The 72,089-nt window shown below is 46.0% G+C and overlaps 1 protein-coding gene across 1 annotated transcript; it reads right to left on the bottom strand.

Annotated features, from left to right (window-relative positions):
• Positions 1-46,780: 46,780 nt before the first annotated feature.
• Positions 46,781-51,126, bottom strand: LOC125537622 (DDRGK domain protein). Its single transcript, XM_048700948.2, has 8 exons — positions 50,824-51,126; positions 50,622-50,715; positions 50,418-50,524; positions 49,928-50,029; positions 49,684-49,845; positions 49,320-49,376; positions 47,343-47,379; positions 46,781-47,185 (listed from the first exon to the last, which is right to left on the bottom strand). The coding sequence occupies exons 1-8, from the start codon at positions 50,962-50,964 to the stop codon at positions 46,959-46,961; spliced, it is 927 nt and encodes a 308-aa protein (XP_048556905.1). The 5' UTR covers positions 50,965-51,126; the 3' UTR covers positions 46,781-46,958.
• Between the last annotated feature and the right edge of the window lie 20,963 nt (positions 51,127-72,089).

Genomic DNA, 72,089 nt, shown 5'->3' with positions numbered 1-72,089 from the left:
TCCATTGCCCTTCCCGAGTCAGTTCGGGGATGGCAGTCGACCTGGTTCCACTGGAAAGATGTCCCGACTCCTGGTCAGTCTACCGGTCTCCCCCCTTTAACTATGGAGCGGCTTCGCCAACCTTCTTCTTTGACTGTGACCCCAGAGGAGAAAGGCGAGGTGGCTCTTTTAGTCGACCAGGTCCTTAACTTAGTCCAGGAGGGTGTGACTGGCATGGATCTGTTGGAGGTGTTCCTCAGTTGACGCATCTAGCCTCTCCAAGCCCGAGACCACCCGATGTGGATGTACTCAGGCCCTGGAGACACCGCTCGGGTCCACCCAGAGGAGGTCGTTGAGGAGATGGTGGCTCAGTGGCTACGAAGCATCACCAGAAACAAGGATAACCCCAGGGGGTCCAGGAGAGTTCAGCCATTCGACACCAACCACGAGCCGAAAGAGGTCGGGCTCAAAATATTGAGTGCTTTCTTCTTTCGATCTGCAATTGCTCTTGGATCTTATTGACTCTTGATGACTTGAGCCTTGCAGATTTACACCAAGATGTACTCGATGCCAAACGGGGAACAGCTCCAGGAGGGAGAGGAGAGCGCAGACGAAAGCGCCGACTGGCAATCCGGAGATGGTAGTGACGATGACAGTGAGGACTCGGGCAGCAGCGAGGAGGTCGACTCGCTGCCCCGCTCAGAGCATTGATTCAAGCAATCCCAAGACCCTGTAGGTGGGCGTGGCAAAGAAGCTCCACCAAGCATGCAAGTGCCAAAGCGCACTCGGATTTCGTATCCGGAACCGTCGAAGAAGGCCGCTAAGTAGCCCAAGGTTGTCCCACCGAAGACTCAGAAGGCCCTACCCAAGATCAAGGTGGATGTCCCCGTTGCTTCTGCGTAAGTGTTTGCTTCTTCTCTTTGTCTTCTATGTTATTGTCGACTCCTCCGCTTGCTTGACCGAGTGAGTTTTCTAACTTTCAGTGCCGCTACTTCTGGGAAGTCCATGGATATCAACAAGGAGCAAGATGACGAGGTGACTGCAGATGCAGCCACTTCTCGAGCAGGTACAACTCCATAGCCATGCTCTTACTTTGCCAATTGTCCTGTCAGTCGACTGAACTCTTACGGTCGAGTGTTTTGTAGCGCCACAAAATGTTATTGAACTTCCAGACGATGATGACCATGAAGATGTGCCACAAAAGAACACAGGGTGCAGGGCGAGACTTTGAGCAAGAAGGTGCCTGCTAGTAAAGTGTCTCACTTGACTTCAGCGCCAGAACCGGTCGTTCAGCAATCCGGAGATCCAATTCATACTTCTGTTTCTTTTGCTGATCCTGTGTCGATTGATCGACCTTCGGCGTCGACTGCTCAAGCCCTTGCTCTGACTGTGCAACTCCATGCTTCGGATCCCTTGGCTGCCTCGTCTGTTCCACCAACTTCAGTTTTTGTTACCCATCATGTCCCGGAGGACCAGGTAGGCACTGCTAAGGAAGCCATGCGTCAAGAAGGCCTAATGATGGACCGAATGAAGGTGGTGTATGATGCCAGCAAGGCTGCCTATGATGCTAGCTCTGCCCTTCAAACCAACGTCCGGGTAAGGGGGATTGTAAGTTGATTTCTGACTAGTCTTCAGCTTGATCTTTGTTCTGTTAGGATATACTACTTGTAAACTGCTGCTTTATTATTCGTAAGATGTCCGTGGATGAGTGTTTTGAAACCTTATGTGCATCTATCATGAATTTGCACCTTGCATCATCTCACCCACTGGGTGTCCTCTTTTGCTTCGTAGCTTTTCCAGTTGAATCGACCAGGTTGTGTCGAGTGAACTCTTGAACTAGTGGGGGCACGCTGAGTGCACCCACTGGGTGTAGTCCCCGAGGCCGCCGTCGAATGTTTGATTTGGCGGGGGTCTTTCCAAAGTGTTATTTCACCACAGGAGCCTTAGAAATTGTTTGTTTGTAGTAAATTCACTCGGCTTTAGACGGATCGTGTCGAGTGAACTCTGAGCCAGTGGGGACACGCTAAGTACACCCACTGGGTGTAGTCCCCGAGACCGCGGTCAACTGCATGCAGTTGGCGGAGGTCTGAGAACAAATGTTGTTGTTGTCTTACTCCTTCCACTCGGGCTGGACTGGTCATGGCGAGTGGGAAATCGAACCAGTGGGGCACGCCAAGTGCACCCGCTGGGTGAGTCCCCGAGACTGCTGTTGAATGTTTAATTTGGCAGTATTCTTAGAAATCTCTTTATCGTAATAACTTGAACTTGTATCTTATCGCTCGGAAGCAACCGATCATTATTTCTGTCGACTGACGTGTCTTGTTCATTGACTGCAGAAATCTTGTGAGCTTGGGGCCCAGTTTGCTGAATTGGAGAGGAGACAAATTCAAATCAACCTTGATCTGGAGCTGGCCAAGGAGAATTTGAAGAAGGCCCAAGACAAAGCAGCCATTATGGGAGGTAACAATTTTGTCGACTGTTAGTCTTGCCATCTTTTCTTTTCAACCTTTAAACCGAGTGATTCCACTCCAACAGATGTGCATAGTGAAAATTGTCAACTCCAGGCTCGTCTGACGAATGTTATTTCTTTAGACAAAATGAAGTAGGCCCTGGAGCAGAAGGATCTTGACCTCGCAGCAGCACAGAAGACGAGGCGGGAGAAAACTGAACTCGCCGACAAAAGTTGGCTTCAGTCGGCAAGTTAGAAGAAGAGAACGCCAAGTTGAAAACCGTTGTCGATGAAGCCAAGAACGAAGTCGTGCAGCTGAAGGAGGAGAAGGTCGCCTTGACAGACAGACTCGGCGATCTCACTCAGAAGAGGGACGAGCTGGAAACTTATCTCGGAGGTCTTGCCAAGAAAATGTTCCTCATGCTCGAACGTACCTTTCTTTATCCGACTGACTGCAAAGAACTTTTCCGTTGTGTCTCTGTCATCTCAACACCCCTTTGTTTGTGCAGAATTTTGTCATAACTTTGAGGAAGAAACCGGGCAGATCGAGACAAGCTTAGACCCCATCAACTCCCCCATTAAGGACGAAGCTGCTATGAATGTACTGCGAGTGGAATCTCGTCTCGCTAGTGTTTTGGACTACCTTGGCCGACTGAAAGTAGTGGTGTCGCGGATCGACACGGAGCTCTGGCCCAATGCTACATTCCAGAATGACCTCGAATCACTGATGACTTGACTCAACGGTATCCCTGAACGAGTGCAGGCGTGGAAGAAGTCATCTGCACGCTGCGGTGCTGATGTGGCTCTGTCGCTGCTCCGGGTCCATTGCAAGGAAGTCAAAGAAGAGAAGTTGGCGGCTCTCAAGGTTGCCAACACCAAGAAGCTCCAATTCCAATCTTTCATGGAGACCTTCATCGACGTTGCAACTCGCATTGCAAACGGCATCGACCTTGACAGTTTCGTCGAGCCAGCACGTCCTACTCCTGCCGAGTGAAAACTTGATTTTATTTGCCTCGGAATGTTGAGTGATGCTGTAATCATTAAAACTCTTTCGGGCTCGACACTCAAGTACTTCTCCTGGTGGTTCTGAACATTCATGGATTTTTCCGAACTTGGTTTTTCTTTTGAATGCAGTTGCTTTGTCTTTATCACCTTCAGATTTCTTGACTTGAGCGAATTGGGATTCATAACTGAATCTTCGAGTGAAAGGGTCGTTCTTCACTCAGAGTAGACATTGTACTTGTGACGCAGCTCCGAGTGCAACCAAACATTGTACTTGAGGCGCAGCTCCGAATGTAGCCAGACGTTGTACTTGTGGCACAGCTGCGAGTGCGACCAGACGTTGTACTTGTGGCGCAGCTCCCAGCGCAACCATACATTGTACTTGTGGCGCAGCTCTGACAGCAACCAAACATTGTACTTGTGGCACAGATCCGACTGCAACCAGACGTTGTACTTGTGGCGCAGCTCAAGGTGCGTGGCCAAGCTTCCGAGTGAGAAGGTTGTTCTTCACCCAGAGTATATTTTGGAACTTAGGCGAGTACGGGGCCGCAGCTAAGCCCCCAAGTGGGAGGATTGCTCTCCACTCAGAGTAGTTTTGTAACTTAGACAAGTATGGGATCACGGCTAAGCCCCCGAGTGGGAGGATTTCTCTCCACTCGGAGTAGTTTTGTAACTTAGGCGAGTACGGGATCGCGGCAAAGCCCCCGAGTGGCAGGATTGCTCCACACTCGGAGCAGTTTTGTAACTTAGGCGAGTACGGGATCACGGCTAAGCCCCCGAGTGGGAGGGTTGCTCTCCACTCGGAGTAATTTTGTAACTTAGGCGAGTACGGGGTTGCGGCTAAGCCCCCTGAGTTGGGAGGATTGCTCTCCACTCGGAGTAGTTTTGTAACTTAGGCGAGTACGGGATCACGGCTAAGCCCCCGAGTGGGAGGGTTGCTCTCCACTCAGTGTAGTTTTGTAACTTAGGCGAGTACGGGATCATGGCTAAGCCCCCGAGTGGGAGGGTTGCTCTCCACTCGGAGTAGTTTTGTAACTTAGGCGAGTACGGGGCCGCGGCTAAGCCCCCGAGTGGGAGGATTTCTCTCCACTCAAAGTAGTTTTGTAACTTAGGCGATTACGGGATCACGGCTAAGCCCCCGAGTGGGAGGATTGCTCTCCACTCGGAGTAGTTTTGTAACTTAGACGAGTATTGGGTCGCCGCTAAGCCCCCGAGTGGGAGGATTGCTCTCCACTCAGAGTAGTTTTGAAACTTAGGAGAGTACGGGGTCGCGGCTAAGCCCCCAATGTGGCACCCCGGCTCAGAGCAACCGGTTTACCTTGCATTGCCAACCCAGAGATCATGTCTTTTGGCGACACACAACATCTTGGTACAGAAATCACCGCTTTATTGAAACTAGCGGAAGCATAGTGTGACACTACATCAAGTTGCGAGGACAAGCGGCACACTCGGTGCGGCTGAACAATATGTACATTATTTAGTGAACATAAAGGGGCCTCGAGCACGACATCTACACGGCAGCGGAACAACAACGTAGCGGGACTCCATAGCACAGGGACACCGATGTGGACATGGTCTAGACACAGCAGCACTCCGATCCAGTTAGACTTTCCTGAAATCTGGCATAACACGCCAAGTCAGTACATTGAATGTACTTGCAAGCTCATAGCAAACAGAACCATAATGGCAAACAATATCATGACATTTAATCAATTTAAATGCAAACAACGTCATGCTACTCATGTTGTGAAACCAAACTTGTGCATCGAGTCACTCGGACTCTCTTACCAACAGGTTGCCTCGCAACCGAACAGTGCTCATGACGAAGCACGAACGGAACCACACCTGGTTCAACTAGTTACCTCGTAACCAATAGTGATAAATCTCGGATCACAAGTGATACCACAACGGTCAGTCTCGCTGACATCATCATTAGCCAACCAGTGCAATGCAAATTACTTAGTGTGCAAGATTTATTATTAAAAGTTGATCCATGCACTACAAAAAAAATACACTTCTGTGATAATACGTGTTTGTCACAGTAGGTCGCATTTTCTATCATGCATGTGCATCCATGACGATTTTATAACAGAATCAAGATAATCATACCCGTGCTGTCGTAGAAGTATTCCATGACATTACCAAAATTATCATCACGGAAGTGTCTACTTCCATGACGATAAATCCCGCGTCACAGAAGTGCTTTCGTCAAGGGTGACCGACACGTGGCATCCACCGTAACGGAACGCCGTTAAGCTATCGGGTCGGGTTTTGGATCCGATAACCCGTTAACAGCCCCGACCAATGGGGATTTTCCACGTGTAAAATCATCATTGGCTGGAGGAAACACGTGTCGGCTCATCGTTGGGACAGATGTCATCCACTCATTGGACAGAAGGCGCCTATGATACGTCGACACGTGGCACGGCCCAACAGAGGCCCATTCTTGTGAAAAGGCCGGCCCATTTGACTTGGTCAAAAGGTGGCGGGCCGGCCCATGTAAAGCCTATTAATGGCATGTTCGCATATAGCACATTTACAACCCGCTAACCCAAGGCCCGTTATGCCCTATCCGAATTAGGCCCAATAGCGTCATCTGGGACACCCAATATGATTCCAGCCCGTTTTCACTTCTGGCCCATGTATGGCCCATGACGCCTTTCGGCCCATATGAGGCCCTATGTAACTCTTGGCCTATTAATGGCCTGTGGTGAAACTGGCCCGTAATGAACAGTGTATCACTTTACACCCATTAACGGCCTGTGGTGAAACTGGCCCGTAATGAACAGTGTATCACTTTATACCCATTAACGGCCTGTTATTCCGTTGGGCCGTTTCCAGCCCATGTTATCTTTCGGCCTTCTCAGAGCCCATTTATTCTTGGGCTCATTTCCAGCATTCGTTTACTTACGTCCCGTTACTGTCATTTTTTGCTTGTGGGCCAAATTCAGCCCGTGGTTACAGTCGGCCCGTTTGTGGTCCGTTAATACGTTGGGCCGTTTTCATAGCATCATCAAATACGGCCTATTAACGATGGCCTGTTATGGTCGGCCCATGAACGGACGATTCCAACTCTAGCCCGTTTACGGCCATAATGCGGCCTGTTATTGGCCCATGTTTGGCCAATCGATCATACTGCCCGTATAAGGCCCATTGATGATAGGGCCCATAGAAGGCCCATTGTTTCTATGGCCCGTAGAAGGCCCATTGTTTCTACGGCCCGTAGAAGGCCCACTGTTTCTATGGCCCGTAGAAGGCCCACTGTTTCTACGGCCCGTAGGAGGCCCAGTGTCACTACAGTAAATATTAGCCCATGGTTATTGTGGCCTAGTTTTAAAAAATAGGTTATTGCAGCCACTAGCAAACCACGGAAAAAGAACTGCAATGACTACAAGCAAACAAATAAACAAGACAACAAGGAAATAAATAAGAAAGCAACTTATGCTAGGCTATCACGGCTATCACACATATTACATCCACTGGGCATCAAAGCTCGCCACCAGTGCAAATAAACGCGCCGACAAAAGAATACACAAAACTAAGAGCACTTCAGAAGGCACTAGGCCTGGCCAGGTCGGGCCCCCCCAAACAGCTGAAGAAGCTGAGTAGACCTCAGTTGTGTCAACGATAGATGCATCAACACTAGTTTTAAGGAATGATGGTGCGCACGGCAGTCCTCTGACATCTTCATTGCATCTTTGACTTCAAGTCGGAGCTGAGCTGAAGCAAGCCTTTTCGCTTTAAGTTGAGACTAAAGAAGTCGAACTGATTGAGGCAGCGACTGCATAGAGGTTGTCTCACACCTGCTGGTGAGTAGCTTCAACTCACTGTCTTCATCAAGACAGGACCTTGGGGTCATCTCGCTGTCCTCAAGATGGTTTGGCTCACTATCTTCCCTAAAGTTTTGCCTGGCATAAGAGATACGAGTCTGAAAGAGAAACAAGGAGACACGTAACAGGTTTCACAATTATATAAGCAAATAAATGGATCTGCTCTACATAAGGAACATGTTTTTACAACTACAATTTGAAACTGATAGTTGTTGCAAACATCCAATCAGATGTAAACAGCAAAGCAAATAGCAGTGGAGGAAATGATGCCTATCCAAATCTATACTAGAACAAAGTTTTAAGGCTTGAGAAGGATGAACTTACATTACATGTTAACACGGGCTGGACAAAGCCCTTCTCCATGTTGATGGAAGGATAATTCAATAAATTCCCCAAAGAAAATTCTTTATAAGCGTTGCCATTATTCTACATTTTGCAAAGAGTAAATATAGATCAAATAATATTGGAAGAAACAGAGGATAATGAAGCTCAGGTGCAGACTGATGATACATAATCAAATAGCAATTAATTAAGTACAGTGTTACAAGGCAAAAGGGAGAGAGGTACTGACAAGAGCAATGCAGAGCCCATTATTGTTTTGAGATCGTATGATCCTTTGAGCAAGGAGATTCATCTGAAATTAGTTTTCATACAAGAGAGAAGGTAAGGCACAAACAGAAATTTAGGAGTTCAAATTTTGAATTGATATCATAGACAGTACCTGACGCTAGGCTCCTAGCAATTCTAATATGGGTTTGGCCACTGGAGTAGGGGTAAAGTGTGGTACAGTTGGGCCTGTGTTTTCTGTGGCTGTTGATCTATCGGATTTAACAGGTATCACTACCTTTTCCAAATACCTAGTTTGTACTCCTTGAGGATCTACACTCACCCTCTTCGTTTTGGACATCTATTACAAAAGAACAACATTTGACTGGAAAAACATAGTGTGACGACACATGGAATAGGTACAGAAAATGGATAGGTATGGCATATACTCATATATGATGCTTAAACTAAGTAGATGGTGTAACAAAGTAGAAGTAATGCAAGAGGTCAGATACAAAATATGTGCGACCAATACAACTTTGCAAAGTTAGAGAAAGCACCTTGATGGGTGAATAAGATAGGCCATCCTCCACCATGCCAAGTTTGTTAGCCAGTGGATCATTCCGCAATATTCCTCTCGTGCGCCCATTCTCATATTCATTTTGATAATGTTCAATATCTAACATGCATGAAAACATAAAAACAAGTGAGATTTTCTTTGTAATGCAGAAGTGATTCTAATCCAATAATGCCTCCCTGTAAACCCCTTTGTGCTATCTCTGCAATTCTTTTAAAAGATGCCATGCATGCTATAATTTGTTGAGTGCATTAATATAATGTGGCCTACTGCTCAAAATATGAGAGCTCCAGAAGTGACGACACTTCGCAGATGATAGCTTCAACATATAGTAAAGAAAAACAAGTCGACCTGACTTGACAGATTCAAAATATACTAAGGGAGAACAGCTCGACCTGACCAGTCGACCGCAAGAGAAGAGTATCATCTTAAAGAAGAGCAGAAGAGCAAGCAGATTGAAGATATTACAAGTCTTTCAATACAATGCCGGTTGGCCACCCATGATGAACCAGAGCGCACAGAGAAATATTATTCTTTCCGGTCTCTCCATATGTGGCTCACATGCATTTCGAAACTAAAGTAGGAACATGTAGCTAACCAATTAAACATCTCTCAATTTTACTAATATCAGCAATAATATCATATATGAATTTGTACAACTAAGCTTGTTTAGCTCGATGGGTGGAGCAGTGCTATTATGACACAAACCACGTAGGCTGATTGTGGTCATCATAAAATGGGGAAAACATAAGCATGATGAGTACAGTGTTGACCGTGGCAGTGGGGTGGCAGATCTGAAGCTGCAAACCACGCAAAGGGTAGTTAGAAACCGATGTTTGCTTTGAAATAACAACCAAGATTCGGTATGGACAAGAAAGTACGGTCAACAAGTGACCAAGAAATGCAATTATGCTGTCTCTCTATATGTCGCGACATGCATTTGGAAACTCAAGTGGGACCTTTAGCTAACCAATTAAATGTGTCGGTTAACTAATATCAGCATCATATCACAATCATATTTGAATAACTAAGCTTTTGAATTATGAGTGTTGTGTTGTTTAGCTTGAAGGGTGGAGTAATGCTAGTACGACAGAAAGCACCTACGCAGATCATAGTAGAGTACTCCCTCCGTTCGGAATTACTTGTCGCGGAAATGGATGTATCTAGACATATTTTAGTTCTAGATACATCCATTTCCGAGACAAGTAATTCCAAACGGAGGGAGTAGATAAAAGGGGAAAACCCTTAGCATCAAGAGAAAAATCAGGAAAGTGGAACTAGCTGGACCAGTGGGTGGCGCACATGCTCTTCGAAACGAATATAGGAACATTAGGTGACCAATTAAATGTTCTATGTTTTAGTAATATGAGCATCATATCAGATTCGTATTTCAACACGTAAGCTTTGGGTTGAGGTCTTGAGGAGCAGTGCTAGCACGACATGAAGCACCTACGATGATGGTAGTGAATATAAAGGGGGGAAACCATAAGCTTTACGAGTATAGTGCCCATGCCATGGCGGATCTGAAGGGGCAAACCGGACAAAGCTACTTCGCAACCAATGTTTGCTTTCAACTAGCCACTACGATTTGGTATGGACAAGAAAAGTACAGTAAACAAATTACGATCTATTTTCCGGGTGAGATCAATAACTTAAGCACATATGGAAGAGTACCACCTCTCTTGCAACGCTGTGTAGGCCTATGCTAATACGTTGAGGGTGTTGCGGGTGCGATGGCTGTTGGCGGTGGGGAAGAAGACTTTAGACGGCAGACGGCCGGGCCGGGGGATATATCCTGTTGCCGTGGACGAGGCGGTCGTAGGAGCGGCAATGGCAAGGTGGACGACGGCGCCGATGAGGTGAGAGGAGGCGATGAAAGGATCCTGGTCCAGCGCCGTGGATGAGAGACATCCATCTCTTGCAGTGGACGACGGGGTAGGGGTAGCGGCTCCGACAAGGTGGAGGATGGGGTGGCGGACGGAGGAGGCTGGCTGCAGTGTGGAGGTTGTCGTGCCGCCGACGGTGTATGAATGGGGAAATGGAGGGGAGGGGGATCTCAAACTTTGGGACGCGCTTCTCCGAAATGGGGGAAAGTTACGAACTTATCCCCCGTTTAAAATTTCGGACATCGCGTTGGTTGGGGATAGGACGGTAATCTCGCATCTCCCGAATATTTGCCGGTAACTATTTCAGGCGAGGAGAGGGTGTTTTGTCGCCCACGGTTGGCGCCCACGGTGTATGAACAGGGCTGACAGGTAGGGCGGCCGTGTCACGTCTGATGGAAGTTACACATCTTCCCCTATTTAAAATATTAGCCTACATCGATTTCGGACGAGGAGAGTTTGTTTTGCCGCCCACCATGTATGAATGGGGAAATGGAGGAAGAGACACATATCTTTCGGACGAGCTTGAATCAAATGTGTTTTGCCGCCCACGTTTGGCACCCATCGTGTCTGAATGGGCTCAGAGGCCGTCGTGTCACGTCTGATTGAAGTTACTAGTCTACCCCTATCGACAGTAGTGTAAATCCAGTCGATAAGGATGTCAAGAGTCAGGGGTAGACAGTAATTTCCATCTCACAAACACTTGCTTCAGGCAGCCCACAAATTATAGTGGGTGTTTAGCCGCTTCGTTCAAAACTTGGGAGAATTAGCATTCACGTTTGCCCTGGGACCTGGCAAACTAAATTCAAATCCAATTTGTATTTGATTACGAATATCCACAGATAATTATACGTTTTGTTATTTATTTCTTCAAAACCACAACAAAGATTTATTCCACCTTTATATATGATTATGATTTAGAAATGCCGTGATCTTCGAATTCAGTAGGTTGGATACACTCTGAGTCAAACAGTTATTTCATCCAATACAATATGCTCACATGAAAAACAGTTCACCTTATGTCAATCATACAAGTACTGAGGATTACCTCGCCTAAAAAATTCGGATCATTACAACACATGGACAACATAGGGGGTCTTGCAACATAATCCATTCAGAGACATGACACAACATGCAAGTACAATAATCTAATGACAATTTCAACCGGTATCTAAAGAAGAACCGGGATTACCTTGGGCTTCAGATAGCAGAAACAGCAGGACCTCCTCCGTCTTCAAATGCAACATTCTTCCTCCAATTCTTGGGTTGCTTGCATAATGCGTGCCGCTAATTCCATAATTTCCAGCCTCAATATAAAGATTACCTCATTCATGGCAGCCACACCATCTCTTTCTGCCTCTAGTAGATCCTCAAGCACTATAATATATGTGCTCAGACTCCTCTCCGGCGGTGTTGCCTCTGAACTGCTACCATCTGGTAACATGGATGGCGCACTGCTTCCACAAATAGATTCTGGGGTTGTACATTGTGTCCTAGTGTGAACGGCATCCTGAAAGGTTTCCGCTGGACATCAGTAAGAGATAGTTATCATATGATCCAGGCAGTAAGCTTACATGGTAAACGACGGACGAATTATTGCCGAGCATGGCAAACTATATTTAAATGGTTCGAAGCAGCATCAACCAAAAAGAAATTAAAATGGTAAGATGAAACTAGGGATGTAAGTGGCAAATAAACGACATCCGCCAGTCCCATCTAGTTAGTTTTTGCTACCTCCCTAGTTCATTTTCCTCAAAAAAACAAAAACTCTTTTGAACTATCATACCACTAGTGGACTTGAATCAGGATTAAATGGGACCCAGTTGACATCCCTAGTTGAAAGGGAGTGTACAACTGCTATATTTAAGTTGCCAAGGCATCTAAGCAGTTGAAATAATCTGAGAAAGCACTTAACAGTGTGGCCTCATATAAACTACAAAGACAGTCTTGTGATGAAGTTGAGAGGAAAAGTTAAGGACTCAAATGAAATAGGCATGCATTTCTTTACAATAGTACAGCAGGCACTGCTGTCATATTGGCCAACTCAGGTATAGCGTAACAACAAATAAGCATTCGAATCAAGCAATACAGCAAAGCAGACAACTGAACTATTTGTAATTCGGTAGGATTACACGTTGAGGGCACAAGCCAAGAAAGCAGCCCACTCGCATTACATTTCACATGTACTAAAACACACTGGCTTACCATATGTTGTTGTGAAGCCTAGCTGCTATTGCAATGTTCTTTGAAGATATCGTCGGCATCCCGTGGTTGCAAATCTAGTTGTTGTAGTTTATTCTGCACCATCTATTTAGGTAAAATTAATTTTAATCGCATGCACTCGTCCGAATTGATCATCAATGGTTCATCTAAACTAATGAAAGAAGGGTATGTGCATACACGACAATATATCTGCTTCCCTCTATTTTTATGCTTGTTCGAGGTGCCAGCCCCAAAAGAACAAATATTTTGCTTGATGGGGTTGGCAGCTCCATAATTAATATAAGCATCAAATTAGTCATGCAACTTGGGAAGATCAAGAACACACAAACAAGTAATGAACAGAGGTTCGGAGCAGTGATGTAATAGCTAGCATCAAAAAATGTAGGGTAAAACAAACAAAAAGCAACAGAACCACATGCTAGTTTGCTGATGTGTAATTAAGCATAGAGAACATTAAGCAGTCTGATGGAACTAACAGGTGGCATCAGAACAAAACTAAAGCATATTAACTATATGTGCACTGGTATGTAATTTAGCACATGTAACATGTTCACTGCCAGAAGTATGGCCCTACAGGTGCAAGCAGAATAACGCGTCTCATGAAAAACTGAATGATGCCCTCAAGAAATTCAAAGGTGTGGTGCTTATGCTAGGAAAGTGAACGTAGGCGTCGGCCGTCGGATAATAGTACCTGATTCTCAGCGGCGTATGGGTATCGTTGTCATACTTGATAGCTAAGGATAGTCGATGGTGCTCGTGTTGCGGTTGAGTTTGGGCCGGCTGTCGCCGTCGCTGAAGCGGCTCCGGTGCTACGGTTGCGGTGCATGTCGACATACAAGAAAGCTCATCTGTGGTAAGTGAACAGTTGCATGATAAAGAGAAAAACCGAAGGAGTACAAATCGAAATAACATGATGAGGCTGCGGCGTCGGTAAAGCAGGGCCGGTGGAGTTGAATATGGCATCCGTGGAGCGGGTCCAGTGCTGTGGACGAAGGCTTCGGCGGGTGCGTTGTACAGTGCTTTCGGTGAGGTGGATCTGTTGCGGCGGACGAGGGCTTGTATGAAGGGCCAGCGAAGGGGCGGACGAGGGAGTCAGTGAAGGGCCTACGCTGTGGTGGACGAGGGCACTGGTTAAGCAAATCCGCTGCGGTGGACCATGATGGCGGTCAAGGAGATCTGGAGCGGTGGACAAGCCAGTCGCTGAAGCAGCTCCGATGAAGTGGTGAGTTGGCAGTTGGGGGTTCCAAGGTGCGGAAGGTAGATCCGGCGGGGTGTGAGGTCCACTGCTGCGGCGGAGGACTAAATTTGACGGCTTGTCGTGATTGGGGGGTCGAGGAGGGGAAGGGGAGGGGCTCTGGGGAAGAATGTTGGGGGCAAAGAGGGGAAAACAATGGAGTTACCAAAGCAGCCCTTTTCCGTTCATGTGGAGGGGTAAAACAGGAATATCGCAGGGCTAAACTTTCGGGCACGTGATATTTCGATGTGAGCGGGAAGTTTGAAAGCTTTTGGCGCCTAAAATAATAAGTATTCTACTCTCGTACGGCTGACTATGATATCTTGGACGACAATTTGTTTGTTTTGCACGCAAAAAAAATGTGCAAGTTTTGAAAATCAATGTCTCCAACTCGAAACTTAGATTGTCCATTCAATTCAAATATGGATCATTGAGCTACTACAAGAAAATACCATCATACGGTCCAATTCAAATGAAATTCCAAATGTGTTTATCCTAAATATGATGACAAAAGCAAAAATGTATATGTGTATGAATAAAGTGGATGATTATAAAGTTTGAACATGCCCGTATGTGTATATCTCTAGGTTTGATATATGAATTTGAAATCACGAAATCCCGTCTTAAAAAATGTACCTCTGTTTAAATGAATTACAAAAGCTAATGATGGAGTCGAATTCCAAAATTCCAATCTTAGGTTTGTAATTCTGGTACATCAAGGTATATCATGCATGTTCAAAAGTATCGTTATCTCATAGTACAAACTGTGAAACAAATTGATCAACCATGAGTGCACAATATCTCAATTATGCTAAAGTCCCTCAAATATAGACACCTCACTCTTTATCTTAGGTCAACCCCCCCCCCCACCCCCCGGCCCCACCACACACACACACATAGAGAAGTCGTTCTCTCCCCCAAACACCAACACACGAGCACATTAAAACCCCTCTCTCTTGTAAAGTCCAGACCCCAACATAGGTCTCTATCACTTTGTCTCTCGGGCATGCACACATCTCTTCCCTCACTCCCTAGGTCTCCCGCTATCTCTCTTACCCAAGCACACGCACTATGTAGAGTGTATATTTCCCATACACACAAAACGTCGCCCCCAAACGTCTATCTCCCTAGTTATGTGGTTCTCGTGCACTCACCTCACACACCACCCCCACTGCAAACAAGCACACTTTGTCTCCTTGTGCACCACTCTCCTCTTTCTATCTCTCCCACATGCGGACCCGCCCTAGCTCCTTCCTTGTATACATATATGTCGTGACTCTTTGCATCGCTCCCTAATGTATAATCGTTCTCGATTTCGCACATTGTTCTCTACACCATCTATTCTAGATATCTAATGAAGTCCCTATCACACACACGATGACTCGCTTCCCTTGCGTCTCCGTTCATAGGCCAATTTCGGACAATGTCAACATTGTCTCCCTATCTATACGCCATTTATGGACACAAACGACCCCTCTCACCCCCTCTCTTCCTCTCTCTCTCTCCGTCTCTAGCTCTCTCTTTCTCTCGCTCTCACACCCCTCTCCCACACACACACTCGATGTCTCTTCCAAATAGTCTGCTCCCCCACCCGCACCCGTGCTATCTCGCTACTACACATGTCACACCATTCCCCCTTCCCTTATACTAGGTTTACATCATTAGTGGTCTCTCCACTCCACATACACTCTCTCCCTCACACACACAAACGTGTGCACAAACACACACAGACACGCACAAACACCCATTTATCTGGATCCTCATCTCTCCTCATGTCCGCATGTGTATCTCACACACTCACTCTCTAATTATGTATATGTGTCTCCACGTTACACAACACAAAGCCCCATGTACATGTCTCTCTCTATCCTCCACACACATAGACACAAAGAATCTGTTATCATTGCCTCAGTCTCTAACATATCACACACGCACACTGTCTCTCTCTCTCTCTCGCAAACACGCTCAACAAGGGTTTCCCCATGAATAACTTACCGTCTATTCATCAACAGTCGTGGCAGTACGGCAAACACGAGACGTGAAAAAGAATAAATCTACACGTGCTTAGACCACCTAGTATGACTACTAGGACTAGAGCAAGCCAAAAGGCGCGCCGCCGTCACCCCCTCCTTGTTGGCGACGGGAAAATCTTTGTTTTACACAGTCGAGAAGTCATTGTGCTAAGGCCCCACATGCTGAGGCGTTGAATAGAATGTAGATGCTAGTTTACGGAAGCAAGTATCGATAATACGTTTGTATCTCCATACTTATATTTCTTCTCTTATAAAAAACCGAGTTGGTGATGATGGTACGTGTGCCATCTTGCAATATAGACCGTCCGATCTATATCTGACATATGGAAATTAAACTAAAAGATACCCGCACCCCTCTCCACATTTGCAGACAAGGCCTTCCCTCATTCATCCTTATCTCCAACAAACCTCATTGTTGAGCAATTAAGAAAGGAAGCCTCTGGAACAAACTGGCCTGGTGGCTGCTGCCAGCGTCGTCAATCCCCATGCCTCCACTCAGTCCGACCACCAACCACCACCACACCCCACTCCTCTTCACCTTATCTCATATTTCTCGAGATATCATTAGTTTTTACACATGGGATTACTCCCGCAAGGGTCAATCACAACAAGTGTTTTATAAAAAAATGCATCTTGATATTCCGTGCAATGCACGGATCTTGCTAGTACTCCTACACAAGACTAAGTTGGTGATGCTGGTGTGTCTGCCATCCGTCATTTTTGACCATTAGATCCACATCTAACGATTGTGAGGTAAGTTGTTGCCTTTTCTCACCAACATCCCACTTGTCTACCAATTTGCAGAAAAACCCATAATTAGTATCTTAAAACCAACCACATCCCTCCCTGGCCTCACCAAAACAGCCCAAGGAATATATTCTAATTGAAACATAATATATCTCTAGTGACATATGTATATCAAAATTAGAGTGTTTTGTACCAAGTTTGTGAATAAGTATTATTCTAATTATGATTCGTTGCAATGGACGTGAACATTGCTAGTATTTCCAACCATGCATTTTTTTCCTAGTATTCCATAGTTTCGAGTTTTCCATCAAGATATTAGTCACTCATGGTTGATATTTACTTTCAATCATGTACACATATGCACTATGTAACTAGCCTTGCTTATTGGCTTCCAAAGCTTAACTTTCACTCCTACTTACAATATGTAGAGTATTTAACAAAAAACTACCACTTTCAACCAGCCCTAGGAAGAATCTATTGTACAAGAATAGCAAAAACATACCCAAAATTTCTTAATCCACGCCAAAAACTACCTAGTACTCCTACCGTTTAGGTTCGTTTAAACCCATTTATGACAGGGTTGGCCCACACGTCTGTGCTGACGAGGCAGCTTAAACCAACACATTTTGTTTGACCGTTGACACGAGGGACCCACATCTGACCTTCTATCCTGTTATTCCCCCTCAAATCATTATTTTTCCTGAACATTACTTCAAACAGTACTGATGCGTGTTCGTCGGTGGCACCGGTGATGAGCGAGTTGGCCGCCGCTCTGCCGGATGGGCCGGACGCCGCGCTAGCCTCCGCACGGGTTGGCAGGCTGGCCCAACGTGACTCACGAGCGAGCAAGCCGCCGCGCTGGCCTTCGCTCGAGCCAGATGGCTGGTCTTAGCACGGCGCACGCGAGCAAGCCGCCGTGCTGCCGTGCCAATCTAGCTAGCAAACCTTGCAGACAAGCAGCTAGACGGAGCTATCTTGACTAGCTAGCGGCCGCGAGCGCCGGACGGAGCTGGCATCCGGGCTGCCGCAACATGGGCTCCGCACCGTCGGCGGTTTTGACCTCGCCTTCTGCCAGCGGCGGTAGCTGTGTCCCATGGTCGAGGATGACTAGGTGGACGGGCCGGAGGTAGGAGGCACTCAAGGATTTTTGTTGGTAAGAGCATGTACAATGGTTGATAAGGTAGTCTTATCTTAAGTCTGCCACGTATGCAAGTGGTAGTAGTTTCTTGGCATTTTAGTGGTTTCTTGCATTATTAGAGCAAGTATAATAGAGCTGAGTCAGCGGGCTATAAGAAATAAACTAGTATATTTCTGCTTAATTGGAGGAAAGAGAAGAGGATAGAGAAGGTAAGCGGGCTCTTCGTGAAGAGCCAGCTCTAGCACGTGCTCCTAGGCACTTTGTGAGAATGAGAAGTGGGCCACATAATAAAAAAGTAGTACACTCTTTTGATCTATTATTGTACATGTTGGCTATAAGATGGGCTGTAGATGACATGGCACTGGCTTATAGCCAGCAGCAGATGATAGGGATTTCTTGTAAGGAACAATGTACGTACTACTAGCGACAAAAGGCGATTCTAGGTTGCATTGTACTCCAATGAGTACTACTAGTGGTCGCGGGAGTGTATACCTCGTTTTGTGGGTTCGATCCTGGCCGAATGCATGACGGCCTTTTTAAAAGAATAATACTACTACACTTCGTTGCGAGCCAATATTTTACACGGGTAGTTTGAGTTTTGAAGTCAAACGGACGTGCGGCCCCACAATCTGGGTGCACTGGACAGCCTAGCCACGTGAATGGGTTTTCCTTCCCAGCATCGCGTGGCTCGCATGCTCACCCTAGCCGCACCTCGCTTGCAGCTTCCTCATCAGCTAGTAGCATATTTAAACTAGCACCTCCCAATTAAGCCCGAGGAGCCGGAAAAGCCTGGCGAGGCATTGGGAACTATGCAATATGGCTCTGTACGTAAAGTGCTCTACTCCCTCCGTCTAGGTGTGTAAGTCACCTTACGATGACCAAATAATCCCAAAACACTTAGGCACTGTACATTAACTCCCTTCTCGTTTTTTTGTGGCATATCAACCAATAAGATATGTGGGTTGTGCATGCTTTCAATGACTTGAGACTACTAAACATAACATGCAGTGGTTAGTTCATTGCATGCAATGCTATTAATTAGCAAAAAGACATTAAGTTTTCTCGTTTTCCTCTCCGCCTTGGTCGCGATGCACAACATAAGATGACTTACACACCTAGATGGAGGAAGTACTACTACTCTGTAGCTTGTGGCGTTGCACGCATGGACTTCACTCCATTATCGGCTCTACTATAAAAGAAATTCCTCTTGACGTGTTTTTTTAAACGGAGGCAAAAGCTTTGCTTCATCTCATTCATAAAGAAGGAACTACTAACAAAGTTCGACGAGATCCATTACACCTCCACAAATGGAAGCGAAAAGCCTAGTCTCGCTGTATCAAATAACTCAAATGTTCTGCCCCCACAGTAACCGTCGCTGATAAACAGGCTGCTAGTGTGTGCATGAGAGGAGCACCTGAGTAGGACAGCTACGTGAGAGGAGCGGCTGAATAGAGCACCGAGAGTACCCACTAGGCCACTACGCAGGTGTACTTCCCCTGCATTGATAGTACAGAGATGGTTCTAGAGAACAGTAGTACCCTCCACTTCCAACTGTAGCTCCTTGGCCCTGAGATTCAAGAGTTCAAAACCGGTGCACTATACTAGACTAGACTAGAAGTATAGTACATCGCACTACTAGTTGAGAAAAGTAGTACTAGTACTGCTACAGTACGAGTACGTACTCCTCCGTCACATAATGTAAGACGTTTTTTGGCACTAGTTGGCGTGTACAAAAAATGGCAAAAACATACCCAAAATTTCTTAATCCACGCCAAAAACTACTACCTAGTGCCAAAATTTTCTTACTACTGCTATTATTTACAGTATAATGCAATCCCATAACGTTCCATAATCCCTTTCTTTCAAAAAAATCTCTTATGGAGAGAAGATTGCTATCTCCACGCGAGCTTCTCATAGGCCAGCGCCACCGCATGCAGTCATGTGAGAGAGAGGGAGACATCCATGTAGCATGCAGAGAGAGGAGAACACGGGCGGACAGCCAATGGGCTGCATGGGGCATTTATAGCTGCTAGCTCCTCCCATCCATGCGCCAGGGGTATTTCCATCCAGAAAGCATGCAGCGAGCCCCTGCCTTGGTATCCGGGTCTACTCTTATGCGCAGAGTAAAACGAATCGGAGGGAGTACTAGTGGTAAATAATAGCCTCACCCCTTCGCTGAGGAACGATCTACAGTTGGAAGGGACAAGGCCCTGCGGTTACTACGCTCGTATCTCCTCCTCGCCAGTTCCCCTCCCCCCGAAGAGAAGGCAATTCGTCGTTGTTCCCATGGATTCGCCAGGCGGTTCTCCTCCTCGTCGGGGCTGGGAGACCTTGGACGACGATCCTGTGGGAGTAATCACACACCGCTCCGACGTCCTCATCGCCGCAAGACTCGGTGCTTCCTGCACCAACTTTTTCAAGACGCTGCTTAAACGGGCCATGCTTGTTGGTCTTCCATGCGTCCTCAAGGAGAAGGTTCTTCTATGGGACAATCCTTCAAATAGTCCACCGCTCCCTGTCCATGGTTGCACGTTGACTCTGCTAGAGTTGCCGACGTTGAGAGGTAGTCGGATTTTGTCCGATGAGCAGGTCAGTAATGGAGTTTGATCATGTAGTACTTAGTTATTCCATTTCCATCCCGTAATTTCTCCGCTGCCCACCATCTTATATATATATAGGTCTGGGTCGGTGCCAACGAAGATTGGCTTTCATACCTCCGGCCGGATACCACCATCATTTTGCACAACATCCATAGCAGTGCGGCCGTTCCGGTAGAACCCTTCTCCACCATTGGGATCGGCCTTCCGGACTGGCTGGGCTTGAATACGTATGATGATGCCTACATGAGATTGAAGAAGATAGCAATTTCGGACCCGCCGACAAAGCGACGCGGCTACGACGATTACTATCTCATCGCGGTGTTCGACATAAGGATTGCCATCAATGCAAGAGGCAGTAACGGCAGAGGCTGGCACATGTTGGCGGCGGCAGATTTGTACACCTACACGTTTGAAGACACCGTGCGCCATCTAGGCTGCATCTTCGCGGTGACAAGCCAGGGGACTTGTTTCATATGGTTGCCATCCTACGGTATGGGAGATTACAAACGGAATGCACAAACCATCATTTGCATCCCTAACGGTACTCCATTATTTTGCAGGGACCAGTCATCCCCCGATCAAAATAAGATCGTCGATCCTGGATGTGCATTTGCATCCGTGATTCGGTCTAACCTGGAACCTTGTAGCTGACTTTGGCATATTGGGATCAACTATCTTAGCAGTCGTTACCCATAGTACCACTGATGTGCAACATGGTCACGCAATCTACCACGATCGGACTGTCACCATCTACCCAGGTATTCCATTTTTTAACCCTCTCGCCTTCTCTTTCATTGTTGTACTAGTAGTATACTTTGTAGTACTAGTAGGAGTACTTTTTACCTTGGAGGACGCGTATAGCTAGCTAGGCCCTTGAAGACTTGAACCCACTAGCTGCCACCATTTTTGTTTTTCCATGTCTTACTATCTCATCCATGTAGCCAAGAGTGGCTATATATAATAAGCCGGTTATTTTACTTCCTCCATACCGGAGTAGTACTATTTGCTGCACAGTATTACTGACCGCCATATTTGAGCACAACATTATTATGCATGGACCTTGACTACGTACGTCACCATGTGTCCAGATCTGGGATGCTGCGTGTACCAGATGAACGGCGCCGAGTTCGACCCCTGTGATGCTACGTGGGAGCCGAGGAACACTCTTGGAGAGTACTCGCTTTTCATCGGGGACAGCTACCCCATTGTGAAGCGGATGCCACCTTCCATGCACGACACGGAAGGCCTGCCGTTCATGAAGCATGGTTGTGTCTTCAGTGCGCACCGCCAGATGAACGACATGCTGGGACACGCTATCCCTGATTTATGTCGCTTCAGCTTGGATGAGTCTCCATCGTGTGGAACCGGACTAGAAAGCTTCGACAATGATTCCCGTTGCCCACCGATGTGGATCGTGCCATCCATGAAGAACACCTGGGACTGGAACCTGGAGGAGGACATGTAGCCCATCTATAACGTGTAAGTGGAGTACGGTAATTGTGAACGGTGGCGCTGTGAATATATGTAGACTAGTCGTGCACAAATTTATCACATGAATTGGAGATGAACTTGTGTGGCATACTGGCATTTGTCCTTTAGAATTTATTACTAGTAAATGTGTTATGTGTACATGCAACTTGTGTAGTTGTTGCACAGGCTCCAACACACTCTTTGAGAAAAAAAGGTGGCACAGCTTTGGATATACGTGACGTGGCAGCATCATACAGTAGCATCGTTCGCTATAGTTGTAGTACACTACTACTAGGACGACAACTCCTATAAAACCTTGCGCTTGGCCCTTTGCCTCTTCGGGGGGTTCAATAGTTCGTACTCGTGTGAACCTTGCACTTGGCTCTTTGCTTCTTCGGAAGGTCCAACAATGATGATACTACAATACAATATGCTTCTGGCAATCTGACACCGATTGAACTGCTACACGTCCACCGCGAGGGCGAGGACAAGGGAGAGGGAGAGGGCACTGTAGTCAAAACCCTCTCCTCGTCCTGCGAACCACCGCGCGCGTGTGCGAGGGAGAGGCATAGTAAGCAAGCTTCTCCTCGTTCAGCGAGTTGACGGGACACATCAAAGCAGTACTAGTAGTAGTAGTAGTCCATATTGCGTCCTTTCCGATTAATATGGCTTAATTTGAAACGAGAAAAATACACTAGCGGTCAACCTATGTAACAATACGCTCTTTACGGTCACTATATATAGTTTTGCGGCGATTATACAATCACTAGCTCATCGTAGAGCACCGTATTGCACCCTACTGACCGGCCACATAGTCGACGTGGCACTTTGTTGACTGGTTAAATTGTCACCTGGTTTCTGGGTCCCACCTGTCAGTTGGCAGAGCAAAGAAATCAGTTAAACAAAACTTTACGCAGGCGCAACATGAGTCCAACCCTTGCGCGTGAACCGCCCTGGCTGTGTGTGTGAGTGCATGCACGTGTCCTCCCTCGGTCTTCCAACAAAGAGTGTACATCGGCTATAAAACAAAGAGTGTAGTACATGATGTACATCTACACTTCCAATGCATTTAGCCTTTAATCTAAATCGATATTGATTGACTAACGCACCAACTTGTGCTGTAGGTATAAGCTACATGTCTATCCTTAATTACAGCATGCAACGGCCTTCATTTAATCTTCTTATCTCAATGGTCGCATGCACACATAAGTCTGTTACTTTTGGGCGTTAATTATGCCCTGGTCAATGTGTAAATCTCTAAATGTACAGTCTTTCACGGACGTAGGGAGTAGGTTGAGCACTTGAGCGTGAGCGTGTGTGTTGCATCGTGTGCTGTGTGCCGCATGGGTGCGTGAGTGTTGCGTGTGTCCATGTGTACGTGTGAGTGTTGCATGTTGCATGCATGCATGCATGGGGCTTACTCCCTCCCATTGACATGTTCATATTTCAAGCTTCCTCTGTTCCCTCCATATGGTGATACTCCCTCTGTTCCCAAATAGTACGGAGTAAAAGCCTCCCTCTGTTCCCGAATATGGAGTATTTGTCTTTCTACAGATTTCAACAAGTGACTAGGTATGGAGAAAAATGAGTGAAGTGAGCATAGAGGCATAGGGATACTGTAGAAAGGAAGTCCTCGCGATCCATTATTCCCCATCTCGGTCAGAGAGAACTATTCAACTAGTCTTCGCAGTGAAGTGACAATACACGCTGCAGCAGATGGGACACGTAATTAATAAGCTGAACCAGCGTGTTGGTGTTACTAAATCAGCCTTACCCAGTACTGCCATCTCTTCTTCTTCCTCCTCTCTTCTTCTTCCTCCTCTCTTCCCCATCGTCGGCCGCACACCATTTACCCCCGCTCACTGCTCGCCTGCCCGCGCCATCTTCCTTGGTAGCTCGCGCGTACCATATCTCCCCGCTCACTGCTCGGCCACACGAGGAGAAGCTTCTTCGCTCGCCCGCCTGAATCCACTTCCCCACTGGCTCGCAGTCACCGAAAACCCCAATGGCAAAACCGACTGACACACAGAGCCGCGATTGGAATTCCCTCCTCGATGTTCTCTTGGAGCAGATATGTAGTCGTATGGACCTACTCAGCACCGTTCGTCTGGCCGCATGCTCGGTGTCTTTGTACCGTCTACTCGTCTGCAACCGGCCGGCTCTTTTCAAGACACCCTGCTTGCTAATGCCCGATCCTCGAAGGTGGCCCAGACACCGACTTGACAATCCTACGGAGGTTGCCGTGGTGCCCCTCGACATGCTACCACTACCCGTCCACCTGTCCTTCATGTGCGGCCACTACTGGGCGGGCATGAAGGCCAACTGGATCATCCTCATCCACCACACCGGTAGTCCATGGCGTCTCGTGGATATCTACACCCAGCGAGAGATCACCCTTACATCGTTGGATACCGCTGCCATCGAGCCTCGCGGCCCGCCGGACACTCCTGCCTACTACGCACGAGACGCATCAAGCTTTTGGCTCGACCTTTGTTTGCAGAAAGTTGTAATCTGCGAAGTGCCCACACCATTAGAAGACTACATGGATTACAAGCTCATTGCCTTGTTCAACATGCGATTAGTCTATCTGGAATCCGGTCGCCATACATGGTTATGGCTCATCATCAATCCTGTTGAGGCAACATTTCTGTCTGATGCTATAGTGCACGATGGCATCGTTTATGCGGTCGACGCACAGATTGGCTGCCTATACTGGTGGAATCTATCGTCGTGTAATTGTTCTATCTTATCTCATCTTTACCTTATGAATACGACTGCCTGTTCATTTGTTACAAATTTAGAATGCATAGCATGTCTATAACCACATCATTGCTATATGTTCCTCTCATTTCCTAGATTTTTATGACCACACATGTTATTGTTAGAGTTGATATGAGAACAATTGGCATCTAATGATTGTTAGAATACATATTATGAGCATAACATCATGATTGCTATATGTTACTCTCGTTTACAAGATTTTTATAACAACGCATGTTATTGCTTAGAGTTGATATGAGAACAGTAGTAGTAACTGCTATGGTAGAATATGAGTAGGCGCTGTCATAGCTGTTTTCCTCTCATTGTTACATGATGTTTGAACCATGACATATTGCTAGAATATGAAAGCCATTGGCTTATTTTTTTTAACTTGGGGTATGATTATGACCACGGCATTGCAATTCTCTGTCTATGATATGTGTCACTGTTATAATAATCTTAATTCCACACATACTCTGAACATGATTGTTTATTTTTGTCCTTTTGGTCTCCAATTTGAATTGTTGCAGCAGACGCAAATGCGCTGGCCTTCATGATTCCAGGACCTGGAATCGTACCAGCCGATGGCTGGTGGTTTATCGCTCGTTCAGCTGATGGCGGTCATTTGATGCTCATTCGCACGTACCAAATTAACGAAACCATTACATCAAACCACATGCAGTACAATGCGTGGGGCGTTCCTGACATTGATGGCTATGGCTGCTTCATGTTCGAAAAAGATCTCAGCTCCGTTGGGCCAGGCATATTCAACTAGAGGCAGGTTTACAGCCTCGGCAACCACTCATTGTTCCTCGGGCTCAATTATCCGATCATCCAACCAATCATCGATCATATCACCGGCAATGATTACTGTGTTATGCAACTTCCATTCGCGAGGGGGCTGTGTTTACACATCATACCATGGGTTTCATGAATCACCATATCCAGAGATTCGTCGACACAGCTTGTTGCCAGATAATCTTCAGTGTGTGAAAGGCATCAAGCTTCCATGCAATGGATGGCTTTTGCAAACCCGACATGCAGCGATGTGGTTCATGCCAACAGCAAATATGCACAACTTGATTCGTGCTGATATCTAGACTGAGCCATGTATTGTGCTGCTGTAGCACGACCCTCTTTTGTTGGATATTATGTATTGTTGTTAGTTTGAAGCACTCCTCTGGTTTGAAGGATAGATACCTTCCTGGGATCAAGTGCATCCTAACTCACCTGCATAGGATGTACTGATAATGATGATGGAGATGTTGTGCAGAAGCCATATATATATATATATATATACATACATCAGTTAGGCTTCAAGTGCGTACTTGTTAGTTAAACATATGTATAAATTGTGACACTAAATACGACTAGTAAGTACTCTAGTATACGTCGGTCAAATTATTCATCATGTCCACACATTGAATATACGTGACAACACGCTGTGCGTGAAGTGACACAAGAATCCCGGCGATGTGTTCGGGTATTCTGGACTTCAGATTTGGAGTACCACTTATCTGTCGAAATCTTTCATCATTCACTTAAAACAGTCGATTGATCATACAATGAGCACCATATAACTGGAATTACCGGTGCAAGTCGAAGAAGGATTGGCCGGTGCTGCCGTCTGGCGTCAAGTTCGATCCCACGGATCAGGAGTTGATCGAGCACCTTGAGGCCAAAGTGAGTGCTGACAGCGCGAGATTTCAGTCTCTCATCGATTTGTTCATACCAACCATCGACAGCGAGCACGGCATATGCTACACCCAACCTAAGAAACTTCCAGGTAAGACACCGATCGGCCGTCTACTTGCACAAACATATTCCTTTGTTTATAGCTCTATTTTTCTTTTTAGACGCAGACCTGGTGAAGCAATTACAATTTGATAGTTAATAAAAAGTGAAACAAGTGACTGCAACATGCCAAAGATGTTATGAAAATGCCAACTAGGTACACTAAAACCTGTATTCCACAATACTGCAGGTATCACACTGAGTGGCCTAAGGAAGCATTTCTTCCTGCGCAATTCCAGGGCGTTCAAAAGGAGCACGTGGATGCGTCGCAAGATACAGACGGAGTGCGGCATGCATGCGATGTGGCACAAGACCGGCAATACCTTGCCGGTGATGGTCAACGGCCGGCAGACGGGCAGCAAAAAAGGTTCTGGTGCTGCACACCAACAAGAACTTCGACCAGCACAGGACCAACTGGGTGATGCACCAGTACCACCTCGGGGACCTGGAGCAAGAGAAGGAGCGGGAGCTGGTCCTCTGCAAGATTTTCTACCAGACGAACACTAGGGCCAGGAGTAAAAAGATTATAAGTTAGTTTGGTATTGGTAGTTGTACTACCTTGTCGTCCGCAAGTTGGTATTGTTGTTAACGATCTTTTGGTATGAACTTGCATTTGCTTCCAACCATCATGCCGAGGGTCGACGTGGATATAAAGCTGAATCATTTGTTTCAAAACGAATTTTCAGGCACCTGATTTTTATTTGATGGGTAGCATAAGCACCCGCCATTCGAATTCTCAGTTCTCCAATTTTTTCGAAACAAGTTCATGCACTTATTGTCACGATAAAAAAACAATATCCGTGCTGCATCCCAGTTATCAATCTGTACTTGTAGAATTCTCTCGTTTATTGAGCATGTATATTGTTTTCTCAGGTCGAGCAAGTTTCAACTGGGTTGTAGACTGCCCAGGGTTGGTTTTGTTTTTAACAGGCCCATCCCATGACGACAACGGGGCACAAAGATCCAGCAGGTATCTACTGGCCTCTGGCCCGCCAGCGTTAGTTATATTTTGTCTTACAACATCTACAGGCAGTTTTTTTTTACTGAACCAAACACACAGCCCAGTTCTATTATCCTCTTGAAACGCATGTCCTACATTCGTTCTCTAATCTCTATCTATAGTTTTACTAGTTCATATACATGTATCATTATATTGAAAACACATAAAATTCCCTTTTCATATTTACATCCTTATTTTTGTTGTTTTTTCCCACCCAGCGCTGATTTTTTTACCACTGGTTTTCCCTTAAACCAACTCAATTGTGCCACGTCTTATTTGCTTACAAAAACAAAACGATTTTTTTGGCAAATCAATAAGTTCTTAAAAATGTGTATCATTTCGGGATTACAACAGTTCAGACTCCACCGAAATATGCAAAATAAGGTTGAAATTTTTGACCGTGGTCCTGGGCATAAAATGGGTTGTAATAAATTACTTAAGAATTAGAAAATGGGCTGCAAATTATAAAAAATAGCAAATGGGCTTTATGTTGTCTGCCACAGATTTGGAGGCTGACTTGTGGGCCTACTAAGTTCATGCGTACACAAGGTTTCTCAAAAAAGAAACTTAATCAACAATCGACTCTACCAGCGTCAGACCGTTAGATGTCAATCTAACGGCGATCGTGCTTCTTCAGTCTCTGATCTTCCTGCCCCAGCCGCCCAAACCAGCGCCGTCGGAACTGCCTGCTCCCGCCTCCCGTGGCCGGAAGTGCTGCCAAGCAGGCCTCACGGCCCCATCATACTCGCATCTCTGGCCTGTCTATCCCTCTACTCACCCACACCTCCTGTTATTTTCCGGCGACGGCAGCCGAACCAGTCAACCCTCGTACTCTCCACCGCGTGGGCAGCCACTACCGTGTCTTCCCCGGCTCCGTGTCGTTCCCTTCGTAGGCCTTGCCACCGTCCACCGCCCTGGTGATCTCGGCGCGGCGTGGTCAACGATGTCCATCCAACGGCCGTAGTGCTTCTTCAACCTCTGGTCTTCTTGCCCCAGCCACCCAAAGCAGTGCCGGTCGTGCCGCATGCTCCTGCCTCCCGTGGCCGGCTGTGCTGCTGCGGAGGCCTCACCGTCCCCATACTACTCCCACCGCTGGCCAGGCCATCCCTCCACTCACCCACTCCCCCTGTTATTCTGCGGCGACGGCAGCCACACACCGCAGCTGAACCAGTGAACCCTCGTACTCCTCTCCGCGTGGGCATCCACTGCCGCGTCTTCCCCGGCTCCGCATCGTCCCCTTCCTAGGCCTCGTCGTCGTCCACCGCCGTGGTGCTCTCGGCACGGCGTGGTCAATGTGGTCAACGACCGACTTCCATCGGAAGAGTACTGTACGTGGAGAGGCTGACAGCTGGGTCCATGGCAGCCGCAAGGAAGTGCCTCCTTATTACGCGCAAAATAATTATTCCTCCACCTAACAGCAGGGACCCACCGGATGGGCCACCAGTATTTCGTGGAAAAAAATGTTTCCCCCCTGACTGCTGGGACCCACCGGACGGGCCATCATATTTTGCAAAAAAAACGTTTGCCCCTGACTGCTGGGACCCACCGGACGGACCACGGTATTTCGTGAAAAAAAACGTTCCCCCCGCTGTCAGCTCGTACCCACCGGAAGTGTCTCCTTATTACGCACAGAAAAATGAATACTCCCCCTGCTAGCTGGGACCCACCATGGTGGGACGCTGACTTGTGGGCCTACTAAGTTGACAGGGACGGAGGGCTTTGTCAACTTAGTCGATATGAACGATTCTAGCTCCAGTGACCGTACGATGTCCATCGAACGGCCGTCGTGCTTCTTCAATCTCTGCTCTTCCTGCTCCAGCTGCTCAAACAAGCGCCGGCGGGACTGCCTGCTCCCTCCTCCCCGCGGCCGGCTGTGCTGCCGCGCAAGCCTCACCGCCCCACCGTACTCCCATCGCTGGCCTAGCCATCCCTCTACTCACCCACACCTGCTGTTATTCTCCGGCGACGGCAGACGAACCAGTAAACCCTCGTACAGTCGTACTCCCCTCCGCGTGGGAAACAACTGTTGAGTCCTCCCTACCTCCGTGTCATTCCCTTCCTAGGCCTCGCCGTCGTCCACCACCCTGGTGCTCTCGGCGCGGCCTGGTCAACGTGGTCAACAACCGACATGCATCTGAAGTGGACTGTACATGGAGAGGCCGACAGCTGGGTCCACAGCCGCACGCAAGGAAATGCCTCCTTATTATGCGCAAAATAATGATTCCTCCGCCTGACATCAGGGGGCCACCGAAAGAGCCTCTGTATTTCGCGAAAAAACGTTACCGCCGCTGACAGCTCGGACCCATCAGCTATATCTATGCACGCAAGGAAGTGCCTCCTTATTACGCACAAAAAAATGAATACTCCCCCTGTTAGCTGGGACCCAGTATAGTGGCAGGCTGACTTGTGGGCCTACTAAGTTGATGGGAACGGAGGGCTTTGTCAACTTAGTCAATATGCACGATTCTAGCTCCAGTGACCGTACGATGTCCATCCAACGGCCGTAGTGCTTCTTCAACCTCTGGTCTTCTTGCTCCAGCCGCCCAAACCAGCGCCGGTCGTGCCTCGTGCTCCTGCCTCCCGTGGCCGGCTGTGATGCGGCGGAGACCTCATCGCCCCCTACTGCTCCCACCACTGGCCAGGCCATCCCTCTACTCACCCACACCCCCTGTTATTCTGCGGCGACGGCAGCCTCACACCGCAGCGAACCAGTGAACCCTCGTACTCCTCTACGCGTGGGCATCCACTTCCGCGTCTTCCCCGGCTCCGCGTCGTCCCCTTCCTAGGCCTCTTCGTCGTCCACCGCCCTGGTGCTCTCGGCGCGGCGTGGTCAACGTGGTTAAGGAACAGCTTCCATCGGACGTGGACTGTACGTGGAGAGGCTGACAGCTGGGTCCATGGCCGCAGCAAGGAAGTGCCTCCTTATTACGTGCAAAATAATTATTCCTCCACCTGAAAGCGGGGACCCACCGGACGGGCCACCGTATTTCGCGAAAAAAATGTTTGCCCCTGACTGCTGGGACCCACCAGCTACATCTTCGCACGCAAGGAAGTGCGTCCGGGCAAAAAAACGATTCTCCCCCTGACTGCTGGGACCCACCAGCTACATCTTCGCAGGAAAGGAAGTGCCTGACAGTCGGGACCCACCTGGTCGAAGCGTACGTAGCGTTGTCATTCTGGTCGCGAACGTGTACGTACATATATACTGGTGGATGTAGAGGCGCGCACGTATCGTAGTAGAGGCACGCACATAGCATGTACACGTACATACAGCGGCCAGGGTGCAAGAAAGAAAACACGGCCATGTACGTGTACATACGGGCGGGGTCTTGAACGCCTACTCGCGCATACGTACGGCCAGGACTCGTGTACATGGCTGGGTCGGAACGGACAAACAACGTCGTCATCGTGTTCATGGGGAGGCAGCGTCGTCGTCGTGTTCATGGGGAGGCAACAGAATGCGTCGTGTTCATCGGGAGGCAACGGAACGCGTGGGAGCCAACTGGCTGGGTCGGAACGGAATGTGTGATCGTGTTCATCGGGAGGGATTGGAAACACGCATCGTTCGGCCCCCGACCTCCCACCGTAACCGGGAACTCCCCGAAATTTTCCTCCCCCTCGCTTCTACCACGGTTTTTTCCATCATGGATGGCCCAAAGAATGTGATGCAGCTGCGTCTCCGGCCCGCCCAGGACGAAAAGCCCATTTTCTGTCATGATTTTTTGTCATAGAAGTAGGAGCCCACCACATCTATGATGATACCGGGTTTTGTCACAATTATCGTCATAGAAGTGTCATATGTGTGACAGAAAAAAAATCGTTTGGCGCAAAATGTCACGGATGTGTCTTTTTTTGTAGTGATGGTGTGACTTACTTACGAACTGGGCCCTTATCCGTGGGCGCAGCTATTGATAGATTAATACACTCTACAGAGGTAGCGCACATTACCCACACCATGGAACCCATGGCCTTGCACTCCCATTCGGGTGGACCAACGGCATTCCGACAGAACTCTCCCATTGCCATGACACTCTTACGGCCACTCCGACCAACTCCCCACTGGGCTTAGTCCTGGGTGACCCAGCCTACCAAAGGCAAAACTACCACCGTCGTGGCAGATAAACAGTCCCAAACGGGGACGCGGTACCATAACAACAACAGGTCCACAAGGTTATGTTTGCTTACCGGGCCAAGGTAACGCATGCCCATAACCTTCCCTCGTTGGAGGTACCGACAAAAGGCATGACAACAAGACGACTAACAGCCTCCCTATAAAGGCAAATGTGGTTGCACTTGTCGGCCCGATTCAGTGGCACCATGACCCGACCAACTTTACATTCAAGTTCAATTATCATCAGGTTTAACTTGAAATAAAATGCTCGAGTCAATATATTCCATGCTTATGCAACCATATACCATGCATCACATATCACTTAGAAACAACAGATCAACTTCATTCAAAGTTCTACTTGCACAAACTTAACTTTCAACATTTCTGGTCCTTTCTTACTTGTTATTTATACTCATTACTTTAGTTGGCATTAATCAAATAAAACTTATTTAGCATATATATATAGAAAAAATAAGACCGAAAATCATATCACCATAGTCATGCCAAATTTACTTAGATCAACTACTCAAACTATATCTCACTAGTTCAAGCATTCACTTCTGTTAACTAAGCATTTTGATCACGACAAACTAAATAACACAAGCATTATTTAGATTAATACTATATGCAATGAATAACATAATAATTCAAGTACAAAATCATGAATATTGCAAAGACACCATGATAATGTTTTTGTGGCTTGCCTTAGTGCAGAGGAGCTTCACACTCCTCCTGGATGCCTTCAAGACAAACTTCACCTTTTGAAAATAATTCAAATGACAAAAAGAAAATATCAAGAACACTTCTGAAAATTACTAGAAATTCTAGGCAGCAAGGAAAAATCCCATCTTGGATGTTCGGCTAGGATTATCCAGTAAGAACGGAATGCAAAAAGAATCAACTCATTTGGACTTGTAGAATAAAATTTACAACTGGTCAAAGTTCTGGTCAAATTTGAACTAAATTTGAATTAAAAAGAAAAGGCAGGGGGGTGACGTCGAAGGCGTAAACTGCCTGGGCGCCACCACTCATACCGCTTCGGCCGCGGCCTGAGTGGCTAACAGCGGGCCCCAGCGGTCAGGTCAGAGGGGAGAGAGAGGGAAACAAAGCACGGCGAGGCTCCACCGGAGCTCACGCCGGTGAGGAGGGCTCCTTGGCCAGATCCAAAGGGATAGGATTGGAGAGGATATCGAGATGCACCTGCACGTACCCGTAGCATGGCTAGGGGTGGCCGAACGGGGTTGGAATGGAGCTCTCCAGCGGCGGCGGCGGGCAGGGTTCGTCGGAGTTGGCGATTCCGGCGAGGTAGGGCCGGTCCAGCAGCTCCAACGGCACCAGCACGCACCAGTGAACCACCACGGATACGCCGGAGAAGTTGGTGGAGCTCGAGCGGCTCTAGAGAGGGAGGGGGCAGAGGACAGGGATCGCTGGTGAGCTCGGAGCGAGGGTGGCGGCTAGAGGCCTGCTCGGCCGTGCTGTGGCTTCCTACGGGGGCGTGGAGGTGTGGTGAAGGTGAGTGCGAAGAGAAACGAGCTCGGGAGGGTGCTATATATAGGCGAGGCCGAGGCGGGGATCGAGAGCTCGCCGGAGCTCTCTGGAGTGTCGCCCGGTGACGAATGGCGTCAGTGAGAGAGGAGGAAGACGTCGGAGATCTCGCGGAGGCTGTAGACGAGCGGCGACGAGCACAGGAGCATGGTACGCGACGAGCACAAGGGCACGGGTGCATTGTTGCCTTGGCCGCACCGTGCCCGTGCTCACTGCGGCGAGCTCCGGCGTCGGCGAGCGCCAGGGTGGAGTTATGGAGGTGCAAACGAAGATGGGGGCGCGGTTTGGCAAGGTGCGGCGGTCGGGGCAGCGAGCACGCGCACAACAGAGATGCTGGCGCACCGCAGAGCGCGTCGACCGCATGCCAACCCCCTTGGACGAACGTGGTCACTGCGTGAACTTTGGCATCAGACTGAGCTAAGCGTAAACACCATGTCTCGCAGCTAGTCCTTAGTGGTTTTGGTTGTTTTGCATGATTGGCTGGGTCACAGGTGAACTATGCGAGTGGCTTTCTTCCTGGCAAGTTTCTGGACAGAAACTTGTGAGCTTCACTGAGGAAAATTTAATGAGAATTAAAGGTTGTGCTTTGGGGTTTAGTAATCTCTTAGGAGGGTAATCAAGCTCAGAAAATATCAGCCCCAAAAGATCAAGCAAAAATATACTTGTTGTACAAAGGGATCATTCTGTCCAGAACAGAAATGATTTTTTGTAGCAAAAATATTACAAACAGTTATGCAATATTTTTGCTCAGGAAGGTGCCCTAGGGTTCAAAGAATATTTGTGAATTTATTCGGAATTTTTGGAGCAAGAAAACTAGGGGTTGCTTTGGAGCATACTTCTCTAAAGTGATTTTCAGGGAAGAAAATGAATGTTTTTGTTTTATGAAAAATATTCTTTGGGATTTTGTTGGAGTTTCTCAGAGAAGGAAAAGTGAATTAGAGGTGGATGGGTCACTTGGGTGAAAATCAAGGGTAGACCCAAGTGTTCAAGTCCATTTGAATTGATTCAAAACTCCAAATCCAAAGCAAAAGCAAATGAAAGTCCGAAAAAAGAGAGAAGGCAAATCCAGGCTGTCACACCCGAGTGGGAGGATTGCTCTCCACTCAGAGTAGTTTTGTAACTTAGGCGAGTAAGGGATCGTGGCTAAGCCCCGAGTGGGAGGATTGCTCTCCACTCGGAGTAGCTTTGTAACTTAGGTGAGTACAGGGTCACGGCTAAGCCCCTAAGTGGGAGGATTGATCTCCACTCGGGGTAGTTTTGTAACTTAGGCGAGTACGGGGTCACAGCTAAGCCCCCGAGTGGGAGGATTGCTCTCCACTCGGAGTGTTTTTTTGAAACTTAGGCGAATCGGGTCCGTGGCTAAGCCCCTGAGTGGGAGGGTTGCTCTCCACTCGCAGTAGTTTTGTAACTTAGGCGAATCGGGTTCACGGCTAAGCCCTCGAGTGGGAGGGTTACTCTCCACTCGGAGTAGTTTTTGAAACTTAGGCGAATCGGGTTCGCGGCTAAGCCCCCGAGTGGGAGGGTTGCTCTCCGCTCAGAATAGTTTTGTAACTTAGGCGAATCGGGTTCGCGGCTAAGCCCCTGAGTGGGAGGGTTGCTCTCCACTCAAAGTAGTTTTTGAAACTTAGATGAATCGGGTTCGCAGCTAAGCCACCCACTGGGGGATTTGAACACATATGCTTATGTGATAACAATCATTAAGATACTACGAAAATCATGTCTTTGATAAGCAAACTGAAGGATTCTTTATTACAACTCGTCGATCCGAGTGTTCTAGGTATAAAAATGGCGGAGCAGATCCGCACTCCACGAGCGTGGCTCGTCCTCTTTCTTAGCTACGTTGTAGGGGTGATATGCCCCGTTGTGGAGCACTTTGGTGATGATGAAGGGCCCTTCCATTCTGGAGCGAGCTTGTGAGGCCGTTTCTGGTGCACTCGGAGCACAAGGTCTCCTTCCTAAAATGCTCGGCCTCTGACGTTTCGGGCATGGAATCGACGCAGGTCTTGTTGATAGATGGTCGACCGGATCAAAGCCATCTCTCTTTCTTCCTCTAGGAGATCAATCGCGTCATGGCGCGCCTGTTCTGTTTCAACTTCTGAGAAAAGTTCCACTCGGGGGGCACTGTGCAGCAAGTCACTTGGAAGCACGGCTTCAGCGCCATACACCATGAAGAAAGGGGTTTGATCAGTCGACCGATTGGGAGTCGTTCTCAGTCCCCATAGGACAGATGGCAATTCAGTGACCCAAGCTCCAGCAACATGCTTGAGGTCGCACGTCAGTCGGGATTTCAGCCCATGAAGGATCAAACCATTTGCTCTTTCCGCCTGCCCATTCGACTGCGGGTGCGCAATGGATGCGTAATCGACCCGAGTGCCTTGGGACGCGCAAAACACTCTGAACTCATTAGAATCAAAGTTGGAGCCGTTATCTGTGATAATGCTATGAGGAACTCCATATTTGGGTATCAGCTCTCTGATGAAACTAATGGCACTTCTTGAGTCGAGATTCTTGATAGGCTTGGCTTCGATCCACTTGTGAACTTGTCGACTGCCATGAGCAAATGAGTGAAACCACTTCTGCAAGTCTTGAAAGGTCCGACCATGTCCAACCCCCAAACTACAAAAGGCCAGACGAGTGGAATAGTCTTTAAGGCAGATGCAGGCTTGTGAGACATGTTTGAGTAAAACTGGCAGCCTTCGCACTTGTCAACTACTCCCTCCATCCCAAAATAAGTGTCTCAACTTTGTACTAGCTGTAGTACAAATTTGTACTAAGCTCAAGACACTTATTTTGGGATGGAGGTAGTATATCTTTGGCCATCTCATTCGCTCGCGGCCAGTAAAATCCTGCTCGGTATGCTTTGGCCACGATGGTCCGAGAGGACGCGTGGTGACCACAGGTCCCCGAGTGAATCTCATTTAAGATCAGTCGACCTTCCTCTGGAGTGATGCAACGCTGAGCCACTCCGGTAACGCTTTCTCTGTAAAGTTGTCCACTTATTACTGTGAAGGCTTTGGATCTGCAGACGATCTAGCGGGCCTCATCCTCATCCTTTGGGAGTTCTTGCCTGAGCAGATATGCAATATATGGCACCATCCAATCGGGAGTGATCACCAAAACCTCCATGACCAAGTCAACTACTGCTGGAACTTCAATCTCAGTCGGATTGGTTGAACTTATCGGTTGTAGGGGCTCCTCCGTAAAGAGATCTTCTTGGACTGATGGTGTGTGAAGATGCTCTAAGAACACATTATTGGGATTGGTTTCCAAGTGGAACCCAACTTCGCCAGATCATCAGCCGCTTGATTCTTGAGTCGGGGTATGTGATGGAGTTCTAACCCTTCAAACTTCTTCTCTAGCTTTCTCACCGCATTGCAGTAACCAGTCATAGCTGGGCTCCTGATATCCCACTCCTTCATCACTAGATTGACCACCAAGTCTGAGTCGCCGTAGACCATCAGGCGACGGACGTCGAGTGAGATAGCCATACGCAACCCATACATAAGTGCTTCATACTCAGCTTCATTGTTTGAAGAATCAAAGTGAATCTGGAGTACATAACTGAGCTTATCACCTCTTGGGGATACCAGGACCACTCCAGCACCAGATCCGTTCAACATCTTGGACCCATCGAAGAACATAGTCTAATGGTCCGAGTGAATCTGAGTCGGTTACTGATGTTCGACCACTCGGCCAAAAAATCTGGTATTGCCTGAGACTTGATCGCCTTTTTGCCTCAAACTTGATATCCAAAGGGAGGAGTTCAATCGCCCACTTGGCCACTCAACCGATTGCATCTCGATTGTTCAAGACTTTCAATAACAGAGTATCGTTGTCGACTAAAATCGAGTGGTCTACGAAGTAATGTGCAACTTTCTTCGTGGTCAGATAAATCCCATAAACAAGCTTCTGATAATGCGTATACCTTCGCTTGGACGGGGTCAAGACTTCAGAGATATAGTACACTGGGCGTTGAACTTTATACGCTTTTCCTTCTTCCTCCCGCTCGACTATGAGCACTGTGCTGACAACTTGTCCCGTGGTTGCAATATACAGCAGTAGAGGCTCTTTGCTGACTGGAGCAGCAAGCACCGGCTGGGTGGAAAGCAGGGCTTTGAGCTCTACAAACGCTGCTTCAGCTTCAAGAGTCCACTCGAACTTGTCAGATTTCTTCATCAGTCGGTAAAGAGGCAATGCCTTTTCACCGAGACGCGAGATGAATCGACTCGGTGTAGCCAAACAACCAGTAAGCTTCTGAACATCATGCACACGCACAGGACATTTCATTCAGAGAATTGCTCCAATCTTCTCTGGGTTTGCGTCGATTCCTCGTTCGGAACGAGAAAACCGAGTAACCTTCCTCCTGAGACTCCGAATGTGCATTTTGACGGATTGAGCTTGATGTCATATCTTCTTAAGTTGGCAAATGTTTCGGCGAGGTCAGTTAGCAGGTCGGAACCTTTACGTGACTTGACCACGATATCATCCATGTATGCTTCCACATTCCGACTGATTTGGGTGAGCAGGCACTTCTAAATCATGCGCATGAATGTGGCGTGAGCATTCTTAAGACCAAAGGGCATGGTGACATAGCAAAAACACCCAAATGGGGTGATGAGAGCTGTTTTTATTTCATCGGGTCCATATAGTCGGATCTGATGGTACCCGAAATACGCATCCAAAAAGTACAAACGCTCAGACCCCACAGTTGAGTCGACTATCTGGTCGATGCGGGGGAGAGGGAAGTGATCTTTCGGGCAGGCCCGATTGATGTGCTTGAAATCGATACACATATGAAGTGAATCATCTTTCTTGGGGACCATGCCAACATTGACGAGACACTCGGAGTGGTATATCTCACGGATGAACTTAGCAGCCAGAAGCCGAGCCACCTCTTCGCCAATTGCCTTTCTCTTCTCCACGGCGGACCGACGGAGATGTTCTTTGACATGTTTTACTTTTGTGTCAACGCGCAAACGGTGCTCAGCCAATCCCCTGGGTACACCCGGCATGTCAGATGGTTTCCATGTGAAGATGTCCCAGTTCTGGCGGAGGAACTAGATGAGCGCTTCTTCCTATTTGATGTCGAGTGTTCTTGAGATGTGGGTCGGAGTAGCATTGGGATCACATGGGTGAATATGAACAGGCTTTGTCTCACCGGCCGACTGAAATGCAGACTCTGAAGCAGGCTTCTTGGCCCGCAACAAATCACTCGGATCTGCATTTTTGTTGTATTCTTCCATCTCAACAGGTGCCATCTGTTCATCGGAAATTTTTTAGCCTTTCTGGAGGCACTCTTCTCCTCTTTGTCGATTCCCTGTGACTGTGATCACACCTCTGGGACCAGGCATCTTCAACTTGAGGTATACATAACACGGTCGAGCCATAAAATGAGCATGTGTCAGCCTGCCCAAAATAGCATGGTAGGCACTGTGAAAATCCACCACCTCAAACATCAACTTTTCCTTACTATAATTCTTTGAATCACCGAAACCACGTCAAGAGTGATTTGACCGAGTGAATCTACTTTCTTTCCTGGGATGACTCCGTGAAACCGCATGTTACTCTCACTGAGCTTGGACATTGGAATGCCCATCCCTCGGAAGGTTTCAGCATACAGAATGTTCAAACAACTACCACCATCCATCACAATCTTGGTCAGTTGGGTGCCCCCAACGACTGGGTCGACCACCAACGCTTGCCGCCCGGGGGTAGCAACGTGTGCTGGGTGATCGTACTGGTCGAATGTAATGGGAGTTTTTGACCACTTCAAATATGTCGTAGTTTCCAGAGCAACCATATTCACTTCTCTATTGATAACTTCCAGTCGAATTTTGCTCTCGATGTCAGCAAAAATCACCAAAGTAGCATTGACATTGGGATGACCATCATCTTCCTCTTTATCTGGTCCTTATCAGATTCTTTTTCCTTCTCACTAGGCTGGCCTTCTCGGAAACTCTAAATCAGGAGTCGACACTATCGAGTGGTATGCTTGGGCAGAATCAAGTTACCCTATGCATCTGTTTTGGTGTGTGTGTGGCACGACAAATCAAGAACATCATTTCCTGCCTGATCTTTCACTTTTTTGGGGATCCATGGCCCTTTAGGATTTCCCTTGAACTTCCCTTGATTCAAAGCTGCAGCCTCAGCAGGACCTGCAGCTTCGGCCTTGCGCTTCTGCTTCCGACTGGGATTTCCTCCTCCGGTGTCTTGGGCTACTGGTTTGTTCTTGCCACTGCGGAGTCGGTCCTCCTCTTCGCCGTTAGCGTACCGAGTGGCTATTTCCATCATTCGGGCTAGAGACATGTCACCTGACCGTTCGAATTTCAGGTTGAGCTCTCTGTATCGAACACTCTCTTTGAAGGTGCAAACTGCTTGGTGCTCTGACACATTTTCCACAGTATGATGCAGAGTAGTCCATCTCTAGATGAAGTCTCTCAAAGTCTCATTCTATTTCTGAATGCAATGCTGCAATTCAGTCAGTCCAGTAGGTCGCTTGCAAGTGCCCTCAAATGTTTTGATAAACACTCGGGCCAATTCTTCCCAACTGAAAATACTTCCAGGGGCCAACTGATTCAACCAAGCTCTTGTTGAACCCTCGAGCATCAGGGGGAGGTGCTTCATGGCTACATCATTGTTGCCTCCACCAATCTGCACCGCCACTCGGTAATCTTCCAGCCAAGTGTCGGGCTTCGACTCACCGGTGAACTTACTCATGCCCGTTGCCAATCTGAAGTTGGGAGGGATCTCTGCAGCACGGATGGCTCTACTGAAACATTCTGGCCCAGAAACATGTACTCTACTTCCACTCAGATGGTTTATGTCTTGTCCTTCTCTGTGTGCCCGGCCCCTGTCGACCAGGCCTTGTACAAGAAGAGATCTCACATCAAAACCAGGCTCTCTGGGGTCGACTGGAACTCTCCGCTCATCACCATACGGGTGCCTGTCATCATACCGCCGGGGCACGTACGACCCGCCCCTCGAAGGGGGCGTAGGCACTCGACGGTGGTCATCGCGGGCGTACCGGTGATCATACTGTCTGTGGCCTCAATCCGGGTATTGATCTTGGCGACGCCCACAATTGTCACACCGTGGGGGCGATCTTGGGTTGTGTGCCAACTAAACTGTGTCCGCAACCACATATCTACTATGGATCCTATTGCACGACTGAGAAACATCTGAGTTTTGTTCACCTGCCGCTCGGAGCAACGCGCGGATCTGCAGCAGCCCTCTACCAGCTTCTGAACAAGACGGTTGAATTGACTCTGCTATTCGTGTTGCGGCTGCAAGATTCTGGACTGGAGTACGGTATACCTGAGGTTCAGGCGAAAACAATTGTCAAGGCCGTCGACTGGGTTCGGGGATCTGCTGACAGGCGCGCTCGTCGAGTGAATGTTGGAGATTCTCCAGTCGTGCGTGCTTAACCAAGGTGGCCAGATGCGGAGCCTCCAAGGCCCGGGCCTCGGAGGTCTCCCGAATGATGGGGGTGTGGAGTGCCTCCATGTTGTGACGATGCAGCTCATCCCTCTACTCCGAAGTGAGGGCTTCGGGATGATATTCGTCCTGACCATGCGACGGGCCGCCGCCACCGCAACGGAACCCAGGTGGGCTGCATGGCATGTCGACCATGAGCACTTCTGCTGCAGGGTCGCTACTTCCGCACTCGGAAAGAGTCTCTGCAGAACCAGTCAACAGGTCGAATGGTCCGTAGAGAGATTCGTCGGGCTCGATTGTCGCGACTTGAGGGGTAGCTCTCTGTCAAGCCACCACATGCCTCATCCACCGCTGAAGCCGCAACCGACCGGATCGCTTGCGGCGGCGTACAGCGGGGAGAGTGGATGACGCGGGAGCCGACTGATAATGGGTCGATGGCTGCCGTAGGAGGACGCCGTAGACACTCGCTTGGAAGTGCGCCGCCCCGCGGATGGGAAGGGCCTCGACGTCGAGAGGGGCCTCTTGGAGTCAGGCGGAGTCGTCGACGACGAAAATGAGCGCGTCGAGACGGATCTCGTGGCCCAAAGCCAAACCACCATCAGAAACCATGTCGATGAAGATCGGAAAAAACCGCAACCTCACCAGAAGTCGCTAAGACGCCGGCCCCACGGTGGGCGCCAACTATCGTGGGAGCAAGTCTGACAGTAAGAATAGGGGGTACTTAGGATGAGGCGGGGCCCTAGCTACCGCAAGGTTGTGCACGCAAGATTTACGAGTTCAGGCCCTTCTCGGAGGAAGTAATAGCCCTACGTCTCGGTGCCCGGAGGCTTGGTCGACTGGATTATTCGTGAAAGTTACAGTGGGTGTGAACCCTTGTGCCAAAGGGGAGGGGTGGCTTATATAGAGTGCGCCATCCCTTCACAGGCCTCAGTTACACAGGGTTTAATGTAGGTTAAGACAGAGACGTTACTGGTAACGCCTGCTATAATGACTACTAATGACCTTTAAGACTACAGAGTGAACACCTGACCGTTGCCATCCAGAGGTGGATTTAGATTTTTTTTGTATTCCGAGTGATTCTTCGTATGGTCGAGTGTTTCTATCTTGGTCAAATGGAATTGGGGTATCCAAGTGAGATAGTTTGTCGAGTGGATTGCATTCTAAGTTGATTTTAGTCGGTATCTTCTGTTTGTCCTTTGAATGTTCTTGACTCTAGGGCGGTGTCCTTGGGTAGGGTGTCTATGACAGGCCTATAACCCTACCCTAGGTACATGTCATCGTCAGGCGGAGGATCGACATGAGGAGCGCGGCCTCGGGATTGACCGGTGAGCTCGTGCGCGAACGACGTGAGGACATCGTGTCCCACGCCGCTGCCCTCTCTCTCGCTTGCTGTCGCTCATGCCTTGGACTCGGGCGTTCGAGTGTGCGCCGGCCTCGGCGCGGAGACAAGCCCAGCGGTGGCCGGGTACCACCTCCGAAGCAGAGGGTGGTGGTGATGGGTGGCATACCTGGAGGAGCGGAGCGGCCGGAGCGGAGCGCCGGGTAGGAAGGGTCGACGACGTCGCCGGCTCTGCGTCCACGGACGCCCGCCGCTGACGAAGTTGACCCGCCACTGCCGGATCCGCCTTGGTCGACCATCGAACGCCTCGGTGCAATGCAGAGGGCAACCTTCTCCGCATCTTCGTTCCGGATGGGGATATTTATAGGATAGGCGTGGACCAGGCTAGGCCAAGCTGACGTGACGGACGCACCCGGGCTGCCCCATATCCACCTCATATTTGAGCTGGATATGAGGGGTCCTGGTCAGTCCAGGCATTTGAGGCCCGTTTGAGACGTCCTACTGAGTAGAAATTTCATGACCGGTCAGTAACCGGGCGGCCCGCCTGGATGTTTGAAGCTGGTTTGGGGTGTCCGGATGTATGCTCGTAGAGTCAGGCTGGCTACATTCCATCAGGTATTGTCTACCGGTTGTTCAGCGTGCGGTGCATCTATTGCAGGGTGTCTATTATGTCGTGTACAGAAACTTGGTTTCATGCATCCACACACACGCTTCATGCGTGTCAATTTAGGTTGTGTTCGATAGCCCTTCACTCCTCCACTCGGGAGCAGAGTGCGCGGAACACCATATTAGTAGCTTTCCAAATTAACACCGCACGTTGCTCTGCTCCGGAGCGGAGTTAGAGAGCTGGAGGGAGCCCCGAGTCCGAACAGGTTCTTAATGTGTGATCTGATATATTCACGTGTGGGGACAAAGCAATAATGCCAGTAGTACTTAGGGCACCTTCAACCGCCGATTATCAAATTGTCTGCAAATATTACGAATGGTTTGGACGTGCAAAATCTTTCAAACCGGCACCAAGCCCGGGAGATTTGTGGACATCCCGACGTTTGCCACATATGATTTCGATAATGCAGACCTACCCAAAATTCCTCTCTTGCCTATTTTGTTGCGTCTGCTCGTCCTTTGTGTCGCATTCATGTCGGTGGACATGACTGGACGCGATGATATCATACCGAGTTATCGACATTCATATTGATTAACGGTCGTCCACCTACTCGGCATTCACACCGGAGCGGCGAATGAGAATTCGGTGCTCCGCATTCCCACAACTCTGCCTGCCCAGGCTATTTAAGTCAGTTGGCCATGTCCCAAAATCCTACCCCTTCGAGCCTTTTTCCCAACGTATGAGTCGCCGTCCAATCACCTCTTCACACCCTCATCTGGCATTCATCGTCACCATTGCCTGGTCCTTTGCTATGTGGTAGCGAAGGCTCAAGCCGATGAGCCGTACCAAATCGCGACGGAGGTCCACGATGTGAAGGCTCGGCGCCAGGCCTGCATTGATGCAGGCCAACCTTCGAAATATCTCGAGCACTCGAAGGAGGAGATGGATGAGGAGGAAGACAACATGGGTATGGTCGCCATCGCCATGTAGGAGGAGCATGCGCTCATGCCGGTGTCTGGGTTCAGCATGCTGGAGGCGAGGCAACACTACAAACGGGACTTGGCATCAGCGAAGGAGGAGCAGGCGTTGGTGTCCGCCTTCAGGCAGTTGCAGGCGGAGCAGCAGTACAATCTCCTTCTCCTGGAGGAGCACGATCATGGACGTCGACTGGGCTGTGCTCAGACTCCATGCACAAAGGTCGTACTCCCTCCGTCCGGAAATACTTGTCCTAGAAATGGATAAAATGGATGTATCTATAACTAAAATAAGTCTAGATACTCTTGAATATGTACGAGAGGGGAACTGGTCAGTTACTCAGTCCGGATAAATGTTCGATTATGTTTGGGAAGTCGTGATGTATGGAAAACCAAGTGTCTACAATGGTCATCTTAAATATTACTGCAGAGGGTTTTGAGGATAAATATCTCGGCCTTCCTGTTCCTCAAGGAAGAATGAAAACTGGTAGATTCTAGTCTACTAAGGAAAAGGCAGTGAAACGTCTCTTTGGCTGAATTGATAAATATGCTTCAAGCGGGGTGAAAGAAGACCTTATTAAGTCAGTAATTCAGGCTCTCCCGGTGTACGCCATGGGTATTTTTAAATTCCCTGCTTCTCTTTGTGAGGATTTATCGCAGATTATAAGAATTTTTTGGTGGGGCAATGAGGACGACAGGAGGAAAACCCATTAGTTGGCTTGGGATAAATTAACGCGGCCAAAGGGTGAGGGTGGAATGGGCTTCCATGAACTGAGGTTATTTAATCAAGCTCTTCTGGCAAAACAAGCTTGGTGTTTACTGGTTAACCCGAACTCGTTATGTGCTAAGGTAATGAAGGCAAAATATTATCCTCAGGGGCACCTTCTTGACACGGTTTTTCCTCAGTCAACCTCAGTGACTTAGCAAGGTATTATGCATGGTCTGGAACTCCTTAAAAATGGTGTCATTTGGAGGGTGGTTGATGGAGGGAATATCAATATCTGGAGGGACAATTGGCTTCCAAGGATTTCTGGCCTCAAGATATCTGGCAAGAAGAACAGATCAAGACTAAAATGGGTTTCAGATTTATTCAAGAGCGGGTCTAGGGATTGGGACGATAATATTATTAGGCATCTTTTTTATCATCACGACGCGGAAGAGATATTGAAGTTGCGAATTCAATCCTCGGGGGGGGGGGGTGATTTCATTGCTTGGCATTTTGAAAAGAATGGATTATTTTCTGTGAAAAGTGCGTACAGTCTAGCGCTAAAGCTTAAGGATCAGAAAGAGAATGGTGGGCAATCCAGTAATGCTATTAACGGAGAAAGGAGATTATGGGATATTATCTGGAAGGCCAACGTCCCACAAAAGATTAGAATCTTGGATGGCGTGCAGCATCTGATAGCCTGGCGGTTCAGGTTAATAGAGTTTTATATCATCAAGCTACCATTCGTACTTGCTCTATCTGCGGGGTTGAGGATGAGAGTACCTTCCACGCTCTTGTTTCTTGCCCAAAGGCTCATGCACTTCGTTTGGCGTTGAGGAAAGTGTGGAATTTGCCATGGAAAGAGGCTTTCAATTATTCTGAGCCTGACTGGTTACTTATTCTTTTAGACCAGTTAAGTTGTTCGCAAAGGGAGCACGTCTTGTTTCTTTTCTGGCGAGCTTGGCACTTGAGGAATGATTTGATTTTTGGAGAAGGAAAACAAACTATTAAAGGATCCGCCATGTTTTTGGAAAGTTACTGGTCGGCATTTTCATCGTGTCAGCCTACAAATGAGGTAACCACCAATTACAAAGGAAAAGAGGTGGTGGCTGGTTTTGGTGCAAGTAATATTGTTGTGAGGCCCAGAGAGGTGTGGCAGCCGCCTTCTTTTGGCCATATCAAGATCAATGTCGATACAAGTTTTGTAGAGAGTTTAAGTGCCGCGAGCGTTGGGGTGGTGGCCAGGAGTTGTACGGGTGATATCATTGTCTCATCTTAGGACTTCATTGGGTTATGCTCTGGTGTGGATGAAGCGGAGCTTCGAGCATGCCTAGCTGGACTTTATATCGGTATTTCTCTTAACATGCCTATTATTTTGAAAACTGATTGTGCGTTTGTGGCTTCTTTCCTAGCAAATGAAAGTTATGACAGATTCTCACTCATAGACCTCAAGAAGGAAGCACTTAGCATCATCAGGCTTCTGGGAAACTTCAAGTTGTCAAAAATAAATAGAAAGGCCAATTCAGTAGCGCATGAGATTGCTAAATTTCGTTTCGATAATAGATGTGATGGTTTTCTTTTTAATAATTTTCCGCCCTGTGTGGCGCCTGCTGTTATGAACGATTGTAATGACGTTTTAATTAATTAATATTGGACGGATGCTTTTCAAAAAAAATCTAGATACAACCATTTTTAGAACAAATATTTTCGGGCGAAGGGAGTACCATCGACCTCGAGCGCTCACATCTCCACATCAAAAGGCGGAGCAAAACCACCTCTTCATGGGGCTGGAGGCGGGGGACGACAATGCGCCGGACCAGCACGACCACGATGCCAACTAGGCACACTTCGGCAGCTCTTAGTTCTACCTATATTTCTGAAGTGAGAAGAAAAACGTCTTCACCAATTTACATGGACCACTTGCATACAAAAATAGTTAATACTACTACCTTTTTAGAGATTTCACTAGAAACTATATTCGGACGTATATAGACATCTTTTAAAGTCACTCATTCCGTATGTAGTTTATAGTGGAATCTCTTAAAAGAGTTATACTTTCTACGTTCCCAAATATAAGTCTTTCTAAAAATTCCAACAAGTGACTATATACGGAGCAAAGTGAATGAATCTACACTCTAGAATATTTCTAGATACATCCGTATGTTGTAGTCCATTTAAAATGTCTAAAATGATTTATATTAATTTATGAACGGAGGGAGTACTGGTAGAGTAGAGAAGATGATATCGCTTCTTGTCGCTTGACCGCAGCCTGCGAGGTGAGCAGCAGCAAATGGTTAAATGCATGGCCGGGCGACAAGAGCAAATGGACCAGCCTCTGATACGTCTTGACCAATCATGCACGTACTACACTGCATACTAGTACTAGTAGTGTAGTACTACGTGTGAAAGCTGTCCGCCTGTCCCCATGCTACTGCAATTTAATCTCTTCCAACATGACCACCGGTGTGTGTTGACTTGTGCCAGGCCAAAGGTATGGCGCCAGTGACTCAACATCTTCATATAATTGGCTACGCCATGATTGCTAGTAGAACAAATCATATGACTCCCCAAACTAGCTATCAGCTAGGCCAGTCGTTAGTTTGGGCCCTTCCCATTAGTTCCTACAGGCTCCCAAAAGAGCGCAATCAATGGATGGGATTTGCTAGTTACAAGCATGGCCAAATCAGGGCAATACTAGTATATGAAACCTGACTTTCACTGTATCAGCACCAGCTCTCAGTAGGCAATAAAAAGGCAGCAATGTTTCCCCTCAAAAAAGAAAAATTTCAGCACCAGCTCTGAATTTCCGATGATGTAATAACCCTTTTTGATCTTGTCAAGTCCGAGATGCCAAGCCGCCACCAAGGTTAGCACAAACTATAGTAACATTTCTAGAAAACATGTACCTGATCTTGCACAGAAATTAAAACGATAGATGCTTTGTTGCAGGGGCAATAAGCTCGACCGTGAGTACTCATCAGGCCTCCGCAACTACGCCTGCCGGGGCGCTTTCATCTTGATGACTCTCCTCCTTCTCATCATACAGGGGCTTTGGCTCCAGATCTATGAATTCATTCGAGTTGTTGGCCAGGTGTGATATGCTCACCCTCCCATGCTTCCTGATGTAGTCTGCAACGGCCTGCATCTCCTCAATTGATATGTAGATGAACTTTCCACGGTCATCCATCACGCCAGATAATCTATCTGCACAACACCAAAGCGAGCCTATCAGTATCAGTCCAAGCGGGTGCTGCACATTCCAGGTTGAACTTCAACTGATGCGAGTCAACCAGATCCCAGACAAGATGAGAATGAAGCTCATTATTCATTGATCACAAGTTAGAATAATAAGACAACGTACCCATGCCTTCAAGCGTAATAATTCGGTTTATGCAGTCCTGCAAAACAGAAAAAATAAATACTCACAACGCAGCCACACAGGACAACTGTAAAGACTCAAACGAAGGTTATCAGGGTACTGTGGTATAAAACAGGGGGTGTGGGACCGTAGGAGTACATTTACAAAGAGTCCAGGTGAAAAGATAACTATGGCATTACTTTTGCAAAGACATGATTCTAGGTCAAATTCAGGATCACATCCAAAAATTTACTCTGTTGCTCTGAATATCAATCATATATAATTAGCCATCCATGATACCGAATGCTCACAGCTCTAAGCACAGCAGAGTAGATAATTTGATGGATAAAGCATCCCAATGAAACATACTGGGATAGAAAGGGATGGGGTACTTGAGATTTAATATTTTCAAGGAATTAACCCATAACAGTTCTGGTCTTCAAAATCTATTAGTTCTAGATGCTTCTGGTAAGCTGGAGACACTAAGCAAACACCGTGATAAACGTAAGATGTCTACGGGTATACATGGAAAGAGTTCTATACAGTTTCAGTTTCCAGTCTGACATATGGCCGCTTAACAGTCATTTTAACCACCACCCCCCCCCCCCCACCCCCCCACCCCCCCAAAAAGTCATTTTAGCCGGCCCTCGCAAAAAATTCTAGTACTATACAAGGCACTGTTTTAGGCTCAGTTTGTGGTTGCTGAACTATGTTGTTATGTGGTTATTCAAACAAGCACTAAAACAGGGTAAATAGGATGGGGCAAATGGGATTATGAGAATCCACCGCAATGCCAAACGCTGCCTTACTGGTATTCTGAGATGTTTGTATAAATCAAATGTTTGCCTCTTACACAGGTCATACACATTTTATACAAGAATAATTACAAATACACATTTTATACAATGTTTAAAGAAAAACAGAACAATCAAAGTGAATTTTCGAAATAGTACAAACTTATGTTCCATATCATTTCCGACACAATCATAAGACAATATGGCTAAAATCTTAAGTATAGTAATTCCAAAACAGATGCAAGCATCCTTGAACTGATCTTATTAAAAGGGACTCTGGTATGAACATTGATATTATGGACACTAAGACTATGGACGACCATGATTTGACAGAACAAAAGTGCAAGAGATATTGAGAACCACCATGATTAGCCACTCTATCTTGTTGAAAAACTGTGGTTTTCAAATAATCTCTTTTCTAGTTAGTACCTTTCATAAGTAACCTCTTTCCAATGGAATAGAAGTGCAGTAAAAAGTAAGGCTAGTTTTTCTTGGGAGCCACAGTACAACACAGAACATGATTTTTTGTTTCTCCAATCTCCAGCAATGAGGATGGCAAAACACAAACCAGAACAGATCCTAAATACCAGTTTAGAACTTCCACAGCAAGTCAGTGGCATCAGTGCAACAGGGTTTCGAGCATAAATTGACAGAATACAACTCATGGAATCTATCATTATTTCAGTTTTTAAGAATCAGCATGCTGTTGCGGATCAAGTCAATGGCACTGTCCCCCACCATTGAGGACAACTTTGTGTGCCGATGGTAAACAATGACCGAATCCACTACATCATCGCTCCATAAGGGCTTACGCTCATTGACAATGCTAAAAAATGGTGTATCTGGAAGCAGCGAGTCTCTGCTGTCTTCAACAGGGAAGACCTTGACATTGCCTCGCTCTTAGGCACTATCTGAACCGAGGCCAGATTGTGGACTACAGCAGTGGCAACTGGCCTCCAGGCATCACTACCGGCAGAGCTTAGCCTAGGCTGTGTGTGTATTTGACCTACACGTATGCCAGTCGTACATACAACCATTTTATCTACCAATGCATCGCGACGCTAAGCTTTTGTGTTTTCTGAAGATAAAGAACAGAATCTTACTTTTATATAGCAGCAAATAAAACGTTAAACCATTTACCAATGTCAACATCTAACCGTCTGATATAAAATGGCTCTTCAGTTACCTGTGTTCGCATTCCAAACTCTCCAGCAAGATCTTCTAGTGGAACACACTTCTGCTTCTGGAAAGTATGAAAAAAAATCAAAGCAAAGATTGTGGATTTAGTAAGACAAGTGGATCTTACCAATGCAATATACTTGGACAATGATAAGACAATAACACATCCTTCTACAGTTTAACAAACTAATGTTGACAATAATTTCAATGAAACACCTATCCAACATACCATGTACAAAAATTAGATCATACATTAAGTTCTACTGCATTCACGATATCAAAAGCAAGACAGTTGATTTCTTCAAACAATGAATCAGTGGCAGCCGTCAGAAAGCATCACTAGACTACATCCACACACAAAGAAAGTGCACCTTGATGTATTCCACAAAATTGTGGAGCAAACCCTGGCCACCATCTTGCGTCTCACTTTCAGTTGTCCCTTCAGCATCAACTGAAAAGGCCCCTTTCCATTTCTCAAATTCCAGAGCAGCAGCTTCCTCTTCCTTGGCTTTCCGTGCCATAGCTTCTTCTTCCTAAAGCAATACGCAACTTAGCATGAGAGCTCAATATATAACAGCATCAAACAGAAGAATCAGGAGTTAAACAACTTCTAACCAATAATCTCTCTTGGGCCTCACGCTCCTCATCCTTCTTCCTTCTCATTTCCTCATAACGGTCTTGATTAGTTCTCCTTGAATTCCGTGCTGCTTCATTAGCCTTGCAAGATATATAACCATGCAAGTGAGTAAAAGGCAATCAAATGCCATTATGTTCCATACTCTGTCGTGAGATAAACAATCAAATAAGCAATAGTTCATGTTTTAAGAAAAGAAGATATAATCTCTCAATTGACATAAAATCAGTAATCAGTCATCTTGTATAAGGAGATAAGTGTAAGATGATAAGATGTACGCTAACTAGCTAGTGTCAGGAGCTGAAAGCACATTGTGACACTGGCATGGTAGATGAACAATTTATATATGCTTGTGTAGCTAAAGTTGAAGGATTTGACTGAGTACTAATTTCACACAGAATCTAAGGTTCATAGGTGCAGTTGCTGGCATAATAGAAGAATACATCAGTGCAACCTAATTCTTTGACCAACCTGGCGCTGCGCCTCCCGCTCTTCCCTCTCTTGCCTTTTCCTTTCCTTCTTGGAGCCTTTAGGGACATTGGGATCCTCCTCCTCGCTCCCTGACTCATCATCTGCAACTGCACAACCGAAAATTATCAGAGCCCAAGCTAGCTAGGGTTAATACTTACTGATGCAATCGATGGAAAGGCCAAGTCCTTTCGGGTGTTCCACTACCATCACGACTGGTGGACGCTGCCGACGAACTCGCCGCAGCTGGCCTCCTACGCATGCGGCGCGCCGCAGCGCCGCCACGAAGCACCCGTTCCCCCTGGAGCGAACGAGATTAGCGATGCAAGATTACTGGCTAGGTAGCTACTGGGAGTGGGTTAGATTGGGCAAAGCGATGGAAACCTAGAAGTGCGGAGAGGAGGGGTACCTGGAGTGGCTGGGGCGGGAGGCGGTGGTTGTCGACCGCGGCGGTGGCATCGGAGCGGCGGCGCCAGAGGAGGAGGGGGAAGATGGCAAAGACCAGCAGCGCGCACACGACGGCGGCGAAGATCCCGCCGGCGCCGTCCATCTTCGCAGCGTCTGATGTCCCTCTCCAAACCCTCGATTTTGCTTCGTTCTGCAAGGTCCGATGGATCGACCAATTTCTATTTTCCCGGACGAATCGAATCGAATTGAATCGAATAGGGGAAGCGACGACGACGCAAGTCCCCCTGCACTGCAGTTCAGACGCGGGGATGGACGGTTCGGATCAAGGCTCCGTTTTGTTTGCTTTTTTTTTTTGACAAACTCGCAAACTTTGTTAAGACGTCACAATGTTTACAAGAATGAATAAAGATATTTACAGTGACGAATAAAAGATCATCGGGTTGTCTTAACTAAGCATGGCAGCCAACCTCTAAAGAATGTGCATGCTTCTCGAGAGTGTGAGTCTCGATATTCAAGGTTTTATAAGCACTGATAGAACACCCATACGATTGCTACAGGCTAAAATAAAAATAAATGAAGGGCAAGATGTATCAGCTCCCAGTGCCCCTACACCCTCATAAACAGTAAATTTAAAATAAAAATCCAAAAAAATTGAAACTTTGGGAGATCAAAGATGAGCAAACTTTTGATGTTCTTGTAAATTTTCAACCACAAATAACATGTGGGGAGCCCTCACCAAAATTAAGTACTCCTCAAAAATGCAAATAAACTTAGGACAATGATGTTTTTTAGATGAGGTCTCCTTGAATATTATTTGAGGCTGAAATTATGCAAGAATGCCAAATGTTTGATCATGTTTGATGTACCAAGGTTTTAGGTTTTTTTTGTTTACCTTTTTGGATTTACTATTTATAGAGGGTGTAGGGGCACCCGAGCGTTGAAAGTCATGTCTCGTAAATCATTGAAACAAATAATTAAGGTCGTCCCAAAGGTTAAACTTATTTCTTCCTCACAAGGTCAACATGTTTGGATATCAAAGGGGCGCCCATCAAGCTTGCCACCCCATGATGCAACCTTTCCTTTTTCTACCGGACCCTCTCATTCCCGCCCGACTCACCGTCGTAGCGGGACATTTCTTGCTTGAGCCCCTATTTTAAAGCTGGATAACACCCACCTCACATTGGCCATGGCACCCTCTCTTCTTTACACCGTACTTCCCCATGGACCGCCAATGAGGAGTTCCCAGCCAATCGCCCGCTCTCCATCCTGACCCCCTCTCCCCATGTTTGTGTTGATCCACCACCACCATCAGGGGGGAGGAGGCATGCGCCACCCGCGATGCCCCTCGAGCCAAGAATGCATATCCGATGTCTCCTAAGTGTAGGATCGAAAGCATGCTAGAGGGGAGGTGATTAGACTACTTGACCAAATAAAACCTAACATTTTTTCAATTTTAGTTATGGGCATATTTTAGCAATTCTAACAAGTCAAGTATCACCCGACACATGCAATTCTACGAGTATAGCAGCGAAACATAAAACATTGCACATGTAAGTAAAGGAGGAGTTTGAAGAAGGCAAACGCAAAGGGGACACGAAGATTTTTGGCGTGGTTCCGATAGGTGGTGCTATCGTATGTCCCCGTTGATGGAGACTTCAACCCATGGAGGGTAACGACCGCGCGAGTCCACAGGGGGGCTCCACCACGAAGGGTCCACGAAGAAGCAACCTTGTCTATTCCACTATGGCCTTCATCCATGAAGGACTAGCCACACTCGGGTAGATCTCCACGAAGTAGACGATCTCCTTGCACTTACAAACTCCTTGGTTCAACTCCACATGATCTTGGAGGCTCCCAAGTGACACCTAACCAATTTAGGAGACACCACTCTCCAAAAGATTCAACCATAAAAGTGCATGACAACCTCTGCTTCCCCCTGCGAAGGTTCTATATATCCTTTACTTTTACTTTCTACCCTTATACAAGAGTCATGGTGAACTTCACCTTTCCTTTTTACACTTTTTATTTTTGGCAAGCACTATATGTTGGGGAAAGATCTAGATATATATACCCACTCGGATGTAGGTTATCATAAATTATTATTGTTGACACTACCCTTGAGGTAAAAGGTTGGGAGGCGAAACTATAAGCCCCTATCTTTCTCTGTGTCCGACTGAGGCTTTGAACTCATAAGTATCGCGTGAGTGTTAGCAATTGTGAAAGACTAAAAGATGGTTGAGTATGTGGACTTGCTATACAAAAGCTCTTGCATTGACTCTTTTCGATATTATGATAAATTGCAATTGCTTCAATGACTGAGATCATAGTTTGTTAGTTTTCAAAGAAATTTATGATTCATACTTTACCTTGTGAACGAATTGTCACTTTAGCATAAGAAATTATATGACAATATATGTTGTTGTTCTAAAGATGATCATGATGCTCGCATGTCTGTATTTTATTTTATCGACACCTCTATCTCTAAACATGTGGACATATTTATCGATTTTGACTTTCGCTTGAGGACAAGCAAGGTCTAAGCTTGGGGGAGTTGATATGTCCATTTTGCATCATGCTTTTATATTGGTATTTATTGCATTATGGGATGTTATTACACATTATGGTACAATATGTATGCCTTTTCTCTCTTATTTGACAAGGTTTACATGAAGAGGGAGAATGCCGACAGCTGGAATTCTGGACCGGAAAGGGGCAAATTTGAGAGACCTATTCTGCACAACTCCAAAAGTCCTGAAAATTTACGAAGAATTATTTTGGAATGTATAAAAAATATTGGATGAAGAAATACCAGAAGGGGACCCACCAGGTGGTCACAAGCCTGGAGGCGCGCCCCTAGGGCTTGTGAGCCCCCTGGCAGGCCTCCGATGCCCATCTTCTGCTATATGAAAGGTTTTGACCTAAAAAAACATAAGGAAGCTTTTGGGATGAAGCGCCGCTGTCTCGAGGCGGAACCTAGGCAGAAACAATCTAGGGCTCCGATGGAGCTATTCTGCCGGGGAAACTTCCCTCCCGGAGGGGGGAATCGAAGCCATCGTCATCACCAAGGATCCTTTCATCGAGAGGGGGTCAATCTCCATCAACATCTTCACCAGCACCATCTCCTCTCAAACCCTAGTTCATCTCTTGTATCGATCTTTGTCTCAAAATCCCAGATTGGTACCTGTGGGTTGCTAGTAGTGTTGATTACTCCTTGTAGAGTTGTAGTTGATGCTCGCTACTGTAGGACTCTGCTAATGCAACACTACGATCAGAGACCCTTCGACGAAACTGTGTGCGATGCATTAATCACAAACGGTGGTGTAAAAACCCCGTCAAAAAAGGTGCAAAATATTTGCGATGACGGATGCATCAAACACGGTTCCGATTTTAGTTACGTGTGTGATGCAGGGCATACGGTTCAGTTCAATTAACTATTTGCGATGAGGAAGAAGAATAGAAACGGGCAGCCAGATGAAGGCGTGTGCGATATACGGCATACAGTTCACTGAGATTAACTATTTGTGATGAGGAGGAACAACAGAAACGGACAGCTAGATAAAGGTGTGTGTGATTGAGGGCATACGCTTCAAAAGGATTAACTGTTTGCGATTAGGCAACAGAACAGAAACGGTCAGGCAGATCAAAGTGTCTGTGAATGATGGCATACACTTCACACGGATGAACTGTTTGTGATTAGCCACAACAAACAGAAACAGCTAGACAGATCAACGTGTGTGCGCTAGACGGTCACACATTCTAATTAAAAGAAGCATGTGTGATGGTAATAACGAGCGTGCACGGTTATTGGAACAAGACGTGTGCTGACATTGCCTATTGTGGTACACCCTATGGTGCAAACGCCACGTACGCGGCCGAGAAAGCATGCACACGTTACGCCTTCCGGGAATAGTGCCACACTTAGAACCGTCAATAAATTTTGAGCCTCTGTCCCGTTACATTCCAAATTACTACCACGCTATATTTAATTGCAAACCTGTTCACACCGATCAAAACCTAAACGGTTTCCCACTTAGGAGCGTATTAGTACTCGGTTATAAATACTACTACTCCAAGATGACTCCACATTCCTCCTCAACTCCTCATCCACAAAAACAAACAAGTCATTCATCATCGTTCCCTTGCGTCTGCCATGGCCAACATGAGTTCTGGGTCGAGAGATTGCCACAAGGGAGAGGTGAGCATGGAAGCGGAAGCACGAGAGATGTCCCGCCTCGTCACGAAAGCAACCGTCATGTCTCGTCGCGCGGCCGTAGCAGCACAGAGGTCCCACCGCGGGGGCGCGCCTTGGGGGGTAGGGCACACCCAGGGGGCTTGTGGCCACCCCAAAGGTTGGTTGGAGGTGTTACGCATCTCCGGGAATTTAAGAAACGGTGAAAGGCCAGAAATAGGGAACGCAGAAACAGAAGGAAACAGATAGAGAGATCCAATCTCGGAGGGGCTCCCGCCCCTCCGCTGCCATGGAGGCCACGGACCAGAGGGGAAACCCTTCTCCCATCTAGGGGGAAGGTCAAGGAAGAAGAAGACGGAGGGGGTCTCTCTCCCGGTGGCATCGGAACGCCGCCGGGGCCATCATCATGACGGCGATCTACACCAACTACTTTGCCGCTGTTATCACCAACTCTATCCCCCTCTATGCAGCAGTCTAACACCTCTTCTCCCCGTTGTAATCTCTACTTAAACATGATGCTCAATGCTATATATTATTTCCTAATGATGCATGGCCATCCTATGATGTTTGAGTAGTTCCATTTTCTCCTATGGGTTGATTGATGATCATGATTGGTTTGAGTTGTATGTTTTATTATTGGTGCTGTCCTATGGTGCTCTCTGTGTCGCGCAAGCATGAGGGATCCCCGCTGTAGGGTTTGCAATATGTTCATGATTTGCTTATGGTGGGTGGTGTGAGTGATAGAAACACATACCCGAGTAAGTAGGTTGTTTGCGTATGGGAGTTAAGAGGATTTGATGCTTTAATGCTATGGTTGGGTCTTACCTTAATTATCTTTAGTAGTTATGGATGTTTGCTAGAGTTCCCATCATAAGTGCATATGATCCAAGTAGAGAAAGTATGTTGGCTTATGCCTCTCCATGATATAAAATTACAATAATGATTACTGATTTAGTTAATGATTGCCTGGGGACAAATAACTTTCCTGTGAGAAAAAGCTCTCTACTAAAACTAACATAGTTGTTTCTTCATCTAAACAGCCCCTAGTATTTGCATGCTCTTTATTATCTTGCAAACCTATCCTACAACATCTACAAAGTATTTCTAGTTTCATACTTGTTCTAGGTAAAGCGAACATTAAGCGTGCGTATAGTTGTATCGGTGGCCAATAGAACTTTAGGGAATATTTGTTCTACCTTTAGCTCCTCATTTTTTTTGGACACTCTTACTTATTGAGAAAGGCTACAATTGATCCCCTATACTTGTGGGTTATCAATGATCCAGAAAGGCTCAGCAAAGATCTTGCATTAATCACGAAAACATTCCAACATCTTCACAAGAAAAGTCAATTTCAGAAGAAAGGTTCAAGCAACTCTAGCGGTTCAAAATCCTCGTCAAAACCTATGGGAGAATACACCTGCTTCAAGTGCAAAAAGCCTGGACACTTCATTTCGGACTGCACTCTCTGGGAAGCTGAAATCCGTGCTAGTCGAAGATATGATTCTAGCAATTATCGAGGTAAAAGCAAGAGCAAGAACTACGACTCCAATGAAGAAAAGAAAACAAAGAAATTCTTCAAGTAGAAGGACAACTCCACTTCAAAATCTTCGTCAAGATCTTCATCAAGGAACCCTTCCAACTCCTCCTCCAAGCGCAAGCATACCTCTCGCAAGGCCAAGGCGTACATCGGCAAGTAGACGGATTCTGAAGAAGCAGAATCGTCTACCTCCAAAGAAGCTGATGAATCCGATGAGGATTCCGACTCGGGCATGGTTGGCATAGCACGTGCCTCTTCTCTTGCGACAAATTACTTCAAGAACCCGTCAAGCGACGATGAATCTCCTACCTACTGCTTCATGGCCAAGGCCTCGAAAGAAAAGGGATATGTCTCCGGGTGTACGTAATGGATAATGGATAGTGGATGCACTAGTCATATGACCGGAGACAAGTCGTTGTTTGTCAACCCCAACTTAACTGCTTCTCCTCTGAAGTATATCACTTTTGGCGACAACAACAAAGGAAAGGTAATTGGGCTAGGTAAAGTTGCCATATCCAAGGATAAGTCCATTGATGATATTTTACTTGTTCAATCTCTTGGATTCAATCTTATGTCAGTTGGCAAGCTATGTGACTTAGGCATGCTAGTTCTATTTTCAATATCCAAATGCATTGTTTTCATGGCCTTTGACAATTCGTTCATCTTTGAGGGAATTAGAAAGGGTGATCTTTATATTCTGGATTTCTCTAAGGGTCCCTCAGTCCAAACTTGTTTGCTTGCAAAAGCAACCGAAGGATGGTTGTGGCACCGAAGACTTGGTCATGCTGGTATGAAGAATTTGCAGACCCTGGTGAATAAAAATCATCTTCGTGGCATTTCTGATGTAAAATTCAACAAGGATCATCTTTGTGCTGCATGTGAGGCTGGTAAATTGGCCAATAAGCATCACTCATCCAAGACAGTTATGACCACAACAAGATCTTCATATGGATTTATTCGGTCCTCAAAATTATGCAAGCTTTGGTGGTAGTCAATATGGTTTGGTTATTGTTGATTATTTCTCTCGATACACTTGGGTATTCTTCCTCGAAGACAAAACCTACAGCCAAGATATCTTCAAAAGTTTCGCTAAGAAGGCCCAGAATGAGTATGATGTGCGTATTAAGCATGTGAGAAGTGACAATGGAAACCGAGTTCAAAAATACTCGCATTGATGAATTTCTTAATGATAATGGTATTACTCATGAGTTGTCTGCTGCATACACTCCCCAACAGAATGGAGTTATCGAATGAAAGAATAGAACCCTCATTAAAATGGCGAGAACAACGCTCAGTGAGTACAAAACACCCGCTAATGCTATCAACACTGCTTGTCATGTTACCAACCGTGTTATCTTCACAAGTTCCTTGAGAAAACTTCATATGAGCTTATCACTGGCAAGAAACCAAATGTTTCTTATTTACATGTATTTGGTGCACCTTGCTATATTCTTGACATGAATCATTCTTCCAAGTTTGCACCTAAGGCACATGAAGGTTTTCTTCTTGGTTATGGCTCGAACTTGCATACCTATCGTGTCTATAACTCTCATCACGGGAAAGTTATGAAACAGTAAATGTGCGATTCAATGAATCTAACGACTCCCAAAAGGAGCACCCGCCAAATGTGATAGATGAACCACCGACTTCTGATGCTATTCGGCAAATGGCCATTGGGAGAGTCAAGCCTATTGAAGGAAATGCACCTGAATCCTCTGATGATGATGCCCCCATGACCCGAAGCAGAAATCGTCAAGCCACTGCCGAAGCTAATGTTCCTCGGAATGCAAATGACAATCAAAATCCAAATGCCGAACAAAATGGCAATACCGAAGGAAATGCTGATGTTGATGAAAATGATAATGATCATCAAGATGAAAATCCTCATCCACGAGTGGCAAATCGAGTTGACCCTTCACTAATTCTCAATGAAATTGAGAATCCAGGTTATCGACCCACAACTCGTTCACGCACTCGTTTGGCTAACTACTGTGGCAGTTTCTCCTTTGTCTCATTGGCAAAACCTACCAAGTATGAAGAAGCCATGAATGATCCAGATTGGATGAATGCAATGGAAGAGGAGTTGGTGCAATTCGAGTTGAATGATGTATGGGAACTAGTTGACAAACTGAATCCCAAGAAGCACAATATCATCGGCACAAAATGGATTTTCCGCAATAAGCAAGATGAAAATGGCATTATGGTGAGAAACAAAGCACGTCTTGTTGCTCAAGGGTATACTCGGGTAGAAGGTATTGATTTCGGTGAAACATATGCTCTTGTTGCACGCCTTGAGGCAATTGTATTCTTCTCACTTATGCAAATTACAATGATATCTTGCTTTATCAAATGGATGTGAAAAGTGCTTTCCTTAATGGTGAAATTGATGAGGAAGTTTATGTTAGACAACCACCTGGCTTTGAACATCCCAAGTTTCCTAACAAAGTTTTCAGGTTGAAGAAAGCTTTATATGGGCTGAAGCAAGCCCCTTGAGCTTGGTATGACACCTTGAAGAAGTTTTTGCTCGACAAAGGGTTCAAGCCAGGATCCACTGATCCCACACTTTTCACCCGTGCTGTTGGTAATGATCTATTCATATGTCAAATATATGTGGATGATATTATCTTTGGCTGTACTAACAATGTTTGCAGCTTAGAGTTTAGGAAAATGATGTCCAATAAATATCAAATGTCTATGATGGGTGAACTCAAGTTCTTTCTCGGACTGCAAATTCGTAAACAGGCAAATGGAATTTTCATTTCTCAGGTGAAATATCTGAAAGAATGCCTAAAGAAGTTAAAAATGCAAGATTCCAAAATGAAGGGCTATAAAACTCCTATGCCCATGAATGGTAAGCTGGATGCAGATGTGTATGGTAAGGATTACGATCAGAAAGCTTATCGTTCGATGATTGGTTCTCTTCTTTATCTATGTGCATCTAGATGATACAACCATTTTGCATCATGTTTTGTTACTGTTTTTTATGATGTTTTTATGCATATTAATGCTTTTTGGAGTAATTCTAATGCCTTTTCTCTCATAATATGCAAGGTACACACAAAGAGGGATAATTCCGGCAGCTAGAACTCTCGACTTGGAAAAGCTATGTCAGGCCACCTATTCTGCACAACTCCAAATGAGCTAGAACTTTATGGGGAATTTTTATGGAATATATGAGGAATATTGGAGCCAATAAGTACCAAAGGGGCCCCACCAGGTGGGCTCAACCCACCTAGACGCGCCAGGGAGCCCAGGCGCGCCCTAGTGGGTTGTGCTCCCCTTGGCCCACCTCCGGTGCCCATCTTCTGGTATATAAGTCATTTTGACCTAGAAAAAATAAGGAGGGGACTTTTGGGATGGAGTGTCGCCGTCTCGAGGCAGAACTTGGGCAGGAGCACTTTTTCCCTCCGCCGGAGCGATTCCGCCGGGGGAACTTCCCTCCCGAAGGAGGAAATCATCGTCATCATCATCACCAACAACTCTCCCATCTTGGGGAGGGAAATCTCCATCAACATCTTCAACATCACCGTCTGATCTCAAACCCTAGTTTATCTCTTGTGTTCAATCTTGTTACCGGAACTATAGATTGGTGCTTGTGGGTGACTAGTAGTGTTGATTACATCTTGTAGTTGATTACTATATGGTTTATTTGGTGCAAGATTATATGTTCAGATCCAATATGCTATTTAATACCCTCTGATCCTAAGCATGTTTATCACTTGTGAGTAGTTACTTTTGTTCTTGAGGTCACGAGAGAAATCATGTTGCAAGTAATCATGTGAACTTGATATGTGTTCAATATTTTGATAGTATGTATGTTGTGATTCCCTTAGTGGTGTCATGTGAACGTCGACTACATGACACTTCACAATATTTGGGCCTAAGGGAATGCATTGTGGAGTAGTTATTAGATGATGGGTTGCGAGAGTGACAGAAGCTTAAACCCTAGTTTATGCGCTATTCCGTAAGGGACCGATTGGATCCAAAAGTTCAATGCTATGGTTAGAATTTATTCTTAATACTTTTCTCGTAGTTGCGGACACTTGCAAGGGGGTTAATCATAAGTAGGAGGTTTGTTCAAGTAAGAACAACACCTAAGCACCGATCCACCCACATATCAAATTATCAAAGTAGCGAACACGGATTGAATCAACGTGATGAAAGTGACTAGATGAAATTCCCGTGTACCCTCAAGAACGCTTTGCTTATTATAAGAGACCATTTTGGCATGTCCTTTGCCTCAAAAGGATTGGGCTACCTTACTGCACTTTTGTTACTATTACCGTTACTTGCTCATTACAAATTATCTTGCTATCAAACTACTCTGTTACTTACAATTTCAGCACTTGTAGACATTACCTTGCTGAAAACCACTTGTCATTTCCTTCTGCTCCTCGTTGGGTTCGACACTCTTACTTATTTAAAAGGCTACAATTGATCCCCTATACTTGTGGGTCATCAAGGCTATTTTTTGGTGCCATTGACGGGGAGTGAAGCGCTCTTGGTAAGTGGAAATTGGTAAGGAAAAATTAGTACTACGTGCTGAAATTTATTGTCACTTGTTACTATGGAAAACAATCCTTTGAGGGGTTTGTTCGGGGTATCTTCACCTCGACCGGAACCACAATTAGATACCCCTCAACCTACTGCACCTACTGAAAATATTGAATATGAAATTTCTTCGGGTATGATAGAACAACTGCTAGCTAATCCTTATGCTGGAGATGGAACTGAACATCCTGATATGCACTTGATATATGTGGAAGAAATTTGTGGATTATTTAAGCTTGCAGGTTTACCCGGAGATGAAGTTAAGAAGAAGGTTTTCCCTTTATTTTTGAAGGGAAAAGCATTGGCATGGTATAGGCTATGCGATGATATTGGATCTTGGAATTAGAATCGATTGAAATTGGAGTTTCACCAAAAAATTTATCATATGCATCTAGTTCATCATGACCGGAATTACATATAAATTTTTTGGCCTCGTGAAGGAGAAAGTATCACTCTAGCTTGGGGGAGGCTTAAGTCCATGTTATATTCATGCCCCAATCATGAGCTTGATACGTCCATTTTGCATCATGTTTCCTTACTGTTATTTATGATGTTTTTATCCATAATGATGCCTTTTGGAGTAATTCTAATGACTTTTCTCTCATAATATGCAAGGTATACACAAAGAGGGAGAATTCTGGCAGCTGGAAATCTGGACCTGGAAAAGCTACGCCAGGCCACCTATTCTGCACAACTCTAAACAAGCTGAAACTTCATGAAGATTTTTATGGAATATTGGAGCAAATTAAACCCAATAAGAGTCGCGGTATGGGCGCCTCCTTGCTCGTTCCACCTGTCCCAATTTTACTGTGCCGATCTATTTTTAATCGGATAAAGTGGAAACGCACGGAGCTAGCTTGCGTGAGACAAATTAGCCGACCCTCGTTCCCATTCGCCGCCCCCTCCTTCCTGATTCCTCTCCCTCTTCCTCTCCATCTTCCTCGTCTGCCGCCGCCACCACTCGCCGGAGCCCTCCCCCACCGCTGCCGCCACTGCCGCCGCCGCCACCAGCGCCCTGCCCAACAGCCTGCAACCCACCTCCTCTCTCCTGCTTATATTATCCCCACCACCTGCAAGCTCCCCCCCTTCACCTCGCCCCAGATCGAACGCCATGGACAAGGTGCCCTCTCCATCTCTTTTGTGTTCGACTTGGAGTTGGTTCTCCATTCGTGAAGCTCCCTCTCTTCTCTGCTATAGGAGAGCATCTCTCTCTGATCATGAAGCAACCCCAACCCTAGCCCTTCTTTGGCCATGGTGGCCGAGCAGGCATGAGGTACAAACCCCTCCTCCCCTCCCAAAACCAGCTCCTGGGTGTGTTCTTCATCCCCTTATGTGATGTGTGCCTCTACGTGTTGAGCCCATGGTGAATTTTTCTATGTGTGCTGGACAATGAGCCATGGCATTTTCTAGGGTTTTATCTACTTCCATGCTACATATGTTTGTGCTTGGAGAGTTCTAAGGTTTTATCTAATGTGAGGATTCTCGCCTTATTTATCTAATCCATACTTTGTTTTTTAGATATATGATCCAGTTTGTGCAAGAGCTCCTCGACTTACGTGATGCCCCATGCCCGCTAACGGACATGGACCGTGCAAAGTAAAAAAAGGTTATGTAGACTACAATGTTATTGGCTACAGGTAGTTGACTAATTTCTTTCATACCCATTATATACGTAGATAAAGAAAGCACTGCATGGTGTTTGTGTTGAAACAAACCACCAGAAAGACCAAATCAGAAAATAGAAAATAACAGGGATTACTCCCATCCACATTGAGCCAGCGGAAGTAATAATATTTTTCGCATGATGTTATATTTTCGATTTTGTTGTTAGTCTGTATGTTCTAGAACAGCAAATTAGTCCATCATCTTGCTGGAAAGATGTGGATTATAAACTTGAGGCCTTTGTTGCTTGTTTGTTGGTGTTGGTGTGTGATAACCCACAAGTATAGGGGGTCGCAACAGTTTTCGAGGATAGAGTATTAAACCCAAATTTATTGATTCGACACAAGGGGAGCCAAAGAATATTCTTAAGTATTAGCAGCTGAGTTGTCAATTCAACCACACCTGGAAATTTAATATCTACAACAAAGTGTTTAGTAGCAAAGTAATATGATAGTAGTGGTAACGGTAGCAAAAGTAATATTTTTGGTTTTATAGTGATTATAATAGTAGCAACGGAAAAGTAAATAAGCGAAGAACAATATGTGAAAAGCTTGTAGGCAATGGATCAGTGATGGATAATTATGTTGGATGCGATCAATCATGCAATAGTTATAACATAGGGTGACACAGAACTAGCTCCAGTTCATCAATGTAATGTAGGCATGTATTCTGAATATAGTCATCGTGCTTATGGAAAAGAACTTGCATGACATATTTTGTCCTACCCTCCCGTGACAGTGGGGTCCTATTGGAAACTAAGGGATATTAAGGCCTCCTTTTAATAGAGTACCAGACCAAAGCATTAACACATAGTGAATACATGAACTCCTCAAACTATGGTCATCACTGGTAAGTATCCCGATTATTATCACTTTGGGGTTAACGGATCATAACACATAATAGGTGACTATAGACTTGCAAGATAGGATCAAGAACTCACATATATTCATGAAAATATAATAGGTTCAGGTCTGAAATCATGACACTCGAGCCCTAGTAACAAGCATTAAGCATAGCAAAGTCATAGCAACATCAATCTCAGAACATAGTGGATACTAGGGATCAAACCCTAATAAAACTAACTCGATTACATGATAAATCTCATCCAACCCATCACCGTCCAGCAAGCCTACGATGGAATTACTCATGCACGGCAGTGAGCATCATGAAATTGGTGATGGAGGAAGGTTGATGATGACGATGGCGACGGATTCCCCTCTCCGGAGCCCCGAAAAGACTCTAGATCAGCCCTCCCGAGAGAGATTGGGGCTTGGCGGCGGCTACGTATCGTAAAACACGATGAATCCTTCTCCCTGATTTTTTTCTTCCCAAAAGTGAATATATGGAGTCAAGGTGGATGTCGGTGGAGCATCAGGGGGCCCACGAGGCAGGGGGCGCGCCCAGGGGGGTAGGCGCACCCCCACCCTCGTGGACAGGGTGCGGCCCCCCTGACGTGGATTCTTCTTCCAGTATTTTTATATATTCCAAAAATAATCTCTGTTGATTTTTAGGTCATTCCGAGAAATTTTATTTCTGCACAAAACTAACACCATGGCAATTCTACTGAAAACAGCATCAGTCCGGGTTAGTTCCATTCAAATCATGAAAGTTAGAGTCCAAAATAAGGGCAAAAGTGTTTGGAGAAGTAGATATGACAGAGACGTATCAACTCCCCCAAGCTTAAACCTTTGCTTGTCCTCAAGTAATTCAGTTGATAAACTGAAAGTGATAAAGAAAAACTTTTACAAACTCTATTTGCTCTTGTTGTTGTAAATATGTAAAGCCAGCATTCAAGTTTTCAGCAAAGATTATGACCTACCATATTCATAATACCATTTAGATCTCATGCTTACTCATATCAATGGCATAATCAACTAGCAAGCAATAATAATAAATCTCGGATGACAACACTTTCTCAAAACAATCATAATATGATATAACAAGATGGTATCTCGCTAGCCCTTTCTGAGACCGCAAAACATAAATGCAGAGCACCTTTAAAGTTCAAGGACTGACTAGACATTGTAATTCATGGTAAAAGAGATCCAGTCAAGTCATACTCAATATAAACTAACAATAATACATGCAAATGACAGCGGTGCTCTCCAACTGGTGCTTTTTAAAAAGAGGATGATGACTCAACATAAAAGTAAATGGATAGGCCCTTCGCAGAGGGAAGCAGGGATTTGTAGAGGTGCCAGAGCTCGATTTTGAAATAGAGATGAATAATATTTTGAGCGGTATACTTTCATTGTCAACATAACAACCGAGAGATCTCGACATCTTCCATGCTACACACATTATAGGCGGTTCCCAAGCAGAATGGTAAAGTTTATACTCCCACACCACCAACAAGCATCAATCCATGGCTTGCCCGAAACAACGGGTGCCTCCAACTAACAAAAATCCTGGGGGAGTTTTGTTTGCAATTATTTTGATTTGATTTGAGCATGATACTGGGCATCCCGGTGACTAGCCATTTTTTCGTGAATTAGGAGCGGAGTCCACTCCTCTTGAGAACAACCCGCCTAGCATGGAAGATACATACATCCCTAGTTGATACATGAGCTATTCGAGCATACAAAACAGAATGTTTATTTGAAGGTTTAGAGTTTGGCACATACAAATTTACTTGGAACGGCAGGTAGATACCGTATATAGGAAGGTATGGTGAACTCATATGGAATAACTTTGGGGTTTATGGAATTGGATGCACAAGCAGTATTCCCGCTTAGTACAAGTGAAGGCTAGAAAGAGACTGGGGAGCGACCAGCTAGAGAGCAACAACAGTCATGAACATGCATTAAAATTAATCAACACCTAATGCAAGCATGAGTAGGATATAATTCACCATGAACATAAATATCATAGTGGCTATGTTGATTTTGTTTCAACTACATGCGTGAACATGTGCCAAGTCAAGCCACTCGAATCGTTCAAAGGAGGATACCACCCAATCATACCACATCACAACCATTTTAATAGCATGTTGGCACGCGAGGTAAACCATTATAAACTCCTAGCTAATTAAGCATGGCATAAGCAACTATAATCTCTAATTTTCATTGAAAATATGTTTCATTCATAATAGGCTGAATCAGGAACGACGAACTATTCATATTTACAAAAACAAGAGAGGTCGAGTTCATACCAGTTTTTCTCATCTCAATCAGTTCATCATATATCGTCATTATTGCCATTCACTTTCACGACCGAATAGTGTGGATAATAATAATAGTGCATGTGCATTGGACTAAGCTGGAATCTGCAAGCATTCAATTCAAGAGAGAAGACAAGGTAATATGGGCTCTTTGTTAGATCAACAATAATGCATAAGAGAGCCACCCAACATTTTCATTATAGTCTTCTCCTCTCGACCCCAAAGGAAAGAAAAGAAACAAAACTATTTACACGGGAAAGCTCCCAACAAGCAAAAGAAGAACGAGAAATCTTTTTGGGTTTTCTTTTTAATTACTACTACTACAAGCATGGAAAGTAAACTAACTAAAAGCTACAACTAATTTTTTTGGTTTTCCTTAAGGTTTTTCAAACACACAAGAAGAAAGCGAGAAAATGAAAATAAACTAGCATGGATAATACAATGAAAAAGTATGAGCACCGACAACTGGCATATGTGTGTGAACATGAATGTAATGTCGGTGAGAAATACATACTCCCCCAAGCTTAGGCTTTTGGCCTAAGTTGGTCTATACCCATGGATCAAAACTGTAGCTGGGGTCGTACTGAGAAGGGTCCTCAGATTGCCACTGGCTGGCGATCTCCTCCAGATTCCACTGGTAAACGGATTGATGGTGAGGGTCAGATGGTGGCTCCGGCTCTACAGCTGACATCTGGCTCCGGTAGGCATGAATGGCCTCCGGTAGAACAAGGTACATTCCTGAAAATATGTTGAACAAAGAGGGTGCAGGCAAGGTAATAAAATCACAATAATTTTTGTTAAATATCAATTTATATTTGAGTGTCTTATTCTTATCCTTAACAATAAACTCATGTGCTACCATACTCTTATAACCTAGAGGAATAGGAGGCAGCAACTTTTCCTCTTTCTCATAATGCCTGATAGGTATGTTAAAGTGTGCAGCAAGGCGTGAGGCAAAGATGCCTCCGAGGACGGGGCCCTTAGTACGGTTTAGATTTAACCGTTTAGAAACAATAGCGCCTAAACTGAAAGTAGTATCCTGAAACAAGGCATGGCGCAAAATAACAATATCAGGGGCACTAAGGTTTCCACAATTCCCGCGACCAATTAAGCATCTACTAGCAAATATTGCGAAGTAACGTAGAACAGGAAAATGTATGCTAGTGATTCTCGCATCGGAAACTTTCCTCGTTTCCCCTACAGCAATCATATCAATAAATCCCTCCACATCATTACGATGTGGTTCCTCTATGCTGCCCTCAAAGGGTATCAAACAGACCCGGCAAAAATCATAAAGTGACATCTCCTTATGCTCATCATATAAATAAAATTCCACCGAAGGTGGTGATATCCTAGCATGGAAATGAAAATTTTGCACAAAGATATTGGTGAGTAAGATGTACTATTCATGTTGGTCGTGGAAGGCGGTGAGCCCTGCATTCTTAGCCAAATGATAAAAAACTTCATGAGTCCCAGCTTCTCTCAAGAACTCATCACAAGGCCATTCACATGGCCGAACCTCCGCAGTACGTGGGAGATTATACTTGGGCTTCTTGTTCTCTTCACTTTACTTATCCTTTCGAGCTTCGGCTCGATGAACCCTTCAAAAATCTCTTCAACTTTTTCTGAAAATTTATGAAATTTTTAGTAACTTGAAATAAAAGTGAACCAAACTCAACAGGATTGATATCAACTACTCCTATAAGTGCCTAGAGGCTATATCATGCATTAAAACTACTTTTGACCACATAAATTTGACATGCAAGCTCAAGAATAGGGTCACCTAAGCAACAAAAATTTGCAATAAATAAAGCACTAGAACAAAAACTAATTGGACCATTGGAGGAGTCACATACCAAAGAACAATCCCCCAAAGCAGTTTTGTGAGAGGAGCTTTGAGCAAGGAGATCGAAAATGGCAGCAAGATGAGCAAGAACTCGGGTTTGAGCTGGCTAGTGATTTTTTCTGGAGCAAGACGAAGTGGAGGGGACCCACGTGGGGCCATGAGGCAGGAGGCGCGCCCAGGGGGGTGGGCGCGCCCTCCACCCTCGTGGGCACGTGGCTGCTCCCCCTGCTGTGTTCTCAGTGCCAGATATTCTCAAATATTCTAGAAAAAATCATATTTAATTTTCGGGGCATTTGGAGAACTTTTATTTTTGAGATATTTTTTATTGCATGGATAATTCAGAAAATAGACAGAAAATACTATTTTTACTTTATTTAATATAAATAACAGAAAGTAAAAAGAGGGTACAGAGAGTTGTGTTTTGTAAATTCATCCATCTCATGCTCATCAAAAGGAATCCACTAACAAGGTAGATGATGTCTTGTTAACAAACTCATTTCGAATAACATGAAACGGAGAATTTTCGAATAACACTAGGTTACCTCAATGGGGATATGCACATCCCCAACAATAAGAATATCATATTTCTTCTTGACAGTAGGAAAAGGAAATTCAAAACCTCCAATAGTAATTGTTGAAAATTTTCCAATAGAATTGATACTGTGGACTTGAGGTTGTTTCCTCGGAAAGTGTACAGTATGCTCATTACCATTAATATGAAAAGTGTCATTGCCTTTGTTGCAATCAATAACAGCCCCTGCAGTATTCAAAAAGGGTCTTCCAAGAATAATAGACATACTATCGTCCTCGGGAATATCAAGAATAACAAAGTCCGTTACAATAGTGACATTTGCAACCACAACAGGCACATCCTCACAAATACCGATAGGTAAAGCAGTTGATTTATCAGCCATTTGCAAAGATATTTCAGTAGGTGTCAACTTATTCAAATCAAGTCTACGATATAAAGAGAGAGGCATAACACTAACACCGGCTCCAAGATCACATAAAGCAGTCTTAACATAGTTTCTTTTAATGGAGCATGGTATAGTTGGTACTCATGGATCTCCAAGTTTCTTTGGTATTCCACGCTTAAAAGTATAATTAGCAAGCATGGTGGAAATTTCAGCTTCTGGTATCTTTCTTTTATTTGTAACAATATACTTCATGTATTTAGCATAAGGGTTCATTTTAAGCATATCAGTCAAATGCATACGCAAAAAGATAGGTCTAATCATTTCAGCAAAGCGCTCAAAATCCTCATCATCCTTTTTCTTGGATGGTTTAGGAGGAAAAGGCATGGGTTTCTAAACCCACGGTTCTCTTTCTTTACCGTGTTTCCTAGTAACGAAGTCTCTCTTATCATAACGTTGATTCTTTGATTGTGGATTATCAAGATCAACAGCAGGTTCAATCTCTACATCATTAGCATTGCTAGGTTGAGCATCAACATGAACATCATTATTAATATTATCACTAGGTTCATGTTCATTACCAGATTGTGTTTCAGCATCAGAAATAGAAATATCATTGGGATTCTCAGGTGTGTCAACAGCAGGTTCACTAGAAGCATGCAAAGTCCTATCATTTTTCTTTTTCTTCTTCTTGGAAGAACTAGGTGCATCAACATTAGTTCTCTGAGAATCTTGCTCAATTCTCTTAGGGTGGCCCTCAGGATACAAAGGTTCCTGAGTCATTTTACCCCCTCTGGTCACAACTCTAACATCATTTTCATTTCTCTTATTATTTAATTCATTGAGAAAATCATTCTGAGCTTTAAGTACTTGTTCTACTTGAGTGGTAACCATAAAAGCATCTTTACTAATAAGTTTAAGTTCACCTTTAACTCTAGACATATAATCACTCAAGTGTTCAAGCATATCAGCATTGCATTTCAGTTGTCTACCAACATAAGCATTGAAGTTTTCTTGTTTAACCATAAAGTCATCAAACTCATCCAAGCATTGGTTGGCAAACTTAGTAAATGGAATTTCACATTTATCAAATCTATAGAGAGAATTTACCTTTACTACCCGTGTCGGGTCAACAAGACCATGTATTTCTTCAATAGGCGGTAAATTCTTAACATCTTTATCTTTAATACCTTTTTCTTTCATAGATTTCTTTGCCTCTTGCATATCTTCAGGACCGAGAAATAGAATACCCCTTTTCTTCGGGGTTGGCTTAGGAGTTGGAGGAAGTGTCCAATTATTTTCATTTGTCAACATTTTATTCAATAGAAATTCAGCTTGATCAACAGTTCTTTCCCTGAAAACACAACCAGCACAACTATCCAGGTAATCTCTGGAAGCATCGGTTAGTCCATTATAAAAGATATCAAGTATTTAATTTTTCTTGAGAGGATGATCAGGCAAAGCATTAAGTAATTGGAGAAGCCTCCTGAGGGAATCTTGGATTAGGGGGTCTCCGGACAGCCGGACTATCTCCATTGGCTGGACTGTTAGACTATGAAGATACAAGATATAAGATTGAAGACTTCGTCTCATGTCCGGATGGGACTCTACTTGGCGTGGAAGGCAAGCTAGGCAATACGGATATGGATATCTCCTCCTTTGTAACCGACCTTGTGTAACCCTAACCCTATCCGGTGTCTATATAAACCGAAGGGTTTTAGTCCGTAGGACAACAATCATAACATACAATCATACCATAGACTAGCTTCTAGGGTTTAGCCTCTCTGATCTCGTGGTAGATCTACTTTTGTACTACCCATATCATCAATATTAATAAAGCAGGATGTAGGGTTTTACCTCCTGCAAGAGGGCCCGAACCTAGGTAAAACATCGTGTCCCCTGCCTCCCGTTACCATCCGGCCTAGACGCACAGTTCGGGACCCCCTACCCGAGATCCGCCGGTTTTGACACCAACATTGGTGCTTTCATTGAGAGTTCCTATGTGTCGTCGTCGTTAGGCTTGATGGATCCTACTATCATCAATAGCGATGCGGTCCAGGGTGAGACTTTTCTCCCCGGACAGACCTTCGTATTCGGCGGCTTTGCACTGCGGGCTAATTTGCTTGGCCATCTGGAGCAGATTGAAAGCTATGCCCTGGCCATCAGGTCAGATTTGGAAGTTTGAACTACACGGCCGACATCCGCGGAGACTTGATCTTCGACGGACTCGAGCCGCAGCTAGGCGCGCCGCACTGTCATGATGGGTATGACCTAGCTCTGCCGCCAAACAGTACCCCAGAGGCTGCGCCCACATCAGCTCCGACCCTTAGCTCGGAGCCAACTGCGCCAGTCGAGGACGGGTGGTTAGACACCGCCTCAGGGGTTGCAGTCTCAACGGCGATCAAGCCGAACGCCAGCCTAACCCTCTGCGCAGCCCGTGACTCCAAGGTGCCGGATTCTTTTCCGGACTCCGAACCATCCGCGCCCCTGCCAATCGAATCTGATTGGGCGCCGATCATGGAATTCACCGCCGCGGATATCTTTCAGCACTCGCCCTTTGGCGACATTCTGAATTCACTAAGGTCTCTCTCTTTGTCAGGAGAGCCCTGGCCGGATTATGGCCAACAGGATTGGGATGCGGACGATGAAGAAATTCGACGCCCACCCACCACCCACTTCGTAGCCACTGTCAATGATTTAATCGACATGCTCGACTTCGACTCCAAAGACATTGACGGTATGGACGACGATGTAGGAGACGAACATGAACCAGCACCTATAGGGCACTGGAAAGCCACCTCGTCATATGACATATACATGGTGGATACACCCAAAGAAGGCAATGGCGACGGGATAGCGGAGGATGACCCCTCCAAGAAGCAACCCAAATGCCGACGTCAGCGGCGCCGCTCTAAGTCCCGCCAATGCAAAAGTGGTGATACCGGCACAGGAGACAATAACACTCCGGATAGTGTCGAAGAAAACAACAAACCCCTCCAGCAAGATTTAGAGCAGGAGGATGGAGGAGCTAGCTCTCCTGAGAGAGCGGCAGATGGAGAGGAGGAGGATGACAATCACAGGCCTCCCTCCGAAGACGAGGCAAGCCTTGGCGACGATGAATTCGCCGTACCAAAGGACCCCGTCGAACAAGAGCGCTTCAAGCGCCGGCCACGGCAAATAGCCTGAAGAAAAAGTAGCAGCAGCTTCAAGCTGATCAAGATCTGCTAGCTGACAAATGGACTGAAGTCCTTGCGGCCGAGGAATATAAACTCGAGTGCCCCTCCAAGAGTTACCCAAGGCGCAGGTTACTACCCCGACTGGAGGAAGAAGCGTATGATACGGCTGATCGGCCACCTTGTGGCTGCGATAGAGAGGCATTCCAGCCAAAAGCTCAGCCTCCACCCCAAC

The sequence above is a fragment of the Triticum urartu genome, chromosome 2A, assembly GCF_056163025.1.
Source record: "Triticum urartu cultivar PI428250 chromosome 2A, HENAU_Tu73, whole genome shotgun sequence".
In the NCBI taxonomy this organism is placed as follows: domain Eukaryota; kingdom Viridiplantae; phylum Streptophyta; class Magnoliopsida; order Poales; family Poaceae; genus Triticum; species Triticum urartu.
Note: the sequence above shows the minus strand (reverse complement) of the source record. Positions and strands in the feature narration are given on the sequence as shown.

What these genes read in the sequence shown, in the direction of transcription:
- LOC125537622 (XM_048700948.2), bottom strand. Translation starts at nt 50,964, where the DNA reads ATGGACGGCGCCGGCGGGATCTTCGCCGCCGTCGTGTGCGCGCTGCTG. An exon ending in AGGCCCAAGAGAGATTATTG is followed by an intron (nt 49,846 to 49,927) that starts GTTAGAAGTTGT and finishes GTATTGCTTTAG; the next exon opens with GAAGAAGAAGCTATGGCACG. An exon ending in ATTTTGTGGAATACATCAAG is followed by an intron (nt 49,377 to 49,683) that starts GTGCACTTTCTT and finishes CATACTTTCCAG; the next exon opens with AAGCAGAAGTGTGTTCCACT.